We start from the raw sequence: 72,089 nt of genomic DNA, 5'->3' as shown, positions 1-72,089 counted from the left end.
CAGCAAATTGGGTGCCTACCAACCACATCTCTACAATTTCAAATCCCTTGGAAGGTTCATCTTTGATGTTAGAACCAAGCTGAAATTTGATTATGGTAGATTTATGTTTGAACAAATTGTCAAACATGCTTCTACAAATGTAGTAAAGCTGCCCATAGCTTTTCCCTCAATGATTTGTGGGATTATCCTGAGGCAACACCCTGGAATTCTAAGCACAAATGATCTTCCTAGTAGAAGAAAACCTCCTCTATCACTTCATTACAAATTGTTTGAAGGATGTCATGTCGAAGACATTATCATGACATCTGTTGTGAAAAAGCCAACCGCAAAAGGTGGTCTTATTGTTGAGCTGAAAGAAACTTGTAAAGAATTGGATACAGGGATAAGGGTAGCAAAAGCTAGGAAAGAAGCTTTGGAGGCTCTGATTGCCAGCTTGGAGCAAGCTGATAGAGAGAATGTTGGACAGGCCAAGGAAACAGAAGCCCAAACCTCTAGTGAGAGGTCTGAATCTAAAGATGAAACAAGTGGCAGTTCTGGTTCTGATGCTGATGAAGATGCAAGCTCCTCTGACTAGTTTTGTTAAAGTGTCCCCCACTCTTCTGATGGTGTGTTGTGATGGATGTTCTGGTGTTTCTTTTGGTAGTCATGTTCTGCTACCTTGATGTATTTTTTTCTGGGTTCTTTTTGGATTTTCTGGATTTTTTCTCAGCTTGTGTAAATCTGTGTATGTTCTTGGATCTGTAACACTTAACAATCTGCTTTGACATTCTATGTGACATTCTGTTTGGCTAACAGACATTTATTTTGTCTCTTTGGTATCTTTTGGCTAAAAAGGGGGAGAAGTAACTAAAGTAGCTATGTTATACTATATACAGATGATGTTGAAGGTGATGTTATAGATGATGTTGGAGATAATATGTTTATTACAGGTGATGTTGAAGGTGATGTTAGATGGGGAGGTGTATGTTACAGGTGATGTTAAAGAGGAGAAGTGTTATGTCTGTGTTGAGCAGACTAGTGCTAGCTGGAGGGGGAGGTGGAGCACAAGCGCACGTGTGTTTAATATGTGTTGGCATCAATTTTCGTAAAACCTAGAGTTTTCACAAGTTGTCACAAGTGTTCCCTTGACATGAGATAACAGGTTCCTACAGGGTGTTTAAAATATGGTTGTGCAGGATTTAGCTGAGAGGTCAGACCCAATGTCAAGACATCTGTCTACAGAACATTCAGTCTGAATGTTATGTATTTTGTGATTGCGCTTTTTATGCTAATCTATGTGTGATTGACGTGAATATTGAACGCGCCATTCAATCAGTAATTAAAACCAGATTGATTTATTTTCCAACAAGATATGATCAGCTGTCATAAGAAGATACGAATGGAAAATAGTTTTAGGGTTTTATGAGGTCCAAGCCCAGTCAAATGCTTCTATATAAAGGGCATGGAAAACCTGGTTTTAACACACTAGAAATAACGAACGAAATAGTGAGAGAGAATAAGGGTTTTAGTCTTGTGTGAGCGTGTGTATTGTGAGCCATTCATTCATCCATTGATGATTGAATTGGACTGACTTTTGAGTTGTAATTTGTCCACTCTAAGCTTTGAAGCATGAGTGTGTGTTTACATGGTTGAAGCTTTTAAGCAAGATCAAGTATGTGTTCTTGAATAGTGTCTTCTTTCTTTGTAATATTTGTTTTTACATCACTGCTATGTTTGAGGGGGAGTGAGTAGGATCTCTTATATAAGAGTTCTTAGATAGAAGTCACACGGGTAGAGATTAGGTGAAAAGACTGTAACTTGAAGTTGTTTACTCAGAGTCTTTGAACTAATTCTGTTTAGTGGATTTCCTTCCTGACTTGGTAGCCCGCAGACGTAGGTGAGTTTGCATCGAACTGGGTTACCAATTGCTTGTGTCACTTGTACTATTGTTCTTTATCTTTTATCCTATTTATATTATTCAAATATTAGTGTCGTGACATTACCTTCGAAATCTCATATCTGATACCAGAATTTTAGATCCCTCATTTTATGTTGGTACGTAGGCACAAGTCCGAAGGTCTTGTCAAACACAAAAATATAATTAATGAATTCTTTTCTTATCCCCACACTTTATTTATTGCAAAAATCATTTTACACCAAAACACATGTACACACAAAAAAGGGCTCCCTAGGAGTACCTAGGACACTTTGGGTGCTAACACCTTCCCTCTGTGTAACCAATCCCCTTACCTGTAATCTCTGGCATTTTATTAGTTTTGATTTGAAAACTTCTTATCTATAGGTTTTGTTCGTACTTTTCCATTTTCCTTTGGAACAATAAAAACGCGATGGCGACTCTGGTTTAATTGACGTTAAGTTTATCCATAGCTTAATGGTCATGAATTTACCGCTATAGTCTCTATCAGGCGCCGTGTCCATATTATACTTATACTGCTTCACAAAAGCTTCACCCAAATCATTAAATGTCCGAACACTTGCATTATATAGCCCCATGTACCATCTCAGAGCGGCACCAATCAGACTGTCTTAAAAATAGTGAATCAATAACTGATCATTATCAATTTGAGTTGACATCTTTCTAGCGGTCATTACAAGATGGCATAACGGACAAGTGTTTCCCTTATACTTTTCAAAGTCAGGGAATTTGAACTTCATCGGGATCTTCACATTTGGTACCAAGCAGAGTTCGGCATCACTCTTACCAAACAGGTCATTTCCTCTCAATGTTTTCAACTCCTTGCGCAGCTCAAGGAACTGATCCTTCATTTCATCCATCTTCTCATAAACATCTGGGCCCTTAGACGGCTCAGTATGGTAGATGGTATCCTCAACACGAGGCAAGGTATGAACAACCGGAGGCGGCACAATCTTGACCGGGCTAGACGCCGGTATAAAAGCAAATATAGGTGCAAACCCTTCAGGCATAAAATTCGGTGGAATCCCTGTATGACCTTAATTTTGACCCTAAGATCCCTCATTCCATTTCATAATATGCATTGGCATTGGGATCACACCTTGGCATCCTCCTTACCCCTCTATTCATTGGGTTTTCATTGGGAGAGATCACCAAGCACTTTTGATTATACCATACTTTGTTTTTCAGTATTTCATAACCAAATACCAAAAATATGTCAATGTATAGTTTTTTGCTTTTGTAGGTAGTGTGTATGCTCACCTATGCTCCATCAAACTCACATCTAGGGTTTAAGACCCTCAATGCAAGGAGCATAATCAAGAGTTGGTTCACATTGCCTCTAAGCATCATATATGGATCCCCATGATATACACATGTTATTTTGATCAAGAAATCATTAAGAGTTTGGAGTTTGTTTGCCTTCGAAACTCAAGTTCATCTAGGTATCTTGTGTGACTTCTTTAACAAGATTCTTCAATAATTGATCAAATATTTCAAGGGATACTTCACATTACATCATCTTCCACATATATGATCCTCCACGAGTCCCAAAAATCAGGAGACTGTCAATCTAGCAAGATGGTTCATGGTGGTTGACCAGAGAAAGTCAACTTGTCAAAATTGGGGTTCTCTAGACCCTATCTCCTATAATTTATGTCATATGAAAATGATTACAAGAGAACTGTTACTCAAAATGACATTCCTAACAACTTTCATGTTGAAGTCAAGAGCTAGTTTTGCTTGGAAAGTCATTTTTTATGGTGAAAGATTATAGGTCATTTTGTCTGAACCCTACTTTGGAGGTCAACTTCCCAAGATAATAACTTGCTCAATGTTTATGATATGAAACATGTTCAAATTCCATGATTAAACTCAATATATCTATTTTAACTTTTATGTTTCTAGGAAGTTAAAATTCAACTTACAAATGCATGTTCCAAGAGGAAACATTATAGGTCATTTTGGGCCAATACCATTGAAGAAGTGATTTTCCTCAACTTCTAAAATGCATAACTCCTTCATGCCAAATCCAAATGAGGTCAAATTTTTGAACAAAATGAAGAGGTTTGAAATAGATACAACTTTTATGAAGGAACTCTTCTAATTTTAAGTCCATAGAAAAAGCTATTCACGGTGGAAGAAGTGAACATTTGACTTGGGACTTAGAAAATTTTAAAATATGTTTGATTTCCCAAACTTCCACCTCAAAATTCATCATGATCCAAGCTTCAAATGAAAACGTGTTCAACATGAAAGGTGTTCCCCTTGTCTCACGTTTCCAAAAAGTCTAAGATCATCTAATTTGGCCAAAGTAACAAGGACTTGAGCATGGGTGCAACATGATGAACCATTTGGATAATTTCCACTTCCACTTTTCATATAAGATTGCATGGCTTTCCAACATGAATTCAGCATGACTCTCACTCATTTTTAGATCAGATTACATCACTTGATGGGCCTATCACACACCCATGCAAGCATGCAAAGATAATTTCACAAAATTGCCAAATTTGGAAGTGTGTAGAAATCAATCTTATGGCCTACAAATAAAACCCTCATTGCTAAGAATTAAGGACCTCATGCCCAAGCTTTGAACCTGTAACCCCAAGCCCTCACTATTGAAGCATAAGCTTGAAGATTTTCTTTGAAAATCGAGTTTCAAATCTACATCTGTTTTGAGATTGAAACTCCAAGAGTCCATACCTTTCATTGATCCTAATCACTTCCAACAAGCATCTAAAGCAAGGCCAAGCATAGTTGAAAGCAAGATCGTGCCAATCCGAAGCTCCATAGAAGGTGAATTTTCATCTCTTTGATTCTCCCTAAATTCTTCACCATTCGTGTTGATTTTTGGTTGTCTGAAGTCCTATCAATGTAGGCAAGAAGATTGAGTTGCTTTGAGGTCAAATCGAAGCAACTCAGTTCATGATTCTCAAAATTCAAATCCCTATATCTTTTTATATACTTGGAATTGGAGAAAATTGAGGCCAAATCCGTGCTCCTGAGCATTTTTCATTCAAATTAGTGTATTCACTTTTCATTTTCCATTGAGTTGAGCTTGGAGTAGGCTGGTGGTGCTCACCGGAGAAGATGACCGGAGCTAGGGCTTTGGTGGTGCATTGGATCGATCCAGGCAATCTGATATGTTTGAAATGTTTTAATCTCACGCGTCCAATCTGATTACCATGCTTGCAGCGTGTTTGACTAAGGACCTTGTGGAATGTGTGCTCCTGTCCATCTGATTTGCCACCTCAATTAATGAGGGAGATCAGATGGCCCTTGTTTTTTTGATTTTTTTATTTTTCCATTTAATCCTTTTATTTTGATTAATTCATATTAATTTCATTTTTAATCCAAAAAATACGGGACTTTCACCAAAAAGTTTCAAATATTTTTCTCTTTAATTTTATGAGTTAAAAATATTTGTCGGATTAACTTTGATATTTTTCATTAATTAATTATTTTTGTGCATATTTTTAATTGTTTAAAAATACTTTTGACTTTCCAAAAATTATGAATTTTTTTGTCCAAGGTCCTTTGACCTTGTTTGACCTAGGATAAATGTCTTGGTCATTTTTTTGGTGTTTTGAAGAGGTTTTAGGTTTTTGACCAAACATAATTCAATTTAAATGCATTTTAATTTGATTTTTAATTGATTAATTGTGTAGAAATTATGTTGGGCCATTTTTATTGACTTGTGAAGTTTGACTATGTGTTTGGGTCTTGGTCAAGGTTGATTTGACTTTTGTTGGGTTAAAATCATTGGATTTAGGGGATTGATAAAATGTACATTTCATCTCCCAAAATGAATGAATGATTTTAATTTGATAAAAGTCCTCCCATGACCAATTTGTGTTTGTCTCATTTTCCCTCCATCTTCATCTTCAATCCCATTCTTTCCCATCCCTTCCATTGACCAATAAAGTATCAATATCCTAAGGCTAATTGGTTCATCAATAACTTTGTGTTAGATGAACCAATACAAGTATGGATGGGATATGTCCATCCTTTGATCTTTTTCTTTTTGTATGTGGTATGTTTTAGGAGTATCGTTAATTATACCATATCTCTAACATGCATTAACACCAAAATTTCTATTGCCCGGCCTCGTATAGTTGTGACTTCTACATAAGTCCAATTATGATCGCTTAACATATCGCTAAATTCTAACCCAAAGGCATAACATTCTAGTAAGTGAGATTATAAGTCTCCCTCCTTTCATGGTATTATGTGGAAACTTGGCCTTTTTTCCTTCCTTTGGAAGATGTCTTAGTTCAAGGATCCATGCTTGTGAAAAGAGGGTTGAGTGTTCTCCAAAGAATGACTTAATCAATTGAAAAGCAAAACATCACTAACATTTAATCAACTAACATTTGACTAACTTTTATTATTCTTGTTTTTAATTTCAAGTCGTTTACTTTAGGAAATTTAAATTCAAGCCATTTACCATTTCATTTGTCATTTACATATCATTTAACTTGTTTATGTTTATGTCATTTTCACTTTGCTCATTTGAGTCATATATTGTGATTGTATATATTTGCTTGTGTATTTTGCTTGTGTTTGTGGTCTTAGGACCTTAAAATACTTAATGAACAACAAAAAACCCTAAAAAATGTTTGTGTGGACTGTTGGATTTGATATGAGCTTTGGACTTAGAATTAGGGAGCACTCCATATGCAAAAGGTCTTGGCCAATGCCAACATTTCAAAAACCAAGTCATTGTGATTTGAGTTTTCATCTGATTAAAATATTGGGATCCACATGAATTCATCTACTACATAGTCTGGATACAACTGTTACTTTAACCTGTGTCTAATGCCTTATTCTGAGCCAATCAAGGAGTATGTCATCTAATACATGAGAAGAAGAAGAATATGAAGTTGCTTGCTTGGATGTGGCTATCTTTATTTGATGCCTTGCTCTTTATTTTGCTACTTGCTTATTGATATTGCTTGATTTAAAGTCCAAAGGGAAAATGGGTTTCTATATGACATCCTTGTCTGTTGGATCGCATCCCATTGGTTAGATCTTTCCAACTCTTAACTTTTAAATTTATGCTTAGGATTAGTCTCTTCATCTCCTCCCACTTCTTAAATTTCAAATGTCTCCCCCCTATTAAAAATTTCTTTGCTTGTGATTATTAAACTTAGAACTTATTGTAAATTAGAAACTTTGGCCTTATGCCATTGCATTTTTAAACTCTTTTATCAATCAAACTTGTAAATGAATCTAATCATATTGACTTAAAATTTCAAAAGACAAAAAGAACTAACACTCATTCAAACTTATGGGCCCTTTGTGCCTCTTTTAAACTTAACCTTTTTCTAAAAGTAATCCACTCACTTTGAAATTGTTACCACGAATTACGAGGTTTTAATCCCTTATTTTTATGTTGGTACGCAGGCACAAGTCCGAAGGTCTTGTCAAAAACAAAAATATAAGCAATTAATTCTTTTCTCATCCCCACACTCTATTTGTTGCAAATATCATTTATACCAAAAACACATACACACATAAAAAAGGGCTCCATAGGAGTACCTAGGACACTTTGGGTGCTAACACATTCCCTCTGTGTAACCAACCCCCTTAGCTGTAATCTCTGGTATTTTATTAGTTTTGATTTGAAAACTTCTTATCTTTGGGTTTTGTTCGTACTTTTCCCTTTTCCTTTGGAAACAATAAAATCGCAGTGGCGACTCTGGTTTTATTGACGATAAGTTTATCCTTAGCTTGATGGTCATGAATTTACCGCTACAAAAATTAAATGGCGACTCTGCATGAGGAGTTGTCCTCAGTGGGTTTAGCCAACTTTTTTATGTGTATATAATTATATACACATATATACAATTATATACACATAAAAAAGTAGGCTAAACCCACTGAGGACTACTCCCTAGCAGAGTCGCCAGTTAATTTTTGTAGCGGTAAATTCATGACCATTAAGCTATGAATAAACTTAACGTCAATAAAACCAGAGTCGCCACCGCCCTTTTATTGTTTGCAAAGTAAAAGGGAAAAGTATAAAAAAAACCCAAAGATAATAAGTTTTCAAATCAAAACTAATAAAATGCCAGAGATTACAGGTAAGGGGGATCGTTACACAGAGGGAAGGTGTTAGCACCCAAAGTGTCCTAGGTACTCCTAGGGAGCCCTTTTTTATGTGTGTATGTGTTTTTGGTATAAATGATATTTGCAACAAATAGAGTGTGGGGATGAGAAAAGAATTAATTGCTTATATTTTTGTTTTTGACAAGACCTTCGGACTTGTGCCTGCGTACCAACATAAAAATGAGGGATTAAAACCTCGTAGTTCGTGGTAACAATTTCAAAGTGAGTGGATTACTTTTAGAAAAAGGTTAAGTTTAAAAGAGGCACAAAGGGCCCATAAGTCTGAATGAGTGTTAGTTCTTTTTGTCTTTTGAAATTTTAAGTCAAAATGATTAGATTCATTTACAAGTTTGATTGAGAAAAGAGTTTTAAAATGCAATGGCATAAGGCCAAAGTTTCTAATTGGCAATATGGTCTAAGGTTAGAAATCACAAGAAAAAGAAATTTTTGAAAAGGGGGGAGAGATTTAAAATTTAAGAAGTGGGAGGAGATGAAGAGACTAATCCTAAGCTGAAATTTAAAACTTAAGAGTTGGAAAGATCTGACCAATGAGATACAATCCAACAGACAAGAAAGTCATATAGAAACCCACTTTCTCTTTAGTCTTTAAATCAAGAAGTATCAATAAGAAGTAGTAAAATGAAGAGCAAGACATCAAATAAAGATAGCCACATCCAAGCAAGCAACTTCATAGTCTTCTTCTTCTCATGTATCATATGACATACTCCTTGATTGGCTCAGAATAAGGCATTAGACACAGGTTCAAAGTAACAGTTGTATCAAGACCATGTAGCATATGAGTTCATGTGGATCCCAATACTTGCATCAAATGAAATCTCAAATCACAATAACTTGGTTTCAAAAATGTTGGCATTGGTCAAGTCCTTTTGCACAGGGAATGTTGCCTAGTTCTAAGTCCAAGAGTTCAGATCAAATCCAACAGTCCACACAAACATTTTTTAGAGTTTTTGTTGCTTAGTAAGTATTTTAAGGTCCTAAGGCGACAAAGACAAGAAAAATACACAAGCAAATATATACAATCATAATATATGGCTCAAATGAGCAAAGTGAAAATGACATAAAATAAATGACTTGAAATTAAAAATAAGAATAAGAAAATTTAGTCAAATGTTAGTTTATTAGATGTTAGTGATGTTTTGCTTTTCAATTGATAAAGTCATTCTTTGGAGAACACTAAACCCTCTATTCACAAGCATGGATCCTTGAACCAAGACATCTCCCAAAGGAAGGAAAAAGGCCAAGTTTCCATATAATACCATGAAACGGGGGGGGGGGGGGAGACTTACAATCTCATTTACTAGAATGCTATGCCTTTGGGTCAGAATTTAGCGTTATGTTAAGCTATCGTAATTGGACTTATGTAGAAGTCACAACTATCTGAGGCTGGGCAATAGAAATTTTGGTGTTAATGAATGTTAGAGATATGGTATAGTGGACCATACTCCTAAAACATACCACACACAAAAAGAAAAAGATCAAAGGATGGACCTATCCCATCCATACATGTATTGGTTCATCTAACACAAAGTTATTGATGAATCAATTAGCCTTAGGATATTTAGACTTTATTGGTTAATGAAAGGGATGGGAAATAATGGGATTGAAGATGAAGTGGGAAGGAAAATGAGACAAACACAAATTGGTCATGGGAGGACTTTTATCAAATTAAAATAATTCATTCATTTTGGGAGATGAAATGTACATTTCATCAATCCCCTAAATCCAATGATTTTAACTCAACCAAAGTCAAGTGAACCTTGACCAAGACCCAAACACATAGTCAAACTTCACAAGTCAATAAAAATTGCTCAACATAGTTTTTACACAATTAATCATTTAAAAATCAAATTAAAATGCATTTAAAGTGAATTATGTTTGGTCAAAAACCTAAAACCTCTTCAAAACAGCAAATAAATGGCCAAGAGTTTTATCCTAGGTAAAACAAGGTCAAAGGATCTAAGACACAAAATTTCGTAATTTTGAAAAGTCATAAGTATTTTTAAATAATTAAAAATATGCACAAAAACAATTAAATCATGAAAAATATTAAAACTAATCCAAAAAATAATTTTAATTCATAAAGGAAAGAGAAAATTATTTGAAATTTTATGGTGAAAGTCCCGTATTTTTTAGATTAAAAATGGAATTACTATGAATTAATCAAAATCAAAGGATTAAATGGAAAAATCAAAAAATAAAAAAAAACAAGGGCCATCTGATCTCCCTTATTAATTGAGGTGGCAGATAAGATGGCGAGGAGCGCGCATTCCACAACGACCTTAGTCAAATGCGTTGCAGGAATGGTAATCAGTTTGGACGCGTGAGATTAAAGCATTTCAAGCAGATCAATTGCCCTGGATTGATCCAGCGCACCACCGAAACCCTAGCTCCGGTCGTCTTCTCCGGTGAGCACCACCGGCCTAGTCCAAGCTCGACTCGATGGAAAATGAAAAATGAATAGACTAATTTGAAGGAAAAATGCTCAGGAGCACGAATCTGGCCTCAGTTTTCTCCAATTCCAAGTATATAAAAAGATACAGGGATTTTAATTTTGAGGATCATGAATTGAGTTTCTTCGATTTGACCTCAAAGCAAACTCAACCTTCTTTCCTACATTGATAGGACTTCAGACAACCAAAAATCTACAAGAATGGTAAAGAATTGAGGGAGAATCAAAGAGATGAAAATTCTGAAAATTCACCTTCAATGGAGTTTCAGATTGGAACGATCATGCTTTCAATTATGCTTGGTCTTGCTTCAGATGCTTGTTGGAAGTGATTAGGATCAATGAAATGTATGGACTCTTGGAGTTTCAATCTCAAAAAAGCTGGATATTTGAAACTTGATTTTTAAATAAAATATTCAAGCTTATCCTTAAATGGTGAGGGTTTGGGGTTGCAGGTTCAATGCTTGGGCATGAGGGGCTAAATTTTGAGCAATGAGGGTCTTATTTATAGGCCATGAGATTGATTTCTACGCACTTCCAAATTTGGCAATTTTGTGAAATTCTCTTTGCATGCTTGCATGGGCGTGTGATAGGCCTATCAAGTGATATAATCTGATCCAAAAATGAGTGAGAGTCATGCTGAATTCATGTTGGAAAGCCATGCAATTGTGTATGAAAAGTGGAAGTGGAAATCATCCAAATGGTTCATCAAGTTTTACCCATGCGCAACTCCTTCATACTTTGGCCAAATGAGATGATATTGGACTTATTGGAAAGGTCATATCCAGGGGAACAACTTTAATGTTGAACACTTTTTCATTTGAAGCTGGTATTATGATGAATTTTGAGGTGGAAGTTTGGGAAATCAAACATATTTGAAAATTTTCTAAGTCCCAAGTCAAATGTTCACTTCATCCACCTTGAATAAGTTTTTCTATTGACTTCAAATGATAAAAGTTCCTTCATAAAATTTGTATCTATTTCAAACCTCTTCAATTTGGTCACCAATTTGACCTCATTTGGATTTGGCATGAAGGAGTTATGCATTTTAGAAATTGAGAAAAATCATTTGTTCAATGGTATTGGCCCACAATGACCTATAATGTTTCCTCTTGGCATATTAATTTTCAAGTTGAATTTGAACTTATTCCAAACATAAACATTTAAGTAGACATCGTGAATTTGATTATGTAACTTGAATGGCTTTCATATCATAAAAATTGAGCAAGTTATGGTCTTGCTAAGTTGACATCCAAACTAGGCTTCAAACAAAATGACCTATAATCTTTCACCATAAATAATGACTTCCCAAGCAAAATTAGCTCTTGACTTTTACATGAAAGTTGTTTGGAATATCATTTTGAGTAACTTTTCTCTTGGAATCATTTTAATATCAAAAATATTGTATGAGATAGGGTCTAGGGAACCCTAGTTTTGAGCAGTTGACTTTCTCTAGTCAACCACCATGAACCATCTTGCTAGCTTGACATTCTCTTGATTTTTGGGACTCATGGGGGATCATATATGTTTAAGATGATGTAATATGAAACATCCCTTGAAATATTTGATTAATTGTTGAAGAAACTTGTTCAAGAAGTCACACAAGATACCTAGATGAAATAGGGTTTCCAAGTTAAACAAACTCCAAACTCTTAATGATTTCTTGATCAAAATAACATATGAAGATCATGGGAATCCATATATGATGGTTCGAGTCAATGTGAACCAATTCTTGATTGTGCTCCTTGCATCGAAGGTTTAAAACCCTAGATGTGATCATCTGAGCAATTGAACTTCCTCTGAATATAATTGATGGCCAATTTTCCAAACATAAATACTTAGGAACACATAGAATACAATGGGATCAAGTCTTGCTCAAAAAGTCAGAAATAAACCGATTTTATCTCAATTCCTAACTTTATTCTAAAAGGATAGGAGATGAGTGCACAACTCCACAACCTTAATTCTTCTAGGGAAAATAGAGATACCTTTGAACAAAGATGTCTTTCACAATAACATGATGAAGATGCTTCAAGAAGTTTCATGGGTATGCCACTCACTGAGATAATCAACACTAATAGCTTAAGGACCAAGAGATAAAAGAGTGTGATCAGCTTCCAATATCTTGCAATTCTCAATCAACTGATGAAGTAATAGACCAATTGAGATGTATTAGGGCATAAGAAACCCCTTGTGGATTGAGTGATCATGAAGTTGAGGATATCTCACCCTCCTTGTACTGATTGTCACAACTCTTCCTTCTAAAGCTTGAAGAAGGTTACTAGAGATATGCCTTGATCCTATAACCATAAAACCAATGGTATGCATGAATGTATATGATGATAAAACATAAGCCAAATGTGGTTGAAAAGAAGAGAGCAAATTTTGGGGTACAACACTTCCGCTCATGAAAGATCTCGTTTCTCCCAAAACCTTGATTTCTCTAATTCTAATTGTATCAATTCTTGATCTTTTCTGAGGTGTCTTCTTGTCTTCTCATTTTGCACTCCAATAGAAAAGTCTTTTCTTTCTTCCAACAGATCCACAAAAGTCCATCACATTCTCCTTGTAATTGACCGAACTTCCTCTCACTTAGGAATGATACAGAAAAGTCAAAATTGAATGTTTTTCCATGCATGCCTACTACAGCCTGTAGCATGTGCTACAGGTGCCCTTAGCAGACCACTATTTGAGCAGTCTGGTGCCAGGCCCCCTACTACGGCCCATAGTAGGTTCTATGGATGTCCGTAGCAGGCCACTATTTGAATGGATGGTTGTTTCTTATGCCATCCCCCTACTACGGCACGTAGCAGGCCTACTGGACTATGTAATTCTCTTTCTGATTTTTTCCGCTTATTCGATTCTGCATGAGTACCTACTTTAACCTGAAACGCAGAAAATGCACACACGCAAAGCGTAAAATGAGACAAAAATTAGAAACTACACTAATAATGATGAAATGGTAAAATCAACTATTGGTTAAAGAAATAGACTCAACAGAACATTAATTCAGACAAAGTAATACAAGTTACTTGGGTTTTCGTCGAATAAGTGACAAAATACATAACTTAAAATGGTGACTGATCAGTTACACAAAAATCTCAAATAGCTAACCAACTGTTTGAAGGTTGTAGCATCTACATCCTCAACATCAGCATCAGAATCTAGTTTATTATTTGTCTCAGTAGGTGTGACAGATGACTTATAATTTATCAGCTCAAATCTCTTCAGCAACTCAAGATCATACTTAAGTTGGTTCACAATGATTCCATTTTCAATGTAAAATCCACATCCCTAGAAAATATACCATGTTTCTAAGGTCAGCCATATCAAATGCATTCATCAGCACCTTTTTAGACTTAGTTATTTCAGAAGTACAACTCCCCGTCAGAAGTATGTCATCTACATAAAAACACACCATAATCACATTGGCATTAGAATTATATTGCACATACACACCATTCTCCATTTTATATTTTTGAATCCCTAATGCTTGAAAAATGAATCAAGTTCAAGATTCCAAGCCCTTGGAGCTTATTTCAGCCCATACGAGTCTATATGCAGCTTGTACACCATCCCTTCTTTATTCTGTATCACAAATCTAGGAGGTTGTAACATGTAAACTTCTTCTTACAATGGACCATTTAGAAAATATGATTTTACATCTAAATGTATGAAAGGCCAATTCCTATTTGTAGCTATAGCAATAACCAATCATATGGCTTCATGTCTAGCTAGTGTAAACACTTCAAAGTAGTCTAACCCAGAATTTTGTAAGAATCCTCAAGCTACCAACCTTGCTTTATGCTTGGAAACTGAATTGTCTGGATTCAACTTTATCTTGAAAACCCATTTGACACTGATGGCTTTCTTGTTCTTAGGTAGAACAGTCAATTATCATGTCTTGTTTCTTTCGATTGCATCAAGTTATTCCTTCATAACGTTCACCCACACATTCTTCTTAAGTGCCTCATTAACACTGACAGATTCAAAGTATGCCATCGTGGCACTCTATATGACTTCCCCTTTATAATAAATCTCAGTACCATGCAACAATTTGAAGTCTGCAAGTCTCTACGGTATATGTTTAATTGTCTAAGGTGTCTAGAACTGCACAAGTACACCTTCAGAGACTATCAACCTTCAGATGCTCCATCTTCAGAAGCTCCACCTTCAAAGGCATGATCACCTTCAGAGTCAGACTCACCTTCAGAATCAGAGTCACCTTCAAATCCAGAGCCATTTTCAGAGCCAGACTCACCTTCGGAGTCAGAGTAATCTTCTGAGCCAGACTCATCCTTAGAGTCAGACTCATCTTCAGAGGCAAAATCTCCTTTAGAGGTGGAATCAGACTCTAGTGTTCACACTACACTAGAGTTGGATTGAGACTTGCTCCAATCCCATGTTTCTTATTCTTTCACTATGACATATCTGTGGTCTTCAACTTTGTTAGTGACTGAGAAATATATATTATATGCACCTATATAGTGGTAACCTATAAGCAACATGACTCTTCTTCCGAGATCCAATTTCCTTCTAGTAGCATTAGGTATATGTTTATAACATACAAAACCAAACACCTTGAAATAGCAACTACTTCGTTTAACTTCTTTGTTGGATATCTGTTGAGCATATTTGATGGCGTGGCAATGGCTTTACCCCACAATGTGTGAGGTAAATTCTTTTCTTTCAGCATGCTCCTTGTCATGTCAAGCAGAGTTATATTTCTCATTTCAGCAAGGCCATTATGTTGTGGAGTGTATGGAGTAGTCACCTCATGTTCAGTTCCATACTCCTCACAGAACTTCTTGAACTCTGTTGAATTAAACTCACGTCCACCATCGGTTCTGAGGATCTTCAACCTTTTCCCACTTTGATTTTTCATCCTCCACTTTGAACTTCTTGAACTCAACAAATACCTTTTGTTTGTAGTTCATGAGTGCTACAATGTCATTCTTGGAACTCATCCAGATATGACACAAAGTACTTATTTCCTCCAAGTGAAGGTACCTCAAATGGCCCACGTACATTAGAGTGCACCACACCTAAAACATGAGTTGTTCTTGGAGGCATTTATGATGAGAATGGTAATCGTGGTTGGTTGCCTCTCATGCATATATCACATGATTTCTCTGGTTCAAAAATCTTTGGAATTCAATGTACCATATTCTTTAAACGCATATGCCATAAGTTTCTGAAGTTTAGTTGTCCCAATCTCTTGTTCCACAATTCACTTTCCTCTTCAACATCTCTCACACTAAGGCATTTAGTGTCTTCTGTTGTAACATTCACTTTGATCATGCTCTTTTTACCAGAATGAAAATCAACTAGCCATTGCTTGTTTCCAGTTAGGTGATTTGAGCATCCAATGTCCATATACCACCATTTAACCATCTTTCACCCGCATTCTCAGATTCCGTCAATATCACGGGTTCGTCATCATAATTTCCTCTGGCTATGTTGGCTTCCTCACCCTTTCTAACATTGTTTGACAACAACTAGCAGCAAAATTTCCAAACTTGTTGCAATTGTATAACTAAACCTTTCTCTTACCAAAATTTTTCTAAGTACCAAGCCAAATGTTCACTTCTTCCACCTTGAATAACTTTTGCTATGGGCTTCAAATGGAAAAGTTTCCTTCATAAAAGTTGTATATATTTCAAACCTATTTAATTTGGTCACAAATTTACCTCATTTGGATTTGTCATGAATGAGTTATGCATTTTAGAAGTTGAGAAAAATCTCTTGTTCAATGGTAATGGCCCAAAATGACCTATAATGTTTCCTCTTGGCACATGCATTTTCAAGTTGAATTTGAATTTATTCAAAGAATTAAAGTTGGAGATTATTGAAATTCTGGTATCAGATATAAGATGTCGAAGGTAATGTTACGACACTAATATCTGTTAACACACAATGGATAAAAAATACAGAATGGTAAAGCATATAACACAAGCAATTGTTAACCCAGTTCGGTGCAACTCACCTTCGTCTGGGGGCTACCAAGCCAGGAAGGAAATTCACTAAAATAGAATTAGTTCAAAGACTCTCCGTACACTTAAACAAGTTACAGTCTTTCTCACCTAATCTCTACCCGTGCAATTTCTACCTAAGCACTCTTAGATATGAGAACCCACTCACTTCCCTACAATCACACACCAGTGATTTTAAACAACAATCCCTTGAGAAAAGAAAATACTTTTCAATTACACACTCTTGATTTTACTTCACAGTTTCAATCAAGAAGACACACTCTTGATCTTGCTTCACAGCTTTGATCAAGAAGACACACACTCTTGCTTAACAGCTTTAGAGTGACAAATTACAACCACAAATCAGTCCAATTCAATCATCAATGGATGATTTGAATGACCTACAAGTCTTACGACTAAACAAACACAAACCCTAACTCTCTCTCTCTGTATTTCGCTCGGTCTTTGTTGTGTGTACAAACAGGTTTTCTAAGCCCCTTTTTATAGAAGCATCCAGCTGGGCTTGGACATCTTGAAAACCCTAAATCTATTTTCCAATCAAATCTTTTTATAACAGTTGTATAGATCTCCTTGGAAAAGAAGTGAATCTGGTTGTAATCCATGATTGAATGCGCCAACTAGCCATATCTTCAATCATCCAAAGATTGCCATTAATTGTGCAATCACAAAACACCAGACATTCATACTGAATGTTCTGTGTACAGGATGTCATGACATCGGGTCTGACATCCTGGAAAAATCCTACATAATCCAATAATTCCTTTTATAACATCCAGCAGGTACAACCATATCAGATGCCATGACATTGTGTATGTCATCTGAAACAATCCTGCATGAACATGTCTTTCATTTAAGCTCCAGCAGGTACATCCAATATCAGAAGCCATGGCATTGTATCTGGCATTCTGAAACAATCCTGCATGCACATGTTCTTGAACTCCAGCAAGTACATAGGATATCTCATGTTAAGACATCACACATAACATCTTGTGAACACTCTTTGTTTTACCAAAATTGCTGCCAACACTTAGAATCAACAAACTCCCCCTTTGGCAAATTTTGGATAAAACATATATCAGTCCTTTTTGTTCACAAGGTAAACTATCAACAGTTAAACAACTTAACAGAAGTTTAATCAGCAGCAAAAGCAAAACAATTACTAGCTATGGCTACTAGTAATACACACATGCACAAGGGTACTTCTCCTCCCCCTATATCTGTGCAACAAACAACAGAATTACTAGTTATGGATGCAACTAGTAAGACACACAAATGCACAATGGTACTCCTTCTCCCCCTAAATCTGTGCACACATCTTCCATGAAAATAACAGCTATTGTAACCACAACACCTGTACCAGCCAGAATGTCATTCTGACATCTGCTTCAACATGTTAACATTCAGAATTTCCTTCTGACATCTCCTTCAACATGTTAACATTCAGATTTTCCTTCTGACATCTCCTTCAACATGTTAACATTCAGAACCTCCTTCTGACATCTCCTTCAACATCTCAGAACAGAACACCATTCTGTCTTACATCAGACATCTCCTCCAACATCACAAAACAGAACACCATTCTGTCTTACATCAGACATCTCCTCCAACATCACAGAACAGAACATCATCCTGTCTTACATCAGACATCTCCTCCAATATCATAGAACAGAACATCATATAACATCATTCTATTCAACATCATCAGTTGTCATCTGTTTAGCCTAGCTAGCTACATCAGCACTGCAGATCTCCACAACCACATATTTAACTGCAGCTCTCCACATAAACACTTCTCCCCTTTTTTAGTCAAAATTGACCAAAGGTGACCAATTAGAAAAAATAAATGTCAATTAGCCTAGCAGAGAATGTCACAATAGATGTTATAACATTAAAAATGTTAAAACAAAATTGTTCGGAGATACAAACCATCATCATACACAGCTGTGACAGCAGATGTAATATGAAGTATACCTTGAAATATTTGATCATATGATGAAGAAACTTGTTGAGGAAGTCACACAAGATACCTAGATGAATTAGGGTTTCTAAGGGAAACAATCTTCAAACTCTTGATGAATTCTTGATCAAAATGATAAATGAGGACCATGGGGACCCATATATGATGTCTAGAGTCAACACAAACCATCTCTTGATTAGTCTACTTGCATTGAGGGTCTCAAACCTTAGATATGAGCTTGATGAGCCATTTGTGGATGAACACACTACCTACAAAAGAAGTAAACTATACATTGACATATTCTTGGTATTTTGGTTAGTAAATAATGAAAAACAAAGTATGATACAATCAAATGTGCTTGGGGGTATCTCCCAATGCAAACCTAATGAATGAGGGGTAAGGAGGATGCCAAGGTGTGATCCCAAATCTAATGCATGTATGAGATAACATGAGGGATCTTAGTGTCAAAATTGGGGTCTTACAACTGCCCCTATTTAACAATATTCTAATTAAGGATGTGAAGGTCAAAATCTTCGTACCGACTCAGTATAATGGAATTAAATAACACCATCAAGAAACTAATTTGTTCCCTAAGAGACCTCATGATGCATATGAATTGAATGTAAAAAAGAATCTTTGTGGGGAATATATGGCCACAAAGGAAAAGAATCTAGAGAAGACTGAAAGTCCACATGAGCACAATGCATTCCAAAAGGAAAACTCACTAGGGAGACAAAGACTCTGGGGGGATAAAAGTTGTGTGTAGGCAAGGCTACGACTTGAAAACTGCTGGAGTCACGAGGGGAATTTCCATGAAAATAAATCAATGGAAGGACTCGGTTGGGAAAATCTGTAGGGGAAACGGGTAGATCAGAACAAAGCTGAAATACCTGAATCAAACTCAACTGGGGGAAGGATGAACTTCAACATAGGAGTACGAGAAATATATTATCTATTACCGGTTACTGGGTAGGGAGATAATACACTCTGACAGAGGGACATCCGTTACCATTTAGGGTAAACATATCAAGGATGACTCGCTGAGGAGAAAGAGGTGTATTCATTACCTATTATTGGGGAAGAATATCCTACTGGGAGAAAAGATCAAATAGGGTTTACAACTACCTGTTACTGGGTAGAAGACCAAAAGGGAGAGAATATCCATCACTGGTTAAAGTGAACATATAAAGGATAAACTCAAAGGAAGAATATCCGTCATCGGTTAAGATGAACATATCGAGGATAAACTGCCAAGGAGAAAAATAGGAATTATATCTATCAGTTACTAGATAGAATACCAAAGAGAGAATATCCGTCACCGGTTAGGATGAACATATTAAGGATAAACTCAGAGGGGAAATAGGATTTACAACTACTGGTTACTGGGCAGAAGACCGCAAAGAGGAGAAAATCTGTCATCGACTAAGATGATCATATCAAGGATTACCTGTCTGGGGAATAATAGTAGGGATTACAACTACCTTTTTACTAGGTAGAAAACCATAAAGGGAGAATATCTGTCATCAGTTAGGATGAACATATCACAGATATACTTCCTGGGGAAAGTAAAAAACGAATCCGCTAGAAAAAACAAAGGAAGTAAATTACATTTACCGGGTATTGGGAAAAAGTAAAGTACTCAAAAATTGAGAAGAATATTACCAGTTACGGGGTAATAGACTCTCAAGGGACCAAAATATCTATATAGGTAATAGCTAGAAATAAACGGTCAAACAAAGACTTGACCAAATGAGGATATATCTCAAGAGGAATGGTTCCATCCAGATAATTATCTGGGGAGGAAACTGAAACAATAATCATCCACGAGGAAGTAACTCAGTGGGGAAATGATAAAGGTTAAACTCTTTCTGCTTAAAGGGGATGAAACTCTACAATTGAAAGAGGACAGACACACCAAATCTGCACGGGTAAATGGTATCACCAAAGCATTGGATCATAATAATGAAATTAAATGCAATAAAAAATGCATAATGAAACATCTGATGCTGAGTTTTATGCATGTACATGATTGTGATTATGCTAAAAAAACACAAAGGATACAAATATCAAAGATTTGAATCACTACTGCAACACTCGGCTAATCTCAACAAGATGGAAACACCAACTGGAGAAAGCGTCAGGGATAAATCATCTAGCTCTAAATAAACCAACTATGGCTGGGGAAAGGCATGAAGAACATGTTTTCAACCAAACATGGAAAAATCTACGGGGAGAAGAGAGCACTGTTGAAGGATAAACAGACATATGTGTCGAGGATAGAGAGAGGGTCTGTCGAGAATCCAAATCGTCAACTCTATGGGGGATTTTAGGCCAACACCATACCAAATGGGAGACAAACCCATTAGGGATAAAACCAAAATACTGCTCAGAGTCCAAGAGGTAAAAATACGCATGGGGATCCAAACAAATTGCTGAGGATGCTACAACCAAGATCATCACATTCCACAATAATCAACAAATTCTCCTTGGAAATTGCGAAGTAAACCAATTCCAAGATAACTAGATCTGATAAACTGCTAAAGTTATGCAACACAAATATGCTAATGGAGATCAAATAAAGGTTCCAGATCTTCAATGTCCAACCATAAACTGGAGGATATCAACAGGAGCACCTTATCTGGGGAATATGGATTTGCAAAAGGGATTAATCATCAACTCGACTCCACTGGGGATCTGACCCACTAACTTATCTGGGGATAATTGATGAACTATTGGGGAGGAAAATAGTTACCAAACCAAATGCTTGGGGAAGACTAACAATGTTTCGCACTTCAAGACTTACTTGTTCTCATATTGCTATTGATATTCCTTGCTGAAATTGATTTTTCTTAAAGTGATTCTTTTCATTATTTTAAGAAAAAGATAATTTTTATTCATTAATTTATTTCAAAATTATCATCATAAAAATTCAATTTTATTTAGCAGAAGTAAATAAGAGTATAAATAATTGGATAAAAGTTCAACTTTATTTAATAGAATGGTAGTCTGTAAATGACAAGACTCCATATATATTTACAAAGATGAAAAATGGTAATTTACATGGAAAAGGGTTACATAAATACAATGATCACTACTCTCCCTACCAACTTCAATATCCATTGTGCTTTGTCTTCAGTCGAGAATGATGAATTAGACCCAAACGACTTGCTCAAAGTTGCCTTTCCAAGATCAGGACCAACCGAATGTAGTTACTTGCCAGAATCCCTAATTTTTGCCTAGATTGCTCCAACGTGGGGTGCTCAATCTACCGGGATAAATTTTCTGTTTTATGTCTCTAACTTTTTCCTGGACGGCCCTTTCGGGTTTTCAATCCACCGAGACGCTCAATGTCTCCAAAGCCGCCCTTTTGGGTTTTCAACTTACCGAGCCGTTCTTTTCTTTTTAGGTGAAGTATTTCTTGACTGCATCAACATTCATAGGACGCGTGAACTCTTCACCATCCATAGTTGTAAGAATCAAAGCACCGCCTGAAAAGGCTCTCTTAACAACATATCGGCCTTCATAATTAGGAGTCCATTTGCCCCTAGCATCAGGCTTGAAGGATAGAATCTTCTTGAGCACGAGGTCACCTTCTCTAAACACATGAGACTTGACCTTCTTATCAAAAGCTTTCTTCATTCTTTGCTGATGTAACTGACCATGACACATGGCAGTCAATCTCTTCTCTTCAATTAAATTCAACTGATCATATCTGGTCTGATATCATTCAACTACAGTCAACTTGGCTTCCATCAAAACACGCAATGATGAGATCTCAACCTCTATTAGGAGTATAGCTTCCATAACATAGACAAGAGAGAAAGGGCTGCCCCTGTTGAAGTGTGGACGAATATACGGTACCCATGCAAAGAAAACGGGAGCATCTCATGCCAATCTTTGTACGTCACAACCATCTTCTGAATGATCTTCTTGATGTTCTTGTTTGCAGCTTCAACATCCCCGTTTATCTTGGGTTTCTAGGGAGAAGAATTATGATGTGCAATATTGAAGTCTTTACAAAGAGCTTCCACCATATTATTGTTCAAGTTTGATCCATTATCAGTAATGATCTCACTTGGCACACCATAACGACATATAGTCTAATTCCTGATAAACCTTACAACAAATTGCTTGGTTACACTTGCATACGATGTCGCTTCAACCACTTTGTGAAATAATCAATATCAACCAGAATCAAACGATGTCCGTTCGAAGCTTTGGGCTCAATCATACCAATCATATCAATTCCCCACATGGAGAATGGTCATGGAGAGGAAATGGCATTCAACAGTGTCGGAGGAACATGAATCTTATCTACATAAATGTAACACTTATGGCATTTCTTCACAAACTTGCAACAGTCAGATTCCATTGTCAGCCAATAGTAACCTGCTCTTAACATCTTCTTTGCCATAGCATGTCCATTGGAATGGGTACCAAAGGAACCTTCATGGACTTCAGTCATCAACAGGTCTGCATCGTGTCTATCCACGTATCTGAGCAAAACCATATTGAAATTTCTCTTGTAAAGCATGTCACCATTCAGGTAGAAGTTGCCGGCTAATCTTCTCAAAGTTTTCTTATCTTTCAAAGATGCCCCAGACGGGTAAATTTGTTTTAAGGGGAAACACTTGATATCAAAATACCATGGCTTTTCAACTTTGATTTCTTCAACAGCAAACACATGAGCTGGCCTATCTAGACGCATCACAGTCAAATTAGGAACTTCATTCCAAAATTTCACAACAATCATTGAAGCCAATGTTACAAGAGCATCTTCCATTCGGTTTTCATCTCGAGGGATACGATGAAACTCAAACTTTGTAACGAAAGTTGAAATCCTCCTCGCATAGTCTCTATATGGTATTAAACCGGGTTGATTCGTCTCCCATTCACCTTTGATCTGATTCACAACCAAAGTTGAATCTCCATAGACGTTAAGATATTTTATTCTGAGATCAATGGAATCTTCAAGTCCCATAATGCAAGCTTCATACTCATGCATGTTATTTGTACACTTGAAGGTTAATCTAGCTGTAAACGGAATATGAGTTCCTTGAGGAGTAATAATCATTTCCCCAATGCCATTAGAAGACCCCAATTTTGACCCTAAGATCCCTCATACAATTCCATCATAAGCATTAGCATTAGGATCATATCTTGGCATCCTTCTTACCCATCTTTCATTGGGTTTATTTTGGGAGAGATCACCAAGCACTTTGTGATTATATCATACTTGTATTTTATCATTTCACTAACCAAAATATCAAAAATATGTCTTTGCATTTGCCTAACTCTTTTGTAGGAAGGGCATGGTCTCATTGATTCATCAAGTTCACATCTAGGGTTTGAGACTCCTATGAACAAAAAGAACAACCAATAATTGATCTAAGAATGGTTATGAGCATCATATATGAGTCCCAATGATTCCTACATGTTATATTGATCAAGCTCTTTAAGAGTTGGAGGATGATTTGCCTTGGAAACCCTAGTTTGACTGGGTATCTTGAGTAACTTCTCCAACAAGCTATCTCACCAATTGATCAAATTTCTCATGGGACACTTCAAAATTCATCATCTTATGCATATATGATCTACTATGAGCCTAGAAAGTCAAGAGAATTGGAGGTTAGCAAGTTGGTTGATGGTGGTTGGCCAAATGGATTCATCTGATCAAAACTGGGTCTCCCTAGACCCTATCTCCTACACGTTTCACCATATGAAAATTATTCCAAGAGGAAACTTACTATAATTGACATTCCAAAAAACTTACATGTTGAGACCTAGAGCTATTTTTTCTTGGAAAATCATTTTCTATGTTGAAACATTATAGGTCATTTTGTCTAAACCCTAATTTGAAAGTCACAAGGCTATAACTTGCTCAAGTTTTATGAGATGAAAGATTTCCAAGTTGAAAAATCAAATTCAATGTGTCTACTTCAACTTTGATGTTTGGAGTGGGAGATAATTCAACTTTTTTGAGCATGTGATATGAGGTTACATTATAGGTCACTTTTGACCTATACCATTGATCAAGTGATTTTTCCAAACTTCAAAAATGCATAACTCTATCATTTTAAATCCAAATTACACGAAATTGGTGAACATTTTTAAGGTCTTTGAGAGAAATACAACTTTTATTAAGACACATTTCTCATTTGAAGCTCATATAAAAAGTTAAGCAAGGTGCAATATTGAGACATATGGCTTGACACTTAGAAAAAATTTGATATGTCAAAAATTTCCAAACTTCCATCTCAAATTTCTCCAAGTTGCAAGCTCCAAATGGTAAAGTGTTGAACATGAAATTTGTTCCTCTTGATCTCACCTTTCCAAAGAGCTCAAATTCATTCATTTTGGATAAGGAATGCATAGGATACGTATGGCATGAACATGGTGACATCACTTGGCAAAGATCAAACTACAAATCCAAATGTACACTTGCCTTGCAATCCAAGCTGAATTCCGACTATCTAACATTCACTTGTGGACTTATGGAAATGATTTTATGGGCCTATGCGCACCCATGCACCCATGCATCATCAATGACCAAATTTGTAAAGTGATTTCAAGTGTGCAAATATCAATGGTTTCAGCTATAAATAGAGCCTCATATGCTCAGAAATCAACACACATTCGCGCCAGCTTTGATCCTCCATCTCTAACCCTCACATTGCAAAGGATAAACCTGAGAAATTCATTTGAATTTGAGGTTGAATTTCCACTGTTTTGAAATTCAAATCTCCAGGAACCCATAACCTTTTGAGCATTCAATCCTTCTTCTGCAAGCATTTGGAGTGAGATCAAGCACAAGCAAGATCAAGATCAGTTGAATCCAGACCTCCATTGAAGGTATTTTCCAGAAATTTTGATCTATTTGATTCTCTCAAATTCTTCCTCAATTCTATTGATTCTTTGGTTGTCTGAAGTCCTACCAATGTAGGCAAGAAGATTGAGTTGCTTTGAGGCTAAATCGAAGCAATTCAATTCATGTACCTCAAATTTCAACTCCATGTATCTCTCAATATACTTGGAGTTAGAGTGAATTGAGGCCAGATTCGAACTCAGTGCCATTTTAAATTTGAAATCATGTCCTTATTTTTAATTTTGGTGATGATTGATGGTGGACCAGTCCACTGAGGTCCACCGGAGAAGAAGACCGGAGCTATAGCTCCAGCGATGTGTTATCGTCTCTCACAACCACATGATCCATGTAATTTGTTTTAATCACAATAGTTCCTTTTGAATACCAATGTTATGGTGCGCTGACTCATGTGCACGGTGGAACGCGTGTTTCTGGGCACTTGATCTGCCACCTCAATTAATGAGGGAGATCAAGTGGTCCACGTTTTTTCTGATATTTTAATTTTCATTTTAATTGCATTATTGTCAATAATTCATATTAAATTCAATATTGATCCAAAAAATATGGGACTTTCACCAAAAAAAATCAAATATTTTTCTCTTTCATATTATGAATTAAAATTATTTTTTGGATGATTATTAATATTTTTCGTGAATTAATTGATTTTTCATTTGTTTTTAATTGTTTGAAAATGTTTTTAAATGTCAAAAAATTATGAAAATTTTTCTCCAATGTCCTTTGACCTTGTTTGACCTATGATGAATCTCATGGCTATTTCTTTGGTGTTTTGATGAGATTTTAGGAATTGGACAAACCATATTTAATTTAAATGCACTATTTTAGTATTTTAATTTGAATAAATTCCAAATAATTTTTGACCAATTGTGATGACTTGTTTATGTTTGACTCTTGTTGTTGGGCCTTAGTCAAGGTTGATTTGACTTTGTCAAATTAATATCATTGGATTTAGGGGATTGATTGAAGGTATATTCCATCTCCAAAAATGAATGGATCATATTAATTTGGTAAAGTCCTCCTTTGACCAATTTGTGATTTAATCCATCCCCCCCCCCCCCCCCCCCCCCCACTTCATCTTATTCCCTTTCTTCATTTATTCATTCCATTTGGCCTATGACATCTCAAAGTCCTAATGTTAGTTGATTGAAAAATTAACATGAGTATGGATGAGATTAGGCCACACCTTTGGAATATTCTTTTTGTGTATGATATGTTTCATGAGCATGGTCCATTATATTATGTCTCTAACATGCATTAACACCAAAATTCTATTGCCCGACCTTAAATAGTTGTGATTTCTACATAAGTCCAATTACGATTGCTTAAGATAGCGCTAAATTTGTGACATAAAAGGCATAAGCATTCTAGTTAATGAGATTGTAAGTCTCCCCTCTTTCATGGTATTGTGCGGAAACTTGGCCTTCTTGCCTTCCTTTGGAAGATGTTTTGGCTCAAGGATTCATGCTTGTGATAAGTGGGTTGAGTGTTCTCCAAAGAATGTCTTGAAAATGAAAAGCAAAATGAAAACAATACTAACTTCTAACTCATTAACAACAAACTTTTAATTTCAAGTCCTTTACTTTAATGCCATTTAATTTTCCCCCCTATTCATTTGCCATTGTTCATATCATTCTAATTGTTTATGTTAATGCAATTTTCACTTTGCCCACTTGGACCATATTATGTGATATATCTTGCTTCTTTATACTTTGCTTGTTTGTATGGTCTTTGACCATTAATTTACATAATAACAACAAAAAACCCTAAAAAACTTTTGTGTGGACTGTTGGCTTAATCTTAGACAAATGGACTTAGAATCTAGGCAACCTTCCTATGCTAAAGGACTTGGCCAATGCCAATTTGATGAGAAATCAAGTGCTTGCAATTTGAAATTCATCTGATACATCTTTGAAGACATCTCTAAGTTCATCTACAACATGATCATTGTGAAGCTGTTATTTTGAACCTGTGACTTGTGGAATTCATCTGTTGCATTGGCTATTTTGGAGAAGATCATGGAATGGATAAGCTTGGATGTGGCCATCTTTATTTGATGCCTTGCTCTTCAAGATAATATAATGGTGCATTTGTGTGTTGCTTGATTCTAAAAGTCCAAGGGAATTCTGGGTTTTTATTGACATTCTTGTTTATTGGATTGCTACCCATTTGGTCAGATCTTTTCAACTCTAAACTTTTAATTTTGTACATAGGATAGTCTCTTCTTATTCTCCCCATTTCTTTAATTTCAAAATCTCTCCCTCCATTTTTTAAAATCTTCTTTGTGTGAACCACTTTTGTTCTAAACTTTGGCCTTATGGCATTGCATTTTCAAACTTCTTCTCTTAAATCAAACTTGTAAAAAGACTTAACTCTACTTTACTTAAACTTTCAAAAATCCAAAAAGAACTAACTCATTCAAACCACTTTTAGGCCTTTGTGCCTTTCAAACTTAACTTTTGTTAAAAACAATGCACCCACTTTGAAATTTGTATCACGAACTACGAGGTTTTGATCCCTCATTTTTATGTTGGTACGTAGGCACAAGACCAAAGGTCTTGTCAAACACAAAAATATAATTAATAAATTCTTTTCTCATCCCCCCATTCTATTTATTTGTAAGCATCACTTTATACCAAGTATATATGTACACAAAAAGGGCTCCCTAGGAGTACCTAGGAAACTTTGGGTGCTAACACCTTCCCTCTATGTAACCAACCCCCTTACCTGCAATCTCTTACATTTTATTAGTTTTGATTTGAAAACTTCTTACTTTTGAGTTTTCTTCGTACTTTTTCCTTTTTCCCTCGGAAACAATAAAAGCGTGGTGGCGACTCTTGTTATTTGATCTCTAGCATATCCATAGCGTGATGATCATAAATTTCTAGCTACAGAAATTATATGGAGATTCTGCTGGGGAGTAGTCTCCAGTTGGTTTAGCCTACTTTTTGTGTGAATATATTTGTATATATGTGATGTGTGTATATAGGTATGTGTGATATAATCTTCTTGTTGTGTTTGGTGATCTCTGAGTGGTGAGATAAATTCTAACCCAAACTTGAGTGCAATTAAGATAGGAGGATGGTATAGTCATGTTTGACTTGTGTGGAGTAGTCCTTAACAAGTTGGCTTGAGATCCATCCCCTCAGTGGAGACTCTTTTGGATTTGGAAATGTCACACAAGTATTTGTGGTTAGGCATTGCTATCTCTAATTTGGGTCTGAGAAGCTGAGGACCTTAGAACATTTAACCCATCTTGGCCTATTTAGGACGTAGTGCGGAAACTGTTCAAGTGTAGACTTGATAAAAGTTGTTACGCGATACTACACTCAGACGAGTTTCTCTTAAGAATATTATAGGTCGATGAGTCAGTCATCTTAACTTGTAATATCCGATAGATGGAATTAAGACTCTGGGAACTTTTTAGAACATGATCTACAGGTTTTTTATCCTTAGCTCACTCCTTTGGGATTGTTCTTAACCAGACTCCATGCTCGTGACTTGCAACAAACGCTTGATTCTTGGTTGATCCAATCAAGTCTTGTCAATATCAATGGAACTTGGGTGTTGATAAGGTGAAAACCATAATCCACTAAAATGGATGATTGATCTTGACAATGACTTGATTCATCCCTTGACCTTTGTTTGCCTTGTGTGTGATTCATTATTTGTGATTGTAGCATTCATGCATTCATGCGCATCATAACATTCATCACACGAAAATTTCAAGGAACTAAGGTACCATTTGCAAATATTTTCAGACCATGGATTGTGGACCAAGGAACACTAAGAAGTACAGTTTCAGATGTCCCGACTAGAAAGAGTTAAGGAAGCTAGCATCTTTCGTATTAGATCCCTTGGACTTCAAACAACATCATGGGAAGCTTCTGCCCATCTTGTCTGCTGATGTGGTTGAAGGACTCTTGAGTGTGCAGTTCTATGATCCTCTCTATCATTGTTTCACTTTCCCAGATTTTCAACTTGTGCCTACCTTGGAGGAGTATTCTCATCTTTTGGGGATACCTGTTTCTAGTAGAGTGCCTTTTAGTGGATTGGAGGAGATTCCCTGATCTAGTATTATTGCTGAAGCTCTTCACTTGAAGAAGTCTGAGATAGAGGCTCATTGGGGGAAGAAAGGATGGTTGTTTATGTTGCCATCTGTTTTCCTCATCAAGGAAGCTACTACTCTTGCTCAAGCTGGTAGTATGGACTCTTTCTAAGCTATCTTTGTGTTGCTCATCTATGGATTATCTTTGTTCCCTAACATTGACGGTTTTATTGATGTTAACGCCATTAGACTTTTCTTGATTGGGAATCTTGTGCCTACTTTCTTGGGTGATATGTATTTCTCTTTGCATCTAAGGAATTCTAAAAGTGGTGAACTATTGTTTGTTGTATCCCTCTTCTGTACAAGTGGTTCATTTCGCACTTGCCTCAGACCCCTGCTTTTATGGAGAACAAACAATGTCTAAGGTGGTCTCAGAGACTTATGTCTCTCACGAATGATGATATAGTTTGGTATGATCCGTCTTTAAACAGTTTGGATATAATTTATAGTTGTGGTGAATTCTCTAATGTGCCTCTCATTGGTACACAAGAAGGAATTACCTACAACCCTACTTTGGCTCGTCGTCAACTTGGGTTCCCCTTGAGAGACAAACCTAATAACATGTTGTTAGAAGGTCTTTTCTATCAAGAGGGTAAAGATTCCAAACATTTGAAGCAGAAGATTATGCATGCTTGGCATAATGTGCATAGGAAAGGAAGATCCGAGCTTGGTCAGCGCAACTGTGTAGCTTTGGAAGCTTACACTCTTTGGATGAAGAAGAGAGATATGGGGTTGAATATGCCTTATCCTTATGAAAGACCTGTGTTTATGGTTGTGGTTGAGCCATTAACTCTCCCTAACCAAGATGTAGAGGAGTTGGAAGATGCACTCGTCCAGATGAAGCAAGAGAAGGATATGTGGGAAGAGTGTTTTCGTGCTTTGAGCAAGAAGCATGAAGAGTTGCAGTTGGAGTCTAAGGACAAAGATGCACTGATTGAGCTACTTGAAGACCGAGTGACGAATAGACAGAGAGAGCCAGAGGTTTCATCTTCTAGCATGCCTCAACCTTCCGTTGCTTCGAAAAAGATTGATGATCAGCTTGTCCTCGAGAAGACTCAGATGAAGGCTTCTTTTGAGACCGAGATTCATCGCATTCGAAGGAAGTACGCGCCTTTAGCCAGATCTTCTGACATTGTTGTTAGGGATCCTTAGGATGACTAGTCTCCTTTTCTCTTGTATCTGTTATTTTGGTTTCTGAAATTGTACTCAGTGTAATCCTTACAATTTATATAAATAAAAAGAGGTTTTTGGTCATATCAAATTGTTGCAATTGCCATTTAAATATTATATATTTGCAAATGATATAGTAAGTTCCATGAAAATAAAAATAATCAAGCATTACATTTCATGCATCATTTTCATAAGCAGGTTTTCGCCAGATGTTTGATTGATGTTTCTTCTATGCTTTAGCCAAGCTGACTCACCGGTACAATACCTGAGCCGATCATCAAAAAATCATGGAACATTTGGAGCAAGAGAATAGAGAGTTGAAGGACGAGATCGCCCGCCTGACTGGCATGATCGAGTCAGTTCTTGCTACTCAGAACCAAGCTTCTCCAACACCTGTAACTCCTCCCGCGAGGACTGTTACTTCAGAGGTGACTACCTCTACCATGCCCGCTGCTACCGCTCACTTTGTGCCGAATATGCCTGTCGGATTCCCGTGGGGAATGCCGCCCAACTTTGTGCCCAAAGGCTTTGCGCCTACATTTGCTTCCATGTCGGCATCTAGCCCGGTCATGTCCGGGCCACCTCCCGTTGTGCACACTTTGCCTCACGCAGAGAACACCATCTATCATTCTGAGCCGTCTGAGGGTTCAGATGTTTATGAGAAGATGGACGAGATGAAGGATCAATTTCTTGAGCTACACAAGGAATTGAAGATGCTGAGAGGTAAAGATTTGTTTGTAAAGAGTGTTGTCGAGTTTTGTTTGGTTCCCAATGTCAAGATCCCGGTGAAGTTCAAAGTGCCTGACTTTGAAAAATATAAGGGGAACTCTTGTCCGCTCAGTCATCTTGTGATGTATGCCCATAAGATGTCTACTCAGACTGACAATGATCAATTGCTTATTCACTACTTCCAAGACAACCTGATTGGTGTTGCACTCCGTTGGTACATGGGGTTGGATAGTGCAAGCATTCACACTTTCAACGACTTGAGAGAGGATTTTGTGAAACAATACAAGTATAATATGGACATGGCGCTGGATAGAGACCAGCTGAGGTCTATGTCTCAGAAAGACAAAGAGATATTTAAAGAATACGCGCAAAGATGGAGAGAGTTGGCTGCTCAAATCACTCCTCCTTTGGAAGAGAAAGAAATGACAAAAATCTTCTTGAAAAGTATGAGTTCATTTTATTATGAAGGCATGATCGCTAGTTCCCCTAGTGATTTTACCAAAATGGTATACATGGGGATGAGACTTGAGGAAGGAGTCCGTGAAGGACGGTTGTCAAGAGATGAGGCGTCAACAAGCAAGAGATATGGTAGTAACTTTGGTAAGAAGAAGGATAGTGAGACCAACGCAGTAATCAGTGGGAGGCATATGAGGCCTCAGTTCAGAAGAAATCCACCACCCCGTCAACATCATCATCATCAAGTGTCATCAGTAATTCCGGTATTTTATAATCAACAAGCAACACCAATTCAACAACAACAACGTCAACAACAACAACCACAACAAAGAACAAACACCTACAACAACAACAATACCAACAACAACCATCATCTGCAAAACTTTGAGAGGAAGAAGGTCTCTTTTGACCTGATTCCTATGTCATATGCAGAGTTGTACCCTTCGCTAGTTCTCAAGAACTTAATTCAACCGAGGAACCCATCGTAGATCCCAGAACCACTTCCGTGGTGGTATAAACCTGAGCTCCGTTGTGCTTTTCATCAAGGATCACACGAACACGATATTTAAAAATGCTATCCATTGAATTATGAGGTTCAAAAGCTTATGAAGAGTGGTATGGTGTCCTTTGAGGACCGCGCGCCGAATGTGAAAGCGAACCCTTTGCCCGCTCATGGGAACTCTTCAGTGACTATGGTGTAGGTTCTCTTGGAGAATTCAAGGTTTATGACATCCTTTTTATCCGAAGATCTTTGGTGCAGATGCACAAGGATATCTGTTTGGTGAGTGATTGTGAACATGACCATGTTGGTTGTGTTGTTTGTAGTGTGAACCCAAGAGGGTGTGATGTATTGAAAAGGGACATCCAACGTCTGATGGATGAAGGCATGATTCAAATTGTTCAATCTCGTCATGTAGATGACGATGTCAATGTCATAGTGCCAATTTTCAAACAACAAGAGCGGTTGGTAATTCAATATGACAGCAACAACAATAATAATGTCAGTCAAAGATCAATATCCCCATTGGTAATACGGTTAGCTGGCTCAGTCCCGTATTCATCTAATAAGGTTATACCGTACTAATACAATACTACAATGATAAAGAATGGTCAACAGGTCCCGTTACCTACGACTAGTTCAATAGTGAGCATTGCTGATGTAACGAAGGTGACTCACAGTGGTCGAGTGTTGGGGTCAATGTTCCCAGAAAACAAAGAGGAAACAATTGTTGGTAAGAAAATGGAGGTGCCTAATGTAGATTCTATTGGCTGTTCAAAGGATAAGTCTGGTGAATCCAGCAAATTGAAAGCCAATGATGATGATGAGGTACTCCGGTTGATAAAAAGGAGCGAGTTTAATGTGGTTGAGCAGCTGCTCTAGACTCCCTCAAAAATATCAATGTTGTCTCTACTTTTGAATTCCGAAGCGCACAAAGAAGCACTACAGAGAGTTCTTGAACAAGCATACGTAGAGCATGATGTTATTGTGGATCAGTTTGATCACATCGTGGCTAACATTACTTCATGCAATAATCTGAGCTTCTGCGACGAAGAACTCCCTGAGGAGGGAAGAAATCATAATCTGGCTTTGCATATTTCAATGAACTATAAGGAAGATACTTTGTCAAATGTGCTTATTGACACCGGTTCGTCACTGAATGTGCTTCCGAAGTCAACTTTGTCGAAGCTATGTTACCAAGGAACGCCTATGAGGTATAGCGGTGTAATCGTCAAAGCCTTTGATGGTTCGTGCAAGACAGTAATTGGTGAAGTGGACCTTCCAGTCAAGATAGGTCCGAGTGATTTTCAGATTACTTTTCAAGTAATGGATACCCACCTGGCCTCCAGCTGTTTATTGGGAAGGCCATGGATTCATGAGGCAGGAGCTATTACCTCAATTCTGCATCAGAAATTGAAATTCGTCAAGAATGGCAAGCTAGTGATTGTTGGTGGAGAGAAGACGTTGTTGGTTACTCACCTGTCATCTTTCTCGTATGTTGAAGCTGGGGATGAGGTTGGAACTCCGTTCCAAACCTTATCTATTGCTGCTGAGAAGGGAGTTGGGGCACCTATGTCCTTGTTAAAAGATGCTCAGAAGATTGTAGAAGAAGGCAGTGTTGATCAGTGGGGGCACATGGTAGAGGTCTCCAACAACAAAGGCAAAACCGGCTTGGGGTTCCAAAAAGGCTCATCAACTGTTAGATCTGAAGTAATGCAACTCAGCTTCCGTAACGGAGGGTTCATTCATGGCAATAAACAACACTTAGTTGATGTGCTAGAGGATAACAAAGAGGAAGACTGCACCAACTTTGTAACGCATGGAAAGACATGCAACAATTGGACTGTTGTTGATATTCCTATTATTTTTCATTAATCTAAGTAATTGCTTTTATATTTTCAAATCCTTTTCGTATGCCTAAGGCAGAAATGAACATTGTTTAGGCATTTTAAATTGATCATTAATAAAATTAATGTTATTCATCCACATCTTTGATGTTTATTTTTACTTTTTGCTTTATTCTGAAAATGGTAATTACAAAAAACATAAATAAACAATATAATTGTCCATCTATATAATATTTGGTCACAAATTCACTTCTCTAAACTTAAAATATCAAATTATTATGCAGGTTGATTCTTAACTCCATTGAATACAATGATCCTTCTCCTTCTCCAAATTTTGAATTCCCTGTGTTTGACGCCAAGGAGGAATGTGATATAGAAGGGAGTGATGAATTGTCTCGTCTTCTTGAGCAAGATGAGAAGATTATTCAGCCGTTTGAAGAGCAGATTGAGCTTGTCAACTTGGGTTCCGAGGATGATGTGAAGGAAGTCAAGATTAGGTCTCGACTGTGTCGAGATGCTAAGAAGGGGTTGAATGATCTTCTTCGAGAATATTCAGATGTGTTTGCTTGGTCCTATCAAGACATGTCTGGGTTGGATTCTGAGATTGTGGAACATAGATTGCCGTTGAAGCCAAAATGTCCGCCAGTCAAGCAGAAGCTGAGAAGAACGCATCTTGATATGGCTGTGAAGATAAAAGAGGAAGTGTATAAGCAGATTGATGTCAGTTTCCTTGTAACTGTTGAGTATCTGCAATGGGTGGCCAATATTCTGCCTGTGCCGAAGAAAGATGGAAAAGTCCGCATTTGTGTTGACTATTGAGATTTGAATAAAGCCAGTTCAAAAGATGATTTCCCTCCGTCACACATTGATATGTTGGTAGACAATGCTTCTAAATTCAAAGTCTTTTCGTTTATGGATGGATTTTCCGAATATAATCAGATCAAGATGGCACCCGAAGATATGGATAAGACCACATTCATTACACCCTAGGGAACATTCTGTTTAGAGTTATGCCTTTCGGTTTAAAGAATGTTGGTGCAACTTACCAGAGAGCAATGACTACTCTTTTTCATGATATAATGCATAAAGAGATTGAAGTTTATGTTGATGACATTATTGCTAAATCAATTGATGAAGGGGAACATATTGAGCATTTGTTGAAGCTATTCCAGCGTTTGAGGAAGTATAACTCCGCTTGAATCCCAATAAGTGTACTTTTGGTGTTTGTTCTGGTAAGTTGTTGGGCTTTATTGTCAGCGAGAAGGGTATTGAAGTTGATCCTGCCAAGGTCAAAGCAATACAAGAGATGCTTGCGCCCAAAACTGAGAACAAAGTCAGAGGTTTTCTCGGCCACTTTAATTATATTTCCAGATTCATTTTGCACATGACTGCCACATGTGCCCCTATATTCAAGCTTCTTTGGAAAGATCAGTCTTGTGATTGGACCGAAGGCCGCCAAAAAGCTTTTGACAGTATCAAGGAATATTTTCTTGAACCTCCGATTTTGTCTCCACCTGTTGAAGGAAGACCGTTGGTCATGTATTTGACTGTGCTCGAAGATAGTATGGGTTGTGACTGGCAAGACGAGACTGGGAAGAAAGAATTTGAAATTTACTACCTCAATAAGAAATTCACCGACTGTGAGACTCAGTATTCAATGCTGGAGAAAACATGTCACGCATTGGCTTGGGCTACTAAGCTTCTGCATCAGTATATGTTGAATCATACCACTTGGTTCATATCCAAAATGGATCCAATCAAGTATATATTTGAGAAGCCTGCTTTAACTGGGAGAATTGCCCGTTGGCAAATGTTATTATCAGAGTATGATATCGAATACCGATCTCAGGAAGCGATCAAAGGTAGTATCTTGGCTGACCATTTGGCTCACCAACCAATTGAAGATTACCAGTCAGTGCAGTATGATTTTCCTGATGAAGAGATTTTGTACTTGAAAAAGAAAGATTGTGATGAACCATTGCTTGAAGAAGGGCTAGAACCTAGTGTCGCGGCGGGATTTTTCACGAGATTAAGTATTGATTGAACTTAACCCGTTTGAAAAATATTTTAAATGCAAGAGTCGCCACCGTGTTTTATTTTATCCAAAAAGAGGAAGGGAAAAATAACGATAAATCCCTTTAGAGTTACGGGTTCGGGGGTTGGTTATGCAAAGGGAAGGTATTAGCACCCTCTACATTTGTGGTACTCCACAGGAACCTTTTTGCTTATGTTTATGTGAATGCTTTGCTTTTTTCGCTTTGATCGTTTGATTGGGGAGATGAGAAAAGAACTTGATTTTATTGCTTTTTGGACTCGATAAAGTCGTAGACTTCATGCCTACGTATCTCCAAGGCGCAATGGAGAAATCAGAATCCACGTAGTTCTCCCAAAAGAAAAGGGGAAAGTCTGTTTTGTTGATTTTAGATTGGCGTGTCTTGCCATCTCTTGCTCGACCTAGGCGGGAGGCTTCGAGACTGACGCGTCCTTTTGAAAATGTTTTTAAACTGAAAAGCCAAAGCTGGCAAAAGATTTGAATGAGCCTAAACCCTGAAACAATAAATAAATGGGCTCATTATAAGGAAGCCCAAGAGTAAGCTTGTGAGTGTGTGAAAAGGGTTTCTTAAACGGCGACCGTTGGAATCGCATAAGGTTTCTTTTTTTTTGGATTTATCGATTTTTTTAACATAAAACGTGAACAATACGATTAAACACACAATACAGCACATAAAAAATGCGAGAAAGTAAATTATTACAACACAGTTAGCTATGAATAGTTAGTATTACGAATAGTTAGTGGAGTTAATCGAGCTGAAACTGAAACGAAACGGTTAGTAACAACATAAACAAATATAAAAAAACAATATAAACATTTACTTTAGACAAAATAAACATTTGATATAAATAAACATTTAATTAAAATAAACATTTAAACAAACAAATAATTAATTTAACTAACATTTAAATAAAACATATATGCAAAATAATAATAAAAGATAAACAATATTTAGTAAACAAAAGTAATATATATATATATATATATATATATATATATATATATATATATATATATATATATATATATAATATATATATATATATATATATATATATATATATATATATATATATATATATATATATATATATATATATATATATATATATATAGTTATATTTTAGACAATAAATATATAGTAGACAAAAATAATATATATGTACATTTAGACAAATAATATATAATAGACAAAGATAATATATATATATATATATATATATATATATATATATATATATATATATATATATATATATATATATATATATATATATATATATATATATATATTTAGATAAATAATATATTAAAACACATGTCGGCAAGCCAGAACTTTGCCGATTTCAGAGATAAGTGAAGAATATTACCTTGTGTGAAGAGGATGAACTTCTGATCGTCCAAATGATCGACCGAAAGCTGGAAACCGTCAGCGACGCAGTGCTGGTTGCCTTCGTGAGTACCTGACTTCAACGTCGCTTTTGATCGGTGAAACGACGCCGGAATGAAATGAACCTTGGATATTTGTGACCTGGACTCAACGAACTTCAAAGATATGAAATCGGTTTTGTGTTTCGGTGAATAATCGGGACGATTTTGGGTTACCGAAAATGAAGAACAAGTGAAATACGGTAATGCTTTTGGAAAAATATTTCTTTTCAATTCTCTGTTTCTCTCACCACACGTTTTTTCCTTACTGATCCACCTCTCCTCTTTTTTCTACTAACCACATCTATATATATATATATTTAGATTACTTAAACAATAAGAAACCTAAAAAATATCTAACATAAATTAATAATATATATTTAGATTACTTTAACAATAAGAAACCTAAAAAATATCTAACATAAATTAATAATATATATTTAGATTACTTAAACAATAAGAAACCTAAAAAATATCTAACATAAATTAATAATATATATTTAGATTACTTAAACAATAAGAAACCTAAAAAATATCTAACATAAATTAATAATATAATTTATATATTATATAATAATAATAATAATAAACTAATATAATATTAATCCTAATTAAATAAACTAATTAACAACTAAACACAATTAATATTAAGCACAAATAATATTAAGCGGCACACGATTAAAATACGATAAAATCGAGCGACCCGAACGCGATAAAAACGATGACAATTTGCACAGCAAAACAGACAAATTGATAAAACCAATAAACCAGTAAACCGGTAAACCAGTAAAATCAACAACACGACTCAAACAGACTCGATTAAATCACACGGCACAACACGTAATTAAATAAACAACCCTAGGCAATAATAAAATCAACACGACATCACGAAAAACGCTGACAAACACAATCACAAATAATCAGACAATACGAAAACTCTAATATATTCGAAATACAGTCAAAATACCGACAAACAAACAATTAAATAGATAAAAACGCACAAAACCTAATCGAAGCGATGCCACGCACAACAGAGATAAGCGAGATAAATACGAGGCAACGATATCGGCCAGGTTTTGCTAAAACAACGAAATACAACACGGTAAGCAACGAAAACACACATAACCTAATCAAACCAGTTGTCACGCGAAGTTTAAGAAATTGATATGAATACGAGACAACGAGATTAATCAAGATGTGGTCAACAAAGCCAAAGTCAAATTTTGGGGTGCGACAGATGCCCCTATTTAATTAACTTAGGCCAGATAGCCGGAGGCTATCGAATGGCGTAAGGTAATTAAATATGACAAACGCCCCCAAAATTTGGCTCACTATGCATGATGCAAAAGACAGACAAACACAGAGACACAGGAGTGCAAACTCTACTGGGGAAGGACATACACCGACTCAATGAATGAAGGTAAACACTGAGAATACTCAGCTGGGGAAGATTCACTACCTATTCATAGATGGAAAATAGGAGGAAAAGAGATATCGACTCAATGTTGACGATACATCACTATCTCATAGATGAAAGTGGGAAAAGATCAATATAACAAGAGTACTGATGTGACAGTACATTACCAACTCAAAGATGGAGGTAACAGAAAAGATGAATACCAACTCAAGGATGAAGGTATAACAAGGGCATAATAAGAATCGAACTGCGTTAACTCATGGTTGACAGCTCACTACCCACTCATTGATGAGGTAAACAGGACATGCCAACTCAAAGTTGAAGGCAAGCTTCAAAAGATTGATAATAACACTGCTAGGGAAATCAAATTCCAACTCATTGATGATGGTGTAGATGAAGAATCAGATCTAAGGATCATTGTGCAGACTTACAGTTGAATGCACACTACCAACTCATTGATGAGGTAGACAGAGAAATGCCGACTCAATGTTGAAGGCAACCACCGATTCATTGACAAAGGTGTTTAAAAGAATTTAGAACATATTCTCCTGGAGATGTTTATCATTACCGACTCAAAGATGACGGTGGAAGGACAAAATGTACTTAACTCATAGATGCAGGTACTCCATCAACTCAAAGACGAAGATGGAATCAGAAGTTATTTGTGCAGACTCAAAGATGAAAGCACACTATCAGTTCAACAAGGATCAAACATACCCTACTCATAGATGAAGGTACTCCATCAACTCAAAGACGAAGATGGAATCACAGGAAAATGTGCGAACTCAAAGATGAATGCATACTACCAGCTCAAAGTTGCAGGTACTTCACCAACTCAAAGACGAAGGTGGAATCAAAAGGAATCTGTGCTAAACTCAAAGACGAAAGCACGCTACCAGCTCAAAGTTGCAGGTAGAACCATGGAACTTTCTGTGAGGATGTTATCAACTCATAGATGGAGATAGTAATTAATTTATCCGAGGGATAACAAAGGTTACCACTCATGGATGTAGGTAACTCAAGTTTGTAATGGGTACCAACTCAAAGATGAAGGTATAAAGGACTTGGACACAATATCTTTCATGTCTGTTTTAATGAATGAGAGTCACAAAGACTATATTGTTGCCTTCTTTTACTGGAAATTTCTGAGCTTTATCTGGAGACACGAGGTTCAAACTAGGATAGAACTAGAATGAAACGGTCAAACAAGACTTCAACTGAAGAGGAATGAACTCATCAGGATTTACAACTGAAACAACCATCTTCCACGAGGCATAGATCTCTGTGGTGAACATGACCAATAAAAGGTATTTTGCTGCTTACGAGGATACTCTATATGGAGAGATTGACTCAACCCACAATATAAACAAGGAAACAATGTGCATATGAATGCAAGCATGATATGTCATAGATATGCATGAATATTTAGTAATGAATGCATGATGGACAGACAAAACTAGGAATAACTAAAAATGTTAACAGCTGCATAAGGACTTGCTGGAGATTTGCACTGAGACTCGCTAGGGAGTAGTACAAAGACTTGCTGGGGAATTGGTACAAGAGCACCATATCCAGGTTTCTTTAAAAGTCTGTCTCTGTTGAGGATTCCGTAGAAGAATGGAGATGCCTTCTACTTCAAAAATGCAGGAGATTCCCTGTGGTTCTTGCATTTGTGAGGTATATGAGGATTGGACCTTTCTGAGGACTCCGCTGGGGATACAAGGTGTTATCCTCTGGAAATAAGATGATATTGTAAGAGAAGTCCTGCAATTCTTGAATTTGCTGATAATGCAGAAGGGATTATTCTTCTGGAAGACTCCGCTGGGGATAAAGTCCGCTGGGGATAGGTGGTATCTTTCCAGGGAATAAGAATATAGGAGAAATCTATCCATGGTTTTTTTGCTTTAATTATCATGGAGACTTTCTGTATCTGAAGACTCTGCAGGAGATTATGGTGTCTGATATCTGGTTACGAGATCTTTCCTCTAGGAGACTCTGCCGGGGAACAGTGATGTCTGACCTTTGAATGTAAATGAGAATTCAGGAGGAATCCTGTAATTCTTGAATTTGCTTAAAATGCAACACACTCTTCTTTACTACAAAACATTACTGAGGAGGAGACATATCCTTTTATTGAATGGACAGAGAACAACAGGAGATTCCCTATAGTTTCTGAATATCAACTTTCTTCACTCGCTAAGGGATGGAGACCTCTGTATTACTCCTGCTCGGGGAAATCAAAGCTTCCTTCTCATCCTCTGCTGGGGACATTGCTGATCCCTCCTTAATAAATTATTGGGGAAATACCTGTAGTAATCCCATAGGCCAAATCTGTAACTTCAAACCTGGATCAAAGTCTTCATGATCAATTAACCGGGGAGTCTTCATGCCCCAAGTGAAGGGAACAATCTTCTTGAAATATTTCTTGCATGATCTCTTGAGGAAAACTAGGAAGCAAAACTGGGGATATCCAGAATCACAACCTCTGCTGGAGAAATATTACTGCCAAGACACCTGTGGAGATCTTTTCATCATATACATATGAGGATAGTAACATGAACATGTCTAGTTGGAATCACATGATTTTAGAATTACTGGGATCGCATGTCTCAATCCTTTTATTGATGTCCACAAATCAAAGTAAATAATCTTTATAGTTTTCAAAAACTGTTTTTAATTCAAAACTTATGTTTCAAAACATATCTGTCAAAGTAAAAGAACTTTCGTAAATTGAAATGAAAATTAAGAGTGCCAAGAAATATAGAAAGGCTCAAATTGATTTGATAGGATGGTAATCAGCCAACAGCATGATTCCATATATCTTTACAAATTGGAAAATGGTAATTTCGTGGAAAAAGGGTACGTTGAACTACAATGACATCATTCTCTCTTCCACTTTTGAAACCTGTATTGCAGCCTTAAGAAAGTTGGAGAACTGTTGAAAATATTCTGATACTTCAATGATCTTGTCTCCGTTATGCAGTTACTTGCCTGAAATCCCTAACTTTTGCCTAGATTGCCCTTTCGGGTTTTCAATCTACCGGGATAATATTTTCTTTGTTTTTTATGTCTCTAATTTTTGCCTGGACCGCCCTTTCAGGTTTTCAGTCCACCGAGACGCTCATTTTTGCCTAAGCCGCCCTTTCGAGTTTTCAACTTAGCGAGCTGTTCTTTTCATTTTTTAGGCGAAGTATTTCTTGACTGCATCTGTATTCACGGGACGTGGAAGCTCTTCACCATCCATGTTTGTAAGAATTAAAGCACCGCCTGAGAAGGCTTTCTTGACAACATAGGGTCCTTCATAGTTAGGAGTCCACTTGCCCCTAGAATCATTGTGAAATAGTATCATCTTCTTGAGTACAAGGTCACCCTTTTTGAATTCTCTCGGCTTAACCTTCCTATCAAATGCCTGCTTCATTCTCTTTTGATATAACTGTCCATGGCACAAGGCAGTCATTCTTTTTTCTTCAATCAAATTCAACTGATCGTATCTGCTTTGACACCATTCAGCCTCTGACAACTGAGTTTCCATTAGTATCCTCATTGATGGAATTTCAACCTCTATCGGTAACACAGCTTCCATACCGTATACAAGTGAAAATGGGGTTGCCCCAGTTGAAGTACGGACTGATGTTCTATATCCGTGTAGTGCAAAAGGCAGCATTTCATCCCAATCTTTGTAGGTAACAACCATCTTTTGAATGATCTTCTTGATATTCTTATTTGCAGCTTCAACTGCCCCATTCATCTTGGGACGGTAAGGAGAAGAGTTGTGATGCTCGATCCTGAAACTTTCACATAATTCATCCATCATTTTGTTGTTCAGATTGGAGCCATTGTCAGTGATGATCTTGTTTGGAATGCCATATCGGCAAATGAGATTATTTTTGATGAATCTGACCACCACTTGCTTTGTCACCTTTGCATACGAAGCTGCTTCCACCCATTTGGTGAAGTAATCAATTGCCACGAGAATGAAACGGTGTCCGTTGGAAGCTTTGGGTTCAATCATACCGATCATGTCAATGCCCCACATTGAGAATGGCCAAGGAGCAGAAATCACATTCAAAAAGGTAGGTGGTACATGAACCTTATCAGCGTAGATCTGACATTTGTGACACTTCTTTACAAATTTGTAGCAATCTGATTCCATGGTCAACCAGTAGTAACCAGCTCTCAACATCTTTCTTGACATAGAGTAGCCGTTTGCATGAGTACCAAAGGACCCTTCGTGAACTTCTTTCATCAACATTTCTGCTTCCTTTTTGTCAACACATCTGAGTAAGACCAAGTCATAATTCCTCTTATAGAGCACATTCTGATTAAGGAAGAAACTGCCTGACAATCTTCTCAAAGTCTTTTTATCTTTTTCTGTTGCTCCAAGAGGATACTCCTGAGTCTGAAGGAAATGCTTGATATCGTGGTACCATGGTTTATCATCAAAACTGGCCTCAGCTGTAAACACATGTGTTGGTCTATCAAGTCGCTTGATCACAATTCTGGGTACCTCGTTTGGAAAACCCACTTGATACATTGAAGACAACGTAGCTAGAGCATCCGCCATATGATTCTCATCCCAAGGAATGTGATGCAATTCAACCTTGGTGAAGAAAGTCAACAATCTTCTTGCATAGTCTTTGTATGGGATCAAGCCAGGGTGGCGTGTTTCCCATTCTCCTTTGATCTGATTGATAACTAACGCTGAGTCACCATAAACAGTAAGATTTTTGATGCGGAGGTCAATGGCTTCTTCAAGACCCATGATACAGGCTTCATATTCAGCAATGTTGTTTGAACATTCAAAGCAAATTCTTTTTTTTTGGATTTATCGATTTTTTTAACATAAAACGTGAACAATACGATTAAACACACAATACAGCACATAAAAAATGCGAGAAAGTAAATTATTACAACACAGTTAGCTATGAATAGTTAGTATTACGAATAGTTAGTGGAGTTAATCGAGCTGAAACTGAAACGAAACGGTTAGTAACAACATAAACAAATATAAAAAAACAATATAAACATTTACTTTAGACAAAATAAACATTTGATATAAATAAACATTTAATTAAAATAAACATTTAAACAAACAAATAATTAATTTAACTAACATTTAAATAAAACATATATGCAAAATAATAATAAAAGATAAACAATATTTAGTAAACAAAAGTAATATATATATATATATATATATATATATATATATATATATATATATATATATATATATATATATATATATATATATATATATATATATATATATATATATATATATATATATATATATATATATATATATATATATATATATATATATATAGTTATATTTTAGACAATAAATATATAGTAGACAAAAATAATATATATGTACATTTAGACAAATAATATATAATAGACAAAGATAATATATATTATATATATATATATATATATATATATATATATATATATATATATATATATATATATATATATATTATATATATATATATATATATATATATATATATTTAGATAAATAATATATTAAAACACATGTCGGCAAGCCAGAACTTTGCCGATTTCAGAGATAAGTGAAGAATATTACCTTGTGTGAAGAGGATGAACTTCTGATCGTCCAAATGATCGACCGAAAGCTGGAAACCGTCAGCGACGCAGTGCTGGTTGCCTTCGTGAGTACCTGACTTCAACGTCGCTTTTGATCGGTGAAACGACGCCGGAATGAAATGAACCTTGGATATTTGTGACCTGGACTCAACGAACTTCAAAGATATGAAATCGGTTTTGTGTTTCGGTGAATAATCGGGACGATTTTGGGTTACCGAAAATGAAGAACAAGTGAAATACGGTAATGCTTTTGGAAAAATATTTCTTTTCAATTCTCTGTTTCTCTCACCACACGTTTTTTCCTTACTGATCCACCTCTCCTCTTTTTTCTACTAACCACATCTATATATATATATATTTAGATTACTTAAACAATAAGAAACCTAAAAAATATCTAACATAAATTAATAATATATATTTAGATTACTTTAACAATAAGAAACCTAAAAAATATCTAACATAAATTAATAATATATATTTAGATTACTTAAACAATAAGAAACCTAAAAAATATCTAACATAAATTAATAATATATATTTAGATTACTTAAACAATAAGAAACCTAAAAAATATCTAACATAAATTAATAATATAATTTATATATTATATAATAATAATAATAATAAACTAATATAATATTAATCCTAATTAAATAAACTAATTAACAACTAAACACAATTAATATTAAGCACAAATAATATTAAGCGGCACACGATTAAAATACGATAAAATCGAGCGACCCGAACGCGATAAAAACGATGACAATTTGCACAGCAAAACAGACAAATTGATAAAACCAATAAACCAGTAAACCGGTAAACCAGTAAAATCAACAACACGACTCAAACAGACTCGATTAAATCACACGGCACAACACGTAATTAAATAAACAACCCTAGGCAATAATAAAATCAACACGACATCACGAAAAACGCTGACAAACACAATCACAAATAATCAGACAATACGAAAACTCTAATATATTCGAAATACAGTCAAAATACCGACAAACAAACAATTAAATAGATAAAAACGCACAAAACCTAATCGAAGCGATGCCACGCACAACAGAGATAAGCGAGATAAATACGAGGCAACGATATCGGCCAGGTTTTGCTAAAACAACGAAATACAACACGGTAAGCAACGAAAACACACATAACCTAATCAAACCAGTTGTCACGCGAAGTTTAAGAAATTGATATGAATACGAGACAACGAGATTAATCAAGATGTGGTCAACAAAGCCAAAGTCAAATTTTGGGGTGCGACAGATGCCCCTATTTAATTAACTTAGGCCAGATAGCCGGAGGCTATCGAATGGCGTAAGGTAATTAAATATGACAAACGCCCCCAAAATTTGGCTCACTATGCATGATGCAAAAGACAGACAAACACAGAGACACAGGAGTGCAAACTCTACTGGGGAAGGACATACACCGACTCAATGAATGAAGGTAAACACTGAGAATACTCAGCTGGGGAAGATTCACTACCTATTCATAGATGGAAAATAGGAGGAAAAGAGATATCGACTCAATGTTGACGATACATCACTATCTCATAGATGAAAGTGGGAAAAGATCAATATAACAAGAGTACTGATGTGACAGTACATTACCAACTCAAAGATGGAGGTAACAGAAAAGATGAATACCAACTCAAGGATGAAGGTATAACAAGGGCATAATAAGAATCGAACTGCGTTAACTCATGGTTGACAGCTCACTACCCACTCATTGATGAGGTAAACAGGACATGCCAACTCAAAGTTGAAGGCAAGCTTCAAAAGATTGATAATAACACTGCTAGGGAAATCAAATTCCAACTCATTGATGATGGTGTAGATGAAGAATCAGATCTAAGGATCATTGTGCAGACTTACAGTTGAATGCACACTACCAACTCATTGATGAGGTAGACAGAGAAATGCCGACTCAATGTTGAAGGCAACCACCGATTCATTGACAAAGGTGTTTAAAAGAATTTAGAACATATTCTCCTGGAGATGTTTATCATTACCGACTCAAAGATGACGGTGGAAGGACAAAATGTACTTAACTCATAGATGCAGGTACTCCATCAACTCAAAGACGAAGATGGAATCAGAAGTTATTTGTGCAGACTCAAAGATGAAAGCACACTATCAGTTCAACAAGGATCAAACATACCCTACTCATAGATGAAGGTACTCCATCAACTCAAAGACGAAGATGGAATCACAGGAAAATGTGCGAACTCAAAGATGAATGCATACTACCAGCTCAAAGTTGCAGGTACTTCACCAACTCAAAGACGAAGGTGGAATCAAAAGGAATCTGTGCTAAACTCAAAGACGAAAGCACGCTACCAGCTCAAAGTTGCAGGTAGAACCATGGAACTTTCTGTGAGGATGTTATCAACTCATAGATGGAGATAGTAATTAATTTATCCGAGGGATAACAAAGGTTACCACTCATGGATGTAGGTAACTCAAGTTTGTAATGGGTACCAACTCAAAGATGAAGGTATAAAGGACTTGGACACAATATCTTTCATGTCTGTTTTAATGAATGAGAGTCACAAAGACTATATTGTTGCCTTCTTTTACTGGAAATTTCTGAGCTTTATCTGGAGACACGAGGTTCAAACTAGGATAGAACTAGAATGAAACGGTCAAACAAGACTTCAACTGAAGAGGAATGAACTCATCAGGATTTACAACTGAAACAACCATCTTCCACGAGGCATAGATCTCTGTGGTGAACATGACCAATAAAAGGTATTTTGCTGCTTACGAGGATACTCTATATGGAGAGATTGACTCAACCCACAATATAAACAAGGAAACAATGTGCATATGAATGCAAGCATGATATGTCATAGATATGCATGAATATTTAGTAATGAATGCATGATGGACAGACAAAACTAGGAATAACTAAAAATGTTAACAGCTGCATAAGGACTTGCTGGAGATTTGCACTGAGACTCGCTAGGGAGTAGTACAAAGACTTGCTGGGGAATTGGTACAAGAGCACCATATCCAGGTTTCTTTAAAAGTCTGTCTCTGTTGAGGATTCCGTAGAAGAATGGAGATGCCTTCTACTTCAAAAATGCAGGAGATTCCCTGTGGTTCTTGCATTTGTGAGGTATATGAGGATTGGACCTTTCTGAGGACTCCGCTGGGGATACAAGGTGTTATCCTCTGGAAATAAGATGATATTGTAAGAGAAGTCCTGCAATTCTTGAATTTGCTGATAATGCAGAAGGGATTATTCTTCTGGAAGACTCCGCTGGGGATAAAGTCCGCTGGGGATAGGTGGTATCTTTCCAGGGAATAAGAATATAGGAGAAATCTATCCATGGTTTTTTTGCTTTAATTATCATGGAGACTTTCTGTATCTGAAGACTCTGCAGGAGATTATGGTGTCTGATATCTGGTTACGAGATCTTTCCTCTAGGAGACTCTGCCGGGGAACAGTGATGTCTGACCTTTGAATGTAAATGAGAATTCAGGAGGAATCCTGTAATTCTTGAATTTGCTTAAAATGCAACACACTCTTCTTTACTACAAAACATTACTGAGGAGGAGACATATCCTTTTATTGAATGGACAGAGAACAACAGGAGATTCCCTATAGTTTCTGAATATCAACTTTCTTCACTCGCTGAGGGATGGAGACCTCTGTATTACTCCTGCTCGGGGAAATCAAAGCTTCCTTCTCATCCTCTGCTGGGGACATTGCTGATCCCTCCTTAATAAATTATTGGGGAAATACCTGTAGTAATCCCATAGGCCAAATCTGTAACTTCAAACCTGGATCAAAGTCTTCATGATCAATTAACCGGGGAGTCTTCATGCCCCAAGTGAAGGGAACAATCTTCTTGAAATATTTCTTGCATGATCTCTTGAGGAAAACTAGGAAGCAAAACTGGGGATATCCAGAATCACAACCTCTGCTGGAGAAATATTACTGCCAAGACACCTGTGGAGATCTTTTCATCATATACATATGAGGATAGTAACATGAACATGTCTAGTTGGAATCACATGATTTTAGAATTACTGGGATCGCATGTCTCAATCCTTTTATTGATGTCCACAAATCAAAGTAAATAATCTTTATAGTTTTCAAAAACTGTTTTTAATTCAAAACTTATGTTTCAAAACATATCTGTCAAAGTAAAAGAACTTTCGTAAATTGAAATGAAAATTAAGAGTGCCAAGAAATATAGAAAGGCTCAAATTGATTTGATAGGATGGTAATCAGCCAACAGCATGATTCCATATATCTTTACAAATTGGAAAATGGTAATTTCGTGGAAAAAGGGTACGTTGAACTACAATGACATCATTCTCTCTTCCACTTTTGAAACCTGTATTGCAGCCTTAAGAAAGTTGGAGAACTGTTGAAAATATTCTGATACTTCAATGATCTTGTCTCCGTTATGCAGTTACTTGCCTGAAATCCCTAACTTTTGCCTAGATTGCCCTTTCGGGTTTTCAATCTACCGGGATAATATTTTCTTTGTTTTTTATGTCTCTAATTTTTGCCTGGACCGCCCTTTCAGGTTTTCAGTCCACCGAGACGCTCATTTTTGCCTAAGCCGCCCTTTCGAGTTTTCAACTTAGCGAGCTGTTCTTTTCATTTTTTAGGCGAAGTATTTCTTGACTGCATCTGTATTCACGGGACGTGGAAGCTCTTCACCATCCATGTTTGTAAGAATTAAAGCACCGCCTGAGAAGGCTTTCTTGACAACATAGGGTCCTTCATAGTTAGGAGTCCACTTGCCCCTAGAATCATTGTGAAATAGTATCATCTTCTTGAGTACAAGGTCACCCTTTTTGAATTCTCTCGGCTTAACCTTCCTATCAAATGCCTGCTTCATTCTCTTTTGATATAACTGTCCATGGCACAAGGCAGTCATTCTTTTTTCTTCAATCAAATTCAACTGATCGTATCTGCTTTGACACCATTCAGCCTCTGACAACTGAGTTTCCATTAGTATCCTCATTGATGGAATTTCAACCTCTATCGGTAACACAGCTTCCATACCGTATACAAGTGAAAATGGGGTTGCCCCAGTTGAAGTACGGACTGATGTTCTATATCCGTGTAGTGCAAAAGGCAGCATTTCATCCCAATCTTTGTAGGTAACAACCATCTTTTGAATGATCTTCTTGATATTCTTATTTGCAGCTTCAACTGCCCCATTCATCTTGGGACGGTAAGGAGAAGAGTTGTGATGCTCGATCCTGAAACTTTCACATAATTCATCCATCATTTTGTTGTTCAGATTGGAGCCATTGTCAGTGATGATCTTGTTTGGAATGCCATATCGGCAAATGAGATTATTTTTGATGAATCTGACCACCACTTGCTTTGTCACCTTTGCATACGAAGCTGCTTCCACCCATTTGGTGAAGTAATCAATTGCCACGAGAATGAAACGGTGTCCGTTGGAAGCTTTGGGTTCAATCATACCGATCATGTCAATGCCCCACATTGAGAATGGCCAAGGAGCAGAAATCACATTCAAAAAGGTAGGTGGTACATGAACCTTATCAGCGTAGATCTGACATTTGTGACACTTCTTTACAAATTTGTAGCAATCTGATTCCATGGTCAACCAGTAGTAACCAGCTCTCAACATCTTTCTTGACATAGAGTAGCCGTTTGCATGAGTACCAAAGGACCCTTCGTGAACTTCTTTCATCAACATTTCTGCTTCCTTTTTGTCAACACATCTGAGTAAGACCAAGTCATAATTCCTCTTATAGAGCACATTCTGATTAAGGAAGAAACTGCCTGACAATCTTCTCAAAGTCTTTTTATCTTTTTCTGTTGCTCCAAGAGGATACTCCTGAGTCTGAAGGAAATGCTTGATATCGTGGTACCATGGTTTATCATCAAAACTGGCCTCAGCTGTAAACACATGTGTTGGTCTATCAAGTCGCTTGATCACAATTCTGGGTACCTCGTTTGGAAAACCCACTTGATACATTGAAGACAACGTAGCTAGAGCATCCGCCATATGATTCTCATCCCAAGGAATGTGATGCAATTCAACCTTGGTGAAGAAAGTCAACAATCTTCTTGCATAGTCTTTGTATGGGATCAAGCCAGGGTGGCGTGTTTCCCATTCTCCTTTGATCTGATTGATAACTAACGCTGAGTCACCATAAACAGTAAGATTTTTGATGCGGAGGTCAATGGCTTCTTCAAGACCCATGATACAGGCTTCATATTCAGCAATGTTGTTTGAACATTCAAAGCAAATTCTTTTTTTTTGGATTTATCGATTTTTTAACATAAAACGTGAACAATACGATTAAACACACAATACAGCACATAAAAAATGCGAGAAAGTAAATTATTACAACACAGTTAGCTATGAATAGTTAGTATTACGAATAGTTAGTGGAGTTAATCGAGCTGAAACTGAAACGAAACGGTTAGTAACAACATAAACAAATATAAAAAAACAATATAAACATTTACTTTAGACAAAATAAACATTTGATATAAATAAACATTTAATTAAAATAAACATTTAAACAAACAAATAATTAATTTAACTAACATTTAAATAAAACATATATGCAAAATATAATAAAAGATAAACAATATTTAGTAAACAAAAGTAATATATATATATATATATATTATATATATATTATATATATATATATATATATATATATATATATATATATATATATATATATATATATATATATATATAATATATATATATATAATATATATATATATATATATATATATATATATATATATATATAGTTATATTTTAGACAATAAATATATAGTAGACAAAAATAATATATATGTACATTTAGACAAATAATATATAATAGACAAAGATAATATATATATATATATATATATATATATATATATATATATATATATATATATATATATATATATATATATATATATATATATATATATATATATATATATATATATATATATATTTAGATAAATAATATATTAAAACACATGTCGGCAAGCCAGAACTTTGCCGATTTCAGAGATAAGTGAAGAATATTACCTTGTGTGAAGAGGATGAACTTCTGATCGTCCAAATGATCGACCGAAAGCTGGAAACCGTCAGCGACGCAGTGCTGGTTGCCTTCGTGAGTACCTGACTTCAACGTCGCTTTTGATCGGTGAAACGACGCCGGAATGAAATGAACCTTGGATATTTGTGACCTGGACTCAACGAACTTCAAAGATATGAAATCGGTTTTGTGTTTCGGTGAATAATCGGGACGATTTTGGGTTACCGAAAATGAAGAACAAGTGAAATACGGTAATGCTTTTGGAAAAATATTTCTTTTCAATTCTCTGTTTCTCTCACCACACGTTTTTTCCTTACTGATCCACCTCTCCTCTTTTTTCTACTAACCACATCTATATATATATATATTTAGATTACTTAAACAATAAGAAACCTAAAAAATATCTAACATAAATTAATAATATATATTTAGATTACTTTAACAATAAGAAACCTAAAAAATATCTAACATAAATTAATAATATATATTTAGATTACTTAAACAATAAGAAACCTAAAAAATATCTAACATAAATTAATAATATATATTTAGATTACTTAAACAATAAGAAACCTAAAAAATCTAACATAAATTAATAATATAATTTATATATTATATAATAATAATAATAATAAACTAATATAATATTAATCCTAATTAAATAAACTAATTAACAACTAAACACAATTAATATTAAGCACAAATAATATTAAGCGGCACACGATTAAAATACGATAAAATCGAGCGACCCGAACGCGATAAAAACGATGACAATTTGCACAGCAAAACAGACAAATTGATAAAACCAATAAACCAGTAAACCGGTAAACCAGTAAAATCAACAACACGACTCAAACAGACTCGATTAAATCACACGGCACAACACGTAATTAAATAAACAACCCTAGGCAATAATAAAATCAACACGACATCACGAAAAACGCTGACAAACACAATCACAAATAATCAGACAATACGAAAACTCTAATATATTCGAAATACAGTCAAAATACCGACAAACAAACAATTAAATAGATAAAAACGCACAAAACCTAATCGAAGCGATGCCACGCACAACAGAGATAAGCGAGATAAATACGAGGCAACGATATCGGCCAGGTTTTGCTAAAACAACGAAATACAACACGGTAAGCAACGAAAACACACATAACCTAATCAAACCAGTTGTCACGCGAAGTTTAAGAAATTGATATGAATACGAGACAACGAGATTAATCAAGATGTGGTCAACAAAGCCAAAGTCAAATTTGGGGTGCGACAGATGCCCCTATTTAATTAACTTAGGCCAGATAGCCGGAGGCTATCGAATGGCGTAAGGTAATTAAATATGACAAACGCCCCCAAAATTTGGCTCACTATGCATGATGCAAAAGACAGACAAACACAGAGACACAGGAGTGCAAACTCTACTGGGGAAGGACATACACCGACTCAATGAATGAAGGTAAACACTGAGAATACTCAGCTGGGGAAGATTCACTACCTATTCATAGATGGAAAATAGGAGGAAAAGAGATATCGACTCAATGTTGACGATACATCACTATCTCATAGATGAAAGTGGGAAAAGATCAATATAACAAGAGTACTGATGTGACAGTACATTACCAACTCAAAGATGGAGGTAACAGAAAAGATGAATACCAACTCAAGGATGAAGGTATAACAAGGGCATAATAAGAATCGAACTGCGTTAACTCATGGTTGACAGCTCACTACCCACTCATTGATGAGGTAAACAGGACATGCCAACTCAAAGTTGAAGGCAAGCTTCAAAAGATTGATAATAACACTGCTAGGGAAATCAAATTCCAACTCATTGATGATGGTGTAGATGAAGAATCAGATCTAAGGATCATTGTGCAGACTTACAGTTGAATGCACACTACCAACTCATTGATGAGGTAGACAGAGAAATGCCGACTCAATGTTGAAGGCAACCACCGATTCATTGACAAAGGTGTTTAAAAGAATTTAGAACATATTCTCCTGGAGATGTTTATCATTACCGACTCAAAGATGACGGTGGAAGGACAAAATGTACTTAACTCATAGATGCAGGTACTCCATCAACTCAAAGACGAAGATGGAATCAGAAGTTATTTGTGCAGACTCAAAGATGAAAGCACACTATCAGTTCAACAAGGATCAAACATACCCTACTCATAGATGAAGGTACTCCATCAACTCAAAGACGAAGATGGAATCACAGGAAAATGTGCGAACTCAAAGATGAATGCATACTACCAGCTCAAAGTTGCAGGTACTTCACCAACTCAAAGACGAAGGTGGAATCAAAAGGAATCTGTGCTAAACTCAAAGACGAAAGCACGCTACCAGCTCAAAGTTGCAGGTAGAACCATGGAACTTTCTGTGAGGATGTTATCAACTCATAGATGGAGATAGTAATTAATTTATCCGAGGGATAACAAAGGTTACCACTCATGGATGTAGGTAACTCAAGTTTGTAATGGGTACCAACTCAAAGATGAAGGTATAAAGGACTTGGACACAATATCTTTCATGTCTGTTTTAATGAATGAGAGTCACAAAGACTATATTGTTGCCTTCTTTTACTGGAAATTTCTGAGCTTTATCTGGAGACACGAGGTTCAAACTAGGATAGAACTAGAATGAAACGGTCAAACAAGACTTCAACTGAAGAGGAATGAACTCATCAGGATTTACAACTGAAACAACCATCTTCCACGAGGCATAGATCTCTGTGGTGAACATGACCAATAAAAGGTATTTTGCTGCTTACGAGGATACTCTATATGGAGAGATTGACTCAACCCACAATATAAACAAGGAAACAATGTGCATATGAATGCAAGCATGATATGTCATAGATATGCATGAATATTTAGTAATGAATGCATGATGGACAGACAAAACTAGGAATAACTAAAAATGTTAACAGCTGCATAAGGACTTGCTGGAGATTTGCACTGAGACTCGCTAGGGAGTAGTACAAAGACTTGCTGGGGAATTGGTACAAGAGCACCATATCCAGGTTTCTTTAAAAGTCTGTCTCTGTTGAGGATTCCGTAGAAGAATGGAGATGCCTTCTACTTCAAAAATGCAGGAGATTCCCTGTGGTTCTTGCATTTGTGAGGTATATGAGGATTGGACCTTTCTGAGGACTCCGCTGGGGATACAAGGTGTTATCCTCTGGAAATAAGATGATATTGTAAGAGAAGTCCTGCAATTCTTGAATTTGCTGATAATGCAGAAGGGATTATTCTTCTGGAAGACTCCGCTGGGGATAAAGTCCGCTGGGGATAGGTGGTATCTTTCCAGGGAATAAGAATATAGGAGAAATCTATCCATGGTTTTTTTGCTTTAATTATCATGGAGACTTTCTGTATCTGAAGACTCTGCAGGAGATTATGGTGTCTGATATCTGGTTACGAGATCTTTCCTCTAGGAGACTCTGCCGGGGAACAGTGATGTCTGACCTTTGAATGTAAATGAGAATTCAGGAGGAATCCTGTAATTCTTGAATTTGCTTAAAATGCAACACACTCTTCTTTACTACAAAACATTACTGAGGAGGAGACATATCCTTTTATTGAATGGACAGAGAACAACAGGAGATTCCCTATAGTTTCTGAATATCAACTTTCTTCACTCGCTAAGGGATGGAGACCTCTGTATTACTCCTGCTCGGGGAAATCAAAGCTTCCTTCTCATCCTCTGCTGGGGACATTGCTGATCCCTCCTTAATAAATTATTGGGGAAATACCTGTAGTAATCCCATAGGCCAAATCTGTAACTTCAAACCTGGATCAAAGTCTTCATGATCAATTAACCGGGGAGTCTTCATGCCCCAAGTGAAGGGAACAATCTTCTTGAAATATTTCTTGCATGATCTCTTGAGGAAAACTAGGAAGCAAAACTGGGGATATCCAGAATCACAACCTCTGCTGGAGAAATATTACTGCCAAGACACCTGTGGAGATCTTTTCATCATATACATATGAGGATAGTAACATGAACATGTCTAGTTGGAATCACATGATTTTAGAATTACTGGGATCGCATGTCTCAATCCTTTTATTGATGTCCACAAATCAAAGTAAATAATCTTTATAGTTTTCAAAAACTGTTTTTAATTCAAAACTTATGTTTCAAAACATATCTGTCAAAGTAAAAGAACTTTCGTAAATTGAAATGAAAATTAAGAGTGCCAAGAAATATAGAAAGGCTCAAATTGATTTGATAGGATGGTAATCAGCCAACAGCATGATTCCATATATCTTTACAAATTGGAAAATGGTAATTTCGTGGAAAAAGGGTACGTTGAACTACAATGACATCATTCTCTCTTCCACTTTTGAAACCTGTATTGCAGCCTTAAGAAAGTTGGAGAACTGTTGAAAATATTCTGATACTTCAATGATCTTGTCTCCGTTATGCAGTTACTTGCCTGAAATCCCTAACTTTTGCCTAGATTGCCCTTTCGGGTTTTCAATCTACCGGGATAATATTTTCTTTGTTTTTTATGTCTCTAATTTTTGCCTGGACCGCCCTTTCAGGTTTTCAGTCCACCGAGACGCTCATTTTTGCCTAAGCCGCCCTTTCGAGTTTTCAACTTAGCGAGCTGTTCTTTTCATTTTTTAGGCGAAGTATTTCTTGACTGCATCTGTATTCACGGGACGTGGAAGCTCTTCACCATCCATGTTTGTAAGAATTAAAGCACCGCCTGAGAAGGCTTTCTTGACAACATAGGGTCCTTCATAGTTAGGAGTCCACTTGCCCCTAGAATCATTGTGAAATAGTATCATCTTCTTGAGTACAAGGTCACCCTTTTTGAATTCTCTCGGCTTAACCTTCCTATCAAATGCCTGCTTCATTCTCTTTTGATATAACTGTCCATGGCACAAGGCAGTCATTCTTTTTTCTTCAATCAAATTCAACTGATCGTATCTGCTTTGACACCATTCAGCCTCTGACAACTGAGTTTCCATTAGTATCCTCATTGATGGAATTTCAACCTCTATCGGTAACACAGCTTCCATACCGTATACAAGTGAAAATGGGGTTGCCCCAGTTGAAGTACGGACTGATGTTCTATATCCGTGTAGTGCAAAAGGCAGCATTTCATCCCAATCTTTGTAGGTAACAACCATCTTTTGAATGATCTTCTTGATATTCTTATTTGCAGCTTCAACTGCCCCATTCATCTTGGGACGGTAAGGAGAAGAGTTGTGATGCTCGATCCTGAAACTTTCACATAATTCATCCATCATTTTGTTGTTCAGATTGGAGCCATTGTCAGTGATGATCTTGTTTGGAATGCCATATCGGCAAATGAGATTATTTTTGATGAATCTGACCACCACTTGCTTTGTCACCTTTGCATACGAAGCTGCTTCCACCCATTTGGTGAAGTAATCAATTGCCACGAGAATGAAACGGTGTCCGTTGGAAGCTTTGGGTTCAATCATACCGATCATGTCAATGCCCCACATTGAGAATGGCCAAGGAGCAGAAATCACATTCAAAAAGGTAGGTGGTACATGAACCTTATCAGCGTAGATCTGACATTTGTGACACTTCTTTACAAATTTGTAGCAATCTGATTCCATGGTCAACCAGTAGTAACCAGCTCTCAACATCTTTCTTGACATAGAGTAGCCGTTTGCATGAGTACCAAAGGACCCTTCGTGAACTTCTTTCATCAACATTTCTGCTTCCTTTTTGTCAACACATCTGAGTAAGACCAAGTCATAATTCCTCTTATAGAGCACATTCTGATTAAGGAAGAAACTGCCTGACAATCTTCTCAAAGTCTTTTTATCTTTTTCTGTTGCTCCAAGAGGATACTCCTGAGTCTGAAGGAAATGCTTGATATCGTGGTACCATGGTTTATCATCAAAACTGGCCTCAGCTGTAAACACATGTGTTGGTCTATCAAGTCGCTTGATCACAATTCTGGGTACCTCGTTTGGAAAACCCACTTGATACATTGAAGACAACGTAGCTAGAGCATCCGCCATATGATTCTCATCCCAAGGAATGTGATGCAATTCAACCTTGGTGAAGAAAGTCAACAATCTTCTTGCATAGTCTTTGTATGGGATCAAGCCAGGGTGGCGTGTTTCCCATTCTCCTTTGATCTGATTGATAACTAACGCTGAGTCACCATAAACAGTAAGATTTTTGATGCGGAGGTCAATGGCTTCTTCAAGACCCATGATACAGGCTTCATATTCAGCAATGTTGTTTGAACATTCAAAGCAAATTCTTGCCGTGAAAGGAATATGAGAACCTTCTGGAGTGATAATGATTGCACCTACTCCATGTCCATAAACGTTGGAAGCTCCATCAAATACTAAACCCCATTGAGAATCTGGTTCAGGTCCTTCTTCAGGAAGTGGCTCTTTACAATCTCTGGATTTTAGGAACATGACATCTTCATCAGGAAACTCATCCTCATTATCATCGTGATCTTCAACGGGTTGGTGAGCAAGGTACTCAGCCAACACACTGCTCTTGATAGCTTTCTGGGTATGATACTCAATGTCGTATTCTGATAACAACATCTGCCATCTTGCAATCTTACCAGTGAGTGCAGGCTTCTCAAAAATGTACTTGATTGGATCCATTTTGGATATCAACCAAGTGGTGTGACTTAACATATACTGCCTCAATCTCTTAGCAGCCCAAGCCAATGCACAACATGTCTTCTCGAGTAAGGAGTATCGTGATTCACAGTCAGTAAATTTCTTGCTTAAGTAGTAAATGGCATGCTCTTTCTTTCCAGTTTCGTCTTGTTGACCCAGAATACAGCCCATAGAATTCTCAAGCACTGTCAAATACATAACCAACGGTCTTCCAGCAACAGGTGGTAACAAGATAGGAGGCTCCATAAGGTACTCTTTGATACTGTCAAATGCTTTCTGACAATCCTCTGTCCAAACACAATTCTGACTCTTTCTCAGCAATTTGAAGATAGGTTCACAAGTGGAAGTCATGTGAGAAATAAACCGGGATATGTAATTCAATCGTCCTAGAAAACCTCTCACTTGCCTTTCTGTTTTTGGTGCGGGCATCTCTTGGATAGCTTTTACTTTATCTGGATCAATTTCAATGCCTTTTTGGCTGACAATGAAGCCCAAGAGTTTACCTGACCTGACGCCAAATGTGCATTTGTTCGGATTGAGGCGAAGACGGAACTTCCTCAATCGTTGAAACAGCTTCAATAGATCTACTAAGTGACCTTCTTCTGAACGAGACTTCGCGATCATGTCATCCACATAAACCTAAATCTCTTTGTGCATCATGTCGTGAAAGAGCATTGTCATGGCTCGCTGGTAAGTAGCACCTGCGTTCTTCAACCCAAACGGCATTACTTGATAACAGAATGTTCCCCATGGTGTTATGAAGGTAGTTTTTTCCATGTCTTCGGGAGCCATTTTAATCTGGTTATACCCGGAGAATCCGTCCATGAAGGAGAATATGTCAAACTTTGCTGTATTGTCTACCAACATGTCAATGTGAGGCAGGGGGAAATCATCCTTTGGGCTTGCTCTATTTAAGTCACGATAGTCGACACACATTCGTACCTTCCCGTCCTTCTTAGGAACTGGCACAATATTTGCTATCCACTCTGGATACACTGAAGTTGCAAGAAAACCAGCATCTATTTGCTTCAGAACTTCTTCTTTAATTTTGACGGCCATATCTGGATGTGTTCTTCTTAATTTCTGTTTGACCGGTGGACATTCTGGCTTCAAAGGTAGCTTGTGCTCTACGATGTCAGTGTCGAGACCAGGCATATCTTGATAAGACCAAGCAAACACATCTACATACTCTTTCAACAGGCTGATCAATTGCTCCTTGACCTGTGGGGATAACAATGCTCCAATTTTGACTTCTTTCACATTTTCTTCCGAACCCAAGTTGACTGTTTCCAAAGGCTCCTTGTATGGCTGAATATTGTCTTCTTCATTTTCAAACTGGCGGGCGACCTCTTCTGGAATCTCATCCCACTCTTCCTCTTCAGCTTCGAATATAGAATGTTCAAAGTTGGGAGAGGGCATGATGTCATTGTGTTCAACGGGTTTAAGTAACCTGTACAAACAATTGTTTTTAGAGACTGACCCTGACATGCAAAAATGTGTTCTTTTTAAGGTTTTTTTTGTGTTACCATTTTCCGAAAAAGCTGAAAAGATAAAAGGACACAAGTGTATAGGAACACAAAAGATCTTTTTCATGGATAGTACGTTTTTGACAAAAGTGCCCATTTTACAAAATTAATGCTTCGCGCTTTGGGCTAAAGCGGAAGATTTTTGAAAACTGAAAAGCTTAATTACTTTGATATGTGGACACAATGTGGGATGTCAACTGCGGTCCAGTTCTTCATAACTACTCCTGGTATCACAAATCTGGGGCCTTCTTTTGTAGTTGGCTCTTGTGTTGTAATTATGCGTCAGCTTGAAATGGATCTGCTGGCGGGAAGCAACTGTTAGAAGACTGGACCAACACAGACAACCCGTATGCACGTGATGCATGGATATGCAAAATGAATGATTTTCCAAGGAACTCTAAGTGAAGGAAAAGATAGAATTGCAAACATTTTTGATAACAAAACAAAGTTATCAACCCAAAATACAACCAAGAAAACCATTTAAGGACATGTGTCATCAGGACGAGCATAAACAAGTAGGAGTTGTCCTTCAAGTCTCTCAATTCTTTCTTCATAGGCCTTCTGCATAAAAGCTTTCTCCTTCACCAAACTGTCTACAAGACCTTTCCATGCACCTGAGGACTGTGGAATCTGGGAGTAATCTGTTGTGCCTGAGGAAAATAAATCCTCTTGCACCCCTGGACGTTTACCTGCACGATCTTCTCCACTCAGCTCCTTTAACTGTCTTTGAAGTTCTTCATTTTCCATTTCGAGCACCTGGGCCTTATCCTTCCAAGCGTCTCTCTCTTTCTTGACCCTCTCCAAGGTGGCTTGGAGTTCTTCTTTGTCATCTAGCGGAAGGTAGGGGGTCTTCAACGGAGCGGGTTTGATAGGATCATGATGTGGGTATGGCATTTTCAACTGTATAGCTCTGGGTCTGATCCACTGGAGGTACGGCTCATAGGAGGTACAATCTTTCTTACCCAATTCAAGTCTCCCTTTGAGACAAACACGATGCCAAGCTCTTACTACTCTCTCTTTCATGGTAGGGTCCTCCTCATTATCCCTCAAGAAAATACCTTCTAAAAGAATGTTAGGAGGCTTGTCCTTCATAGGGTAACCGAGTTGTCTCCTAGCAAGTACTGGATTATAAGAAATGATTCCCTTTGTGCCCATGAGGGGCACATTGGGGAACTCCCCGCAACTATCAATGATCTTCACATCGTCTAAAACTCTACTATACCATGCAATATCTGACTGGGTAAGAGACATAATCCTCTGTGACCACTGAAAGCCTGACTTGCGATCCCAAAAAGTAGCTGACTTAGGAAGATGAGAGACAAACCATTTGTAGAGTAACGGTATACAGCAGACTATGGTTCCTCCTCCTTTCAAAGTACGGTAATGGATGGAATGATAGGTGTCTCCGAGCAAAGTTGGAACAGGATTACCACTTAGGAAGATGCGTATAGCATATGAATCCACAAAACCTTCAATATTAGGAAATAGTAACAAACCGTAGATCAACAAGGCGAACAGATGCTCCACAATAATATCACAACCTTGACTAGCAAAATAAGAAACCTTCCCCATTAAGAACTTGGCAGTGAAACCTGGAAGTCCTCCTTTGGTGGTGAAGTTATTCTTGAATTCTGACTTCTTCATGTACAACACTTTTGCAAGAGAACTGTGCTCGGGTAACTTTTCTGAACCAGAGAAAGGTACTGTATCAGCAACTGGGATGTGAAGCAACTGGGCATACTCTTCCAATGTAGGCATGAGTTGATAGTCTGGGAATGTGAAACAGTGATATACTGGATCATAGAACTGTACTAATGTCTGCAATAACCCTTCTTCCATCCTAAGCGTCAATAAAGATATAAGTGCCCCATATCTGTCTCTGAAACCAATAGGATCTGCGATCGAAGAAACCAGTTTCTTTAGTTCATCTATCTTTGGATTGATGAGATTGTACTTTTTCACACTTCTCCGTCCAAAATCCATGTTTCCTGCAATATTTGCAATCCTCACTTTAAGTTCCTTGGAAAAAGGTTGAAATGATGGGAATGAATGCATGTCATGCATGAATGCAATAAACACAAACATGGTCAAACAATACAAGGCTCAAAGTTCATCACCAGCATGGAGTTTAGGACAAAGCCCCAAGATAAGTTCTAAGGTTCACCTGCCAAACGGGTTCTAAAATTTCCCAAGGTTATGGATCCTTCTTCGGATAATACCGGGTTAAGCAACTGCTCGCTTTCCAATATTATTCTCAAAAGAATCTCGCTTGAGTGTGATATCGCGTATCAACCAAACCAGACTTTTGGTCCGAAGTGGTCACCGCATCACATCCTAAGTAAGGCCAAGATGGGGTAAAGGTAAACTAAGGTCCTTGGCTTCACGGGCCCGTCGAAAGCAACAATGCCTCACAAATGACTTGTTTAGCACTATCACCCTCAAAGAGGCCTCCACCAAGCGGACAAAGGCTCAAGTCAACTCGGTAAGGATTGTCTCCTATCAAGTCAACCTGAATTATCATCCATCCTATCTCAAATGTGCCCCAAATCCGGGTATAGGATTTATCACAAGTATCCCCCAAAACCCAAAATAACAAACATTACAAACAATACAATTTAGCAAATATCCACAAAGCAAACATATAAACAAGCAAAGATAGGCTAAACCCTCAAATAAGTTTAAGCATTGTTTTCCCCAGCAGAGTCGCCATTCTGTCGCGGCGTGATTTTTCACGAGATTAAGTATTGATTGAACTTAACCCGTTTGAAAAATATTTTAAATGCAAGAGTCTCCACCGTCTTTTATTTTATCCAAAAATAGGAAGGGAAAAATAACGTAAATCCCTTTAGAGTTACGGGTTCGGGGGTTGGTTATGCAAAGGGAAGGTATTAGCACCCTCAACATCTGTGGTACTCCACAGGAACCTTTTTGCTTATGTTTATGTGAATGCTTTGCTTTTTTCGCTTTGATCGTTTGATTGGGGAGATGAGAAAAGAACTTGATTTTATTGCTTTTTGGACTCGATAAAGTCGTAGACTTCATGCCTACGTATCTCCAAGGCGCAATGGAGAAATCAGAATCCACGTAGTTCTCCCAAAAGAAAAGGGGAAAGTCTGTTTTGTTGATTTTAGATTGGCATGTCTTGCCATCTCTTGCTCGACCTAGGCGGGAGGCTTCGAGACTGACGCGTCCTTTTGAAAATGTTTTTAAACTGAAAAGCCAAAGCTGGCAAAAGATTTGAATGAGCCTAAACCCTGAAACAATAAATAAATGGGCTCATTATAAGGAAGCCCAAGAGTAAGCTTGTGAGTGTGTGAAAAGGGTTTCTTAAACGGCGACCGTTGGAATCGCATCGGGTTTTTTTTTTTTGGATTTTTCGATTTTTTAAACATAAAACGTGAACAATACGATTAAACACACAATACAGAACATAAAAAATGCGAGAAAGTAAATTATTAAAATACAGTTAGCTATGAATAGTTAGTATTACGAATAGTTAGTGGAGTTAATCGAGCTGAAACTGAAACGAAACGGTTAGTAACAACATAAACAAATATAAAAAAACAATATAAACATTCACTGATCGTCCAAATGATCGACCGAAAGCTGGAAACCGTCACCGACGCAGTGCTGGCTGCCTTCGTGAGTACCTGACTTCAACGTCGCTTTTGATCGGTGAAACGACGCCGAAATGAAATGAACCTTGGATATTTGTGACCTGGACTCAACGAACTTCAAAGATATGAAATCGGTTTTTTGTTTCGATGAATAATCGGGACGATTTTGGGTTACCGAAAATGAAGAACAAGTGAAATACGGTAATGCTTTTGGAAAAATATTTCTTTTCAATTCTCTGTTTCTCTCACCACACGTTTTTTCCTTACTGATCCACCTCTCCTCTTTTTTTACTAACCACATCTATATATATATATTTAGATTACTTAAACAATAAGAAACCTAAAAAATATCTAACATAAATTAATAATATATATTTAGATTACTTAAACAATAAGAAACCTAAAAAATATCTAACATAAATTAATAATATATATTTAGATTACTTAAACAATAAGAAACCTAAAAAATATCTAACATAAATTAATAATATATATTTAGATTACTTAAACAATAAGAAACCTAAAAAATATCTAATATAATTTATATATTATATAATAATAATAATAATAATAATAATAATAAACTAATATAATATTAATCCTAATTAAATAAACTAATTAACAACTAAACACAATTAATATTAAGCACAAATAATATTAAACGGCACACGATTAAAATACGATAAAATCGAGCGACACGAACGCGATAAAAACGATGACAATTTTCACAGCAAAACAGACAAATTGATAAAACCAATAAACCAGTAAACCGGTAAACCAGTAAAATCAACAACACGACTCAAACAGACTCGATTAAATCACACGGCACAACACGTAATTAAATAAACAACCCTAGGCAATAATAAAATCAACACGACATCACGAAAAACGCTGACAAACACAATCACAAATAATCGGACAATACGAAAACTCTAATATATTCGAAATACAGTCAAAATACCGACAAACAAACAATTAGATAGATAAAAACGCACAAAACCTAATCGAAGCGATGCCACGCACAACAGAGATAAGCGAGATAAATACGAGGCAACGATATCGGCCAGGTTTTACTAAAACAACGAAATACAACACGGTAAGCAACGAAAACACACAAAACCTAATCAAACCAGTTGTCACGCGAAGTTTAAGATATTGAGATGAATACGAGACAACGAGATTAATCAAGATATGGTCAACAAAGCCAAAGTCAAATTTTGGGGTGCGACACCTAGTTCCCGTTGGGGCATGGTATTTGATGGAGCTGTTAATCAATATGGAAATGGAATTGGAGAAGTGATTATTACTCCTCAAGGAACGCATTTACCATTTACAACTAGATTAACTTTCAAGTGTACAAACAACATGGCAGGATATGAAGCTTGCATTATAGGGCTTGAAGAGACCAGGAATCTCAGAATCAAGTATTTGGATGTCTTCGGTGATTCCGCTTTGGTTGTGAATCAGATCAAAGGTGAATGGGAGACAAATCAACCCGGTTTAGTACCATATAGAGATTATGTGAGGAGGATTTCAACTTTCTTTACAAAGGTTGAATTTCATCGTATCCCTCGAGATGAAAACTGGATGCAGATGCTCTTGCAACATTAGCATCAATGATTATAGTGAAGTATTGGAATGAAGTTCCCAATTTATCTGTGATGCGTCTTAATAGGCCATCTCATGTGTTTTCTATTGAAGAGATTAAAGACGAGAAGCCATGGTATTATGACATCAAGTGTTTCCTCCAAAGTCAGATTTACCCGCCCGGGGCATCCTTGAAAGATAACAAGACTTTGAAAAGATTAGCCGGCAATTTCTACTTGAATGGTTAGACCTCGTGTGTTTAGAGAAGGTGACCTTGTGCTCAAGAAGATTCTATCATTAAAACCAGATTCTAGGGGAAAATGCACTCCTAACTATGAAGGCCAATATGTTGTTAAGAGAGCCTTTTCGGGCGGCGCTTTGATTCTTATAACTATGGATGGCGAAGAGTTCACTCGTCCTGTGAATGCAGATGCAGTCAAGAAATATTTCGCCTAAAAAAGAAAAGAACAGCTCGCTAAGTTGAAAACCCAAAAGGGTGGCTTAGGCAAAAATGAGCGTCTCGGTGGATTGTAAACCCGAAAGGGCGATCCAGGAAAAAATTAGAGACATAAAAACAGAAAAGAATTTCCCAATAAGTTGAGAACCCCATCATGGGGAAACTTATGCAAAAAATAGGGATTATGGCAAGCAACTGCATTCCGCTGATCTTCAGTGATTTTGAAGGCTTGTTTGAGCACAAGGGTTGACATCAGTTCATCTCCAGCAGCGGTCAAGAGCACAATGGATATCAAGAGTTGGTAGAAGGATTAAGGATCATTTGTATTCAATGTAACCCTTTTCCATGTAAATTACCATTTTCAACTTTGTAAAAATCTATGGAGTCTTGTCATTTATAGACTACCATTCTATTAAATAAAGTTGAGCCTTTATCCAAATTGTTTCTACTCTTATTTGCTTTAGCCAATAGTTTTAAATTTTATTATGATCATTTTGAAATTAAGATTTTTTAAATCAAAATCAAGTTTTTAAATATATAAAAGCAATAATTTTTCAAAGCAATTAAAAGGAATATCAATAGCATTTCAATGGATAGCAAGTCCTTAAGTGCGAAACATCATAGGTTCCCCAAGCAGTTAATCCTTTGGGTATCCATAGACGTTTGTGTTGATTCAGTTCCTCGGCGGAGTGTTTGATCCTCAGTGGAATTTCTTTCCTTGGCCCCAACTGATTTGGTTAATTAAGATACCCTGTGGCGTGTTGTTTTCCCCGACAAACTCTCTATCTCCCCAACGAAGTTCGTATTTCCTCAGCAGGGTTGATCTTCAGAGATGGTTGATCTTTCCCCAGTGGATCGCTTTGGTTTACCCACCAATCGCCCTTCAACTTGCTCCCAGTTAGAGTTTCCTCCTTGTTTCTGAGCAGCTTTTGTTATTGATTTTTCTCTATAGGGTTGTCTCCCATTTTTATGGTGTTGACCTAAAATTCCCCACAGATTGGATGTTCTGTCCTTAGCAGATATCCTCCTTCCCCAGCTAGGGTTGAACCTTTGGGATGTTGATCTCTCTGTTCTCCAGCAGTTGTCTCCATATTTTGTGGATTGACCGGGGATTGTACCGGTGGTTCAAATTCTTTACGACACCTTTCTATCCTTTATGATCGTTTTGTCAGCATAACCATCATCTATACATATACATTCATATAATTTCATAATTTGCATATCCTGCATCTTCCTATTTGATTTTTTTGAGATTCTTATTCTCTATTATGGTGGTACTTTATCCCCATACCAAATCTGGTGTCTGTCCTCCTTCAATTGTAGAGTGTCAGCCCCTTAAGCAGAAAGACTTTAACCATTCTCCGTTTCCCCACTTAGTTTGTTTCCTTGTGGATGATTGTTATTTCAGTTTCCTCTCCAGTGGATTTTCTGGATGGAATTACTCCCCTTGAGTTATGTCCTCATTGGGTTGAGTCTTGATTGGCCGTTTTCTTTCTAGCTCTTACCTAGATGGATACTTTGGTCCCCTAAGAGTCTATTACCCAGTAACTGGTAATATTCTTCTTAGTTTGCAGTTTGTTACTTCTTTCCCAAACCCTGACAAAAGTACCCTTATTTTTTCTCCTCAGTAGAGTCCCCAGTGGATTTATTCCCCAGGAAGTATATCCTTGATATGTTCATCCTAAGCGGTGACAGATATCTTTCTTGCCCCTGCCTGAGTCTATCCTTGATATGTTCACTTTAATCCGTGACGGATATTCTCATTTTTGGTATTCTACCCAGTAAAAAGGTAGTTGTAATCCCTATTTTGTTTCCAGAGAGTTAATCCTTGATATGTTCATCTTAACCGATGACAGGTTTTCTTCTCCTTGTGGTTTTCTACCCAGTAACCGGTAATTGTAAATCCCACTTTATCCCCTTTTCAGAGTCTATCCTTGATATGTTTTTCTTAACCGGTGACAGATTTTCTCTTTGATTGGTTTTCTACCCAGTAATCGGTAGTTGTAAATCCTACTTTGTCTCCTCGCACAGTCTATCCTTGATATGTTCATCCTAACCGGTGACGGATTTTTTCTCCGACGGTTTTTTATCCAACTTTCGATAGATGTAATTCCTACCCCTTTTGTTCAGTTCGTATATCCTTGATATGTTCATGCTAACCGATGAATGGTATCCTCCTTGGCATTTCTAGGCAAGTTTATCCTTGATATGTTCATCTTAACTGGTGACAGATTTTCTTCCCTGTTGAGTTTATCCTTGATATGTTCATCCTAACCGATGATGGATACTCTCACCCTTGGTCTTCTGCCCAATAACTGGTAGTTGTAAATCCTATCTTTTCTGCAGTTTCCCCGACAAGGTTATTCTTACCCAGTAACCTGTAACGAATTTCCTCTCCTTGAATCCTCAGTGAGTCATCCTTGATATGTTCATCCTAATCGATGACGGATGTTCTCTCTGTCAGATCTTCATTATCTCCTTACCCAGTAACAGGTAGTAGATAATAGATTTCTGCTCCTCCTGTGTTGAAGTTTATTGCTTCCCTAGTTGAGTTGAGTGTGCGTTTTTCCTTCGTGAAATCGCTTTTCCCTGCATGATTCGAGTACTTTAGTTTTACCCTGACTTACTCGTATCCCCTGAAGATGTTGTTGTTTCCCCGGCTGAGTCTTTCCATGTTTGTATGGATGTCCTCGAGTCCCCTAAAAATTTTTAAGTCGTAGCCTGGCCTATGCATAACCCCTTTTACCCCCCGTAGAGTCTCTGTCTCCCTAGTGAGTTTTCCTTACAGAATGCATTATGCTCCTGCGGATTTTCGGTCTCTCTGATTTCTTTTTCCTTTGTGGCAATATTTCCCCACAGAGCATGAACTTTTGCATTCATGTCATATGAATCACGAGGTCTCTTAGGGACCAAAATTTGTTTCTCTATGTTGTTATTTAAGCCCATTCTACTGAGTCGAGCCAAAGATTTTAACCTTCACCTCCTCGGTTAGAAATTCCTTAAATAGGGGTTGCTGTAAGACCCCAATTTTGACCCTAAGATTCCTCATATAATTCCATCATAAGCATTAGCATTGGGATCATATCTTGGCATCCTTCTTACCCCTCTTTCATTGGGTTTATTTTGGGAGAGATCACCAAGCACTTCGTGATTATATCATACTTGTATTTTATCATTTTACTAACCAAAATATCAAAAATATTTCTTTGCATTTTCCTAACTCTTTTGTAGGAAGGGCATGATCTCATTGATTCATCAAGTTCACATCTGGGTTTTGAGACCCCCATGAACAAAGAGCACAACCAAGAATTTATCCAAGAATGGTTATGAGCATCATATACGAGTCCCAATGATTCTTAAATGTTATATTGATCAAGTTCTCTTGAAGAGTTTGGGGATGATTTGCCTTGGAAACCCTAGTTTGACTAGGTATCTTGAGTAACTTCTCCAATAAGCTATCTCACCAATTGATCAAATTTCTAAAGGGACACTTCGTAATTCATCATCTTATGCATATATGATCTACTATGAGCCTATAAAGTCAAGAGAATTGGAGGTTAGCAAGTTGGTTGATGGTGGTTGGCCAAATGGATTCATCTGATCAAAACTGGGTCTCCCTAGACCCTATCTCCTACAATTTTCACAATATTAAAATGATTCCAAGAGAAAACTTCCTCTAAATGACATTACAAACAACTTTCATGTTGAGACCTAGATCTAGTTTTTCTTGTAAAAACATTTTCTATGTTGAAACATTATGGGTCATTTTGTCTAAACCCTAATTTGAAAGTCAACTTCTCAAGGCCATAACTTGCTCAATTTTTATGAGATTAAATATTTCCAAGTTGTACAATTAAATTCAATGTGTCTACTTCAACTTTTATGTTTGGAGTAGGAGCTAATTCAACGTTTTTGAGCATGTGATATGAGGTTACATTATAGGTCACTTTTGACCTATATCATTGATCAAGTGATTTTTCCAAACTTCAAAAATGCATAACTCTATCATTTTAAATCCAAATTACACGAAATTGGTGAACATTTTTAAGGTCTTTGAGAGAAATACAACTTTTATGAAGACACATTTCTCATTTGAAGCTCATATAAAAAGTTAAGCAAGGTGCAATATTGAGACATATGGCTTGACACTTAGAAAAAATTTGATATGTCAAAAATTTCCAAACTTCCATCTCAAATTTCTCCAAGTTGCAAGCTCCAAATGGTAAAGTGTTGAACATGAAATTTGTTCCTCTTGATCTCACCTTTCCAAAGAGCTCAAATTCATTCATTTTGGACAAGGAATGCATAGGCTACGTATGGCATGAACATGGTGACATCACTTGGCAAAGATCAAACTACAAATCCAAATGTACACTTGCCTTGCAATCCAAGCTGAATTCCGACTATCTAACATTCACTTGTGGACTTATGGAAATGATTTTATGGGCCTATGCGCACCCATGCACCCATGCATCATCAATGACCAAATTTGGAAAGTGATTTCAAGTGTGCAAATATCAATGGTTTCAGCTATAAATAGAGCCTCATATGCTCAGCAATCAACACACATTTGTGCCAGCTTTGATCCCCCATCTCTAACCCTCACATTGCAGAGGATAAACCTGAGAAATTCATTTGAATTTGAGGTTGAATTTCCACTGTTTTGAAATTCAAATCTCCAGGAATCCACAGCCTTTTGAGCATTCAATCCTTCTTCTACAAGCATTTGGAGTGAGATCAAGCACGAGCAAGATCAAGATCAGTTGAATCCCGACCTCCATTGAAGGTATTTTCCAGAAATTTTGATCTCTTCGATTCTCTCAAATTCTTGCTCAATTCTATTGATTCTTTGGTTGTCTGAAGTCCTACCAATGTAGGCAAGAAGATTAAATTGCTTTGAGGCTAAATCGAAGCAACTCAATTTGTGTACCTTAAATTTCAACTCCATGTATCTCTCAATATACTTGGAGTTTGAGTGAATTGAGGCCAGATTCGAACTCAGTGCCATTTTTACTTTGAAATCAAGTCCTTCTTTTTAATTTTGGTGATGGTTGATGGTGGACCAGTCCACTGAGGTCCACCGGAGAAGAAGTCCGGAGCTGTAGCTCCGGTGATGTGGCAGCATCTCTCACAACTACAGGATCCATGTTATGGCGCGCTGGCTCATGTGCACGGTGGAAGGCGTGTTTCTGGCCACTTGATCTGCCACCTCAATTAATGAGGGAGATCAAGTGGTCCACGTTTTTTCTGATATTTTAATTTTCATTTTAATTGCATTATTTTCAATAATTCATATTGAATTCAATATTGATCCAAAAAATATGGGACATTCACCAAAAAAATTCAAATATTTTTCTCTTTCATATTTTGAATTAAAATTATAATTTGGATCTTTATTAATATTTTTCATGAATTAATTGATTTTTCCTTTGTTTTTAATTGTTTAAAAATATTTTTAAATGTCCAAAAATTATGAAATGTTAAAGTCCTAATGCTAGTTAGCCAATGACATTCCATTTGGTCAATGACATCTCAAACTCCTAATGCTAGTTGATTGAAAATTTAACATGAGTATGGATGAGATTAGGCCACACCTTTTGCATATTATTTTTGTGTGTGGTATATTTCATGAGCATAGTCCATTATACTATGTCTCTAACATGCATGAACACCAAAATTATATTGCCCGACCTCAAATAGTTGTGACTTCTACATAAGTCCAATTACGATTGCTTAACATAGCGCTAAATTTGTGACATAAAAGGCATAAGCATTCTAGTTAGTGAGATTGTAAGTCTCCCCTCTTTCATGGTATTGTGTGGAAACTTGACCTTCTTTCCTTCCTTTGGAAGATGTTTTGGCTCAAGGGTTCATGCTTGTGATAAGTGGGTTGAGTGTTCTCCAAAGAATGTCTTAAAAATGAAAAGCAAAAGTAAAACAATACTAACTTCTAACTCATTAACAACAAACTTTTAATTTCAAGTCCTTTACTTTAATGCCATTTAACTCTTGCCCTTATTCATTTTCCATTGTTCATATCATTCTAATTGTTTATGTTAATGCAATTTTCACTTTGTCCACTTGGACCATATTGTGTGATATATCTTGTTTGTGTATACTTTGCTTGTTTGTATGGTCTTTGGCCATTAATGTACATAATAATAACAAAAAACCCTAAAAACTTTTGTGTGGACTGTTGGCTTGATCTTGGACAAATGGACTTAGAATCTAGGCAACTTTCCTATGCTAAAGGACTTGGCCAATGCCAACTTGCTAAGAAATCAAGTGCCTGCAATTTGAAATTCATCTGATACATCTATGAAGACATCTCTAAGTTCATCTGCAACATGATCATTGTGAAGCTGTTATTTTGAACCTGTAACTTGTGGAATTCATCTGTTGCATGGGCTATTTTAGAGAAGATCATGGAATGGATAAGCTTGTATGTGGCCATCTTTATTTGATGTCTTGCTCTTTAAGATAAAATAATGGTGCATTTCTATGTAGCTTGATTCTAAAATTCCAAGAGA

This window comes from Lathyrus oleraceus, chromosome 4 (genome assembly GCF_024323335.1).
Source record: "Lathyrus oleraceus cultivar Zhongwan6 chromosome 4, CAAS_Psat_ZW6_1.0, whole genome shotgun sequence".
Taxonomy (NCBI): domain Eukaryota; kingdom Viridiplantae; phylum Streptophyta; class Magnoliopsida; order Fabales; family Fabaceae; genus Lathyrus; species Lathyrus oleraceus.
Note: the sequence above shows the minus strand (reverse complement) of the source record.